The sequence below is a fragment of the Elephas maximus genome, chromosome 12 (assembly GCF_024166365.1).
Source record: "Elephas maximus indicus isolate mEleMax1 chromosome 12, mEleMax1 primary haplotype, whole genome shotgun sequence".
NCBI lineage: Eukaryota > Metazoa > Chordata > Mammalia > Proboscidea > Elephantidae > Elephas > Elephas maximus.
In genome coordinates this window covers 54,190,159-54,262,247 of record NC_064830.1, presented here as the reverse complement: position 1 = coordinate 54,262,247, position 72,089 = coordinate 54,190,159, and the positions used below count along the sequence as shown (strand labels likewise).

The window sequence follows — 72,089 nt, the reverse complement described above, 5'->3', positions numbered from 1 at the left end:
TATATCTATTTAATCTGTATGCTGAGCAAATAAACCGAGAAGCTGGGTTATATGAAGAAGAACAGAGCATCAGGATTGGAGGAAGACTCATTAACAACCTTGCTTGCTGAAAGTAAAGAGGACTTGAAGCACTTACTGATGAAAATCAAAGACCGTAGCCTTCAGCATGGATAACATCTCAACATAAGGAAAACAAAAATCCTCACAACTGGACCGATAAGCAACATCATGATAATGAAGAAAAGATTGAAGTGTCGAGGAATTCATTTTACTTGGATCCACAATCAATACCCATGGAAGCAGCAGTCAAGAAATCAAACCATGTGTTGCACTGGGCAAATCTGCTCCAAAAGTCCTCTTTAAAGTGTTGAAAAGCAAAGATGTCACCTTGAAGACTAAGGTGCGCCTAACTCAAGCCATGGTATTTTCAATCGCATCATATGCATGTGAAAGCTGGACGATGAATAAGGAAGACCGAAGAAGAATTGACGCCTTTGAATTGTGGTGTTGGCGAAGAATATTGAATATACCATGGACTGCCAAAAGGATGAACAAACCTCTCTTGGAAGCAGTACAACCAGAATGCTCCTTAGAAGCAAGAACGGCGAGACTGTGTTTTACACACTTTGGACATGTTTTCAGGAAGGACCAGTCCCTGGAAAAGGACATCATGCTTGGTAAAGTAGAGGGTTAGCAAAAAAAGGGGAAGACCCTCAACAAGATGGATTGACACAGTGGCTGCAACAATGGGCTCAAGCGTAATTATGACTGTGGGCATGGCATAGGACCAGGCAGTGTTTCATTCTGTGGTACACAGGGTCGCTATGAGTCGGAACCGACTCAATGGCACCTAACAACAATGCAGTAAATTACAGAAGAGGTTCATTTTAAGTAAAGAATTTGACTCTCTGTGGCAATAATAAAAATATATTACAAGGATAGACTTGAATTACTAAAGTAACACACTGGTCTTGTTTCATGAAGCGCAGGACAAAGTCTTACTCCTGTAATGCTGTTGAGAGAGACTTACAGCATTATTTGTGGGGCTTTTGGGGGAGTCTGGAAACAAATTGACCAGAGTTAACACTCAAATGGAAGTTCATCCATCTGATTTCTGCTGTTATTTGTTATGTTTTTCTTGTTACCATTTAGAGTTTTCTACTCCAAAAATCTTGACCCTTTCCATTACATTCATCTATCCTGTGATTCTCTCCCTCTATCAGTTCAGTTCAGCACAATACCTATAACCACTGGAAATGGGTAAACTATTTTTCTCATATGAGGAAATCTCAGAGCTTTCTGTCGCTATAGAATAGTTTGCATTTTCTAGAATTTTATATAAGTGGAATCCTGAAGTGTTTACTCTTTTTTTGGCAGGGAGTCAGACTTCTTTCACTATCATTATTTTGAGATTCCTCCATGTTGTAGTGTGTATCAATAGTTTGTTCCTTTTTATTGCCATTGTATGGCTATACCATGATTTGTTTATTCATTCACCTGATGGTCGACATTTGGTTCGTTTTTAGGTTTTGGCTATTACAAATAAAGCTGCTTACTGTATTTTTATGCAAATAATGGACACCTTCTACATTTGTTTGCCAACTGTGCCCTCTGCTTGGAGGTATTTTCGTTAGCACCACTATGCCATTTTTTTTTTCATGTTGCTGTAAAAGAATTAGCATAACACACTTATGAAAATACCTCAGGTGGGGCCGGGAAGGCTCTATTGGCAAACAAATTTAGAAGGCATGCATTATTTGCATAAAAATGCTGTATATACATTTGTGTGTACTTTTTTGTGTTTATATGTTTACATTTCTTTTGGAGTTGAACTTTTAAAGAAACTCCCAAACTGTTTTCCAAAGTGGTTATATCATTTTAAATTCTTGCCAGCTGTGTATGAGAGTTTCAATTCTTCCACATCCTTGTCAACATTTGCATTGATCAGTCTTTAATTTTAACCAGTCTAGTAGGTGCATAGTGCTATCTCATTCTGGCTTTAATTTGTATTGCCCTAATGACTAAAGATGCTGAGCTTCTTTTCCTGTGTTTATTTTCCAGATGAGCACATATTTTCCAAATAATTTTTCCAAGTCTGAAGCTTGGCTTTTTTTGTGACATAAAAGCCTGCTGAAGTTTTGATTGTGGTGATTGTATTGATAGAGATCAATTTGGAGGAAATTGACACTTAACAATTTAGTCTTGGAAGCTATTAATACAGCGTATTATCTCCATTTATTTATATTTTATTTCTTTCATCACTGCTTTGTAATTTTCTGCACACAGATCTTGGACATAGTTTTCTAGACTTATGTCTACATGTTATTTTATGGCTTTAGTGATATTGTAAATTATACTTTTTAAAGAACTTTAAATTCCCTATTTAATGAACAATTTCCAATGGCAAATATATTACAATATGAGTGATTTTTTAATATAAATAGTAACCTTGCTAAACTCGTTAATTTTAGTAAAAAAAATTGTAGATTCCTTGGGAATTTCTACATAGATTCTCATGTCATCTACAAATAGGGACAGCTTTTTTACTTTGTAATCTGTGTGCCTTTTATTTCCTTTTCTTGTCTTATTGCACAAGGTGGGATCTAGCATGCATGCTAGCATATTAATTTAAAGTCACAAAAATCTGAATTATCTCAGATAAAGTCAACAACTAACATGGGTCATTGGCCTTATCCATAAACATATTTGTGTGTGCCCTTCCTGTGAAAATTTTAACCACCTCTAGAATATTTTTCTCAATAAAGAAACATTTGAGTACCTCCTATGTATCATGCTGTATGCTAGGAATACAAAGCTAAATGATAAAGATCCTGTCACAAAAGTATACAGTCTACTGGGTAAGATGGACATGTAAATTACAAACCCAACTGTTGTGGATTGAACTGTGTCCCCCCAAAAAATATGTCAACTTGGCTAGGCCATGATTCCCGGTATTGTGTGATCGTCCACCATTTTATCATCTGATGTGATTTTCCTATGTGTTATAAATCCTACCTCTATAATGTTAATGAGGTGGAATTAGTGGCAATTAATGTTAATACAGCAGAACTCAATTTATAACATTAGGTTGTGTCTTAAGCCAATCTCTTTTGAGATATAAAAGAGAGAAGTGAGCAGAGAGACGTGGAGACCTCATACCACCAAGAAAGAAGCACTGGGAGCATAGTGTATCCTTTGGACCTGGGATCGCTACGCTGAGAAGCTCCTTGACCAGGGCAAGATTGATGACAAGGACTTTCCCCTGGAGCTGGTGCCCTGAATTTGGACTTCTAGCCTACTAGACTGTGAGAGAATAAACTTCTCTTTGTTAAAGCCATCCACTTGAGGTATTTCTGTTGTAGCAGCACTAGATGACTAAGACACCAAGTAATTAGTACTGTAATAGACATTTCTTCAGCACCTCTACTAAAGGAATTGGGGAAGACTTTACTGAGGAAATGCCACAGGAGTTAGTCACAAAAGATTAATAGGAATTTGTCAAGTAAATCTGTTTGGAGAGTGGAGAGTGGCAAATCATTCTAGACAGAGGGAATGACGTGCACAGGCACATGTGCAAAAGTAGTAAAAGAGCATGATGATATTGAAAAGCATCAATTTATAATTGGAGCATGGAACTCTGTGTGTAAGTGGGAGAAATGAGGCAGGAAACGTAGGGTGGGCCTTATGTGCTGTCATAGATTAAATTGTGTCCCCCAAAATATCTGTCAACATGACCAGGCCATGATTCCCTTGTATGATTGTCTACCATTTTATCATCTGATGTGATTTCCCTATGTGTTGTAAATCCCATCACTATGATGTAAGAAGGTGGTTTAGAGGCAGTTATATCGATGAGGTCTACAAGATTAGGTAGTATCTTAAGCCAATCTCTTTTGAAATATAAGAGAAGCAAGCAGAGAGATATGGGGACCTCATACCACAAAGAAAGCAGCGCCGGGAGCAGAACCCACTCTTTGGACCTGAGGTTCTTGCACTGAGATGCTCCCAGACCAAGGGAAGACTGATAACAAGAACCTTTCTCCAGAGCTGGCAGAAAGAAAAAGCCTTCCCCTGGAGCCGGCACTGTGATGGACTTCTAGCCTACCGGATTGTGAGAGAATAAACTTCTCTTTGTTAAAGCCATACACTTGTGGTATTTCTCTTTTATAGCAGCACTAGATGGCTAGGACACATGCCATACTATGAAGTTTTTACTTCATCTCATAAACAGCAGGAAACAAAGTTTTTCAGCTGGTAAGTGATACAAGATTTTCTTTATTAAAAAAAAAAAAAAAACCTGTCGATAGTACAGACAATACACTAGACATAGAAAGACTAATTTAGAAAATGTTACATTTGTCGAGAGAGGAAGTTGTGAGGGTCTAAGATAGGTTAGTGGTGGTGGGAATGGAGATGAGGGCATGAGACTGAGAGATAAAATTGACAGGATATGGATTGAATTGATTACAGGGCAGGAGAAAAATATAGAAGGTTGGTGTGACACGAGTCTCTTCATCTTGTCTTTATGACCAGGAGACTTTAGAATTGCTGATATGTCACTGTTTTAAATCTAGACTACATGGTTTTAGAACCATGAGGGCTCGCGGTGTTCCTTTTCTAAGAATTACTGAATCAAAGGAATGAGAGTCACATTTCGTGATGTAATAGATGGGTATATGTGAAAGAGAACTTCTGAAAAGTTTGAAAATGTTTCTGATACCTAGAAAGATAAAGTCGGATTAACTAAATTGTGAAAGTCGTTACCTTAGTGCGTGAGCTCGGGAGGGATCAACAAGGAGCTTCTCTACTGTCTTCATTTCTATACCTTTAAGTTTTTTCCACTAGTTGTTGTTAGGTGCCGTCAAGGTAGTTGATTCTGACACAGAGTGACCCAGTGTGACAGGACAGAGCTGCCCCAGAGGGTTTCCTGGCCTGTAATCCTTACAGAAGCAGATTGCCAGATCCTTTGTCTTGCAGAGCCACTGGATGCAAGCTGCTAACCTTTTTGATTAGGAGCTGAGTGCTTAACCATTGTGCTACCAGTGCTCTTTTTTTCAGCTTAGCATGTACTATTTTGATATTAAGCTAAATAATAAGACACTATGTATCATACAACAGAACTTTTTTAAGAAGCGATTATTTCTCAAAATTAAAAGTGCTTGGATTTATCCCTTTTTTTTTTTTTACTTAAAATATATACACAGCAAAACATATACACATGCAACAATTTTTACTTATATACAATTTAGTGACATTGGTAACATTCTTCACATTGTGTCATCCATCTCTTCCCAAATTATTTCACCCCCATTAACTTAGATTCACTGCCCAGTAAACATCTCACGTATGCTTTAGAGTTACTGTTGTCAGTTTGGTCTCAGATACATAATTCTTTAAAAAGAGCACAATGCTCTTGGTCTCAGGGAACATCTAGCTCAATTGGCATAACGTAGGTTATAAAGAAAATTTTCTTTTTTCAGCTTTGATGAGTAGCTTCTGGGGTCTTAAATGCTTGTGAGCGACCATGTAGGATACTCCACTGGTCTCACCCATTCAGGAGCAATAGAAAATGCAGAAAACTAAAAATACAAGGGAAAGATTAGTCCAAAGGACTAATGGACCACAACTACTACAGCCTCTACCAGACTGAGTTCAGTACAATTAGATGGTGCCCGGCTACCACCACTGACTGTTCTGACAGGGATCACAGCAGAGGGTCCCGGACAGAGCTAGAGAAAAATGTAGAACAAAATTCTAACTCACAAAGACCAGACTTACTGACTTGAAAGAACCTGGAGAAACCCTGAGAGTATGCCACCTGGAAACCCTTTTAGCTCAGTAATGAAGTCACTCCCGAGGTTCACCCTTTAGGCAAAGATTAGACAGGCCCATAAAACAAAATGAGACTAAAGGGGCATATCAGCCCAGGGGCAAGGGCAGGAGGGTACAGGAAAGCTGGTAGTAAGGAACCCAAGGTTGAAAAGGGAGAGGGTTGACATGTCATGGGGTTGTTAACCAATGTCATAAAACAATATGTATACTAACTGTTTAATGAGAAGCTAGTATGTTAAAAAAAAAAAAAAAGATTGGCTCAAGATACAATCCAATCTTGTAGATTGCATCCTGCCTTATTAACATAACTCCTGCTAATCCCATTTAAAAAACATCATAGAGATAGGATTTACAACACATTGGAAAATCGTATCAGATGACACAATGGTGGATAATCACAGAATATTGAGAATCTTGGCCTAGCCAAATTGATACACATATTTTTGGGGGACACAATTCAATCCATATCAGAGACCCAAGAATCAGAGAAGGTACTGGATTGCAGATATAATTGCCTCCAAGAACTATGGCCTTCTTTTTCATGAGAACAGAAGAACTGGATGGATTACTGAACATTACCAAGCATCTTGATCAAGGACTTAATAGATTGATCCTTATCAGAAGGGGGAAATGTGGAACAGAATCTCAAATTCCTCTGAAATCCAGACTTATTGTGCCCATTGAGACTAGAGGAACCCCTTAAATCTATTGCCCTGAGATATGTATTATTTTTTTTAATAGTGCTTTAGGTGAGAGTTTACAGCTCAAGTTAATTTCTCATACAAAAATTTATGCACATATTATTATGTGACCCTAGTTGTAATCCCTGTAATGTGACAGCACACTCCCCTTTCCCACCCCGCCATTCAGTCCTCTCCTATGCCTTTCTGCCTTCTCATCCCACCTTCGGACAGGAACTGCCTATTTAGTCTTGTGTATCTATTTGACTTAAGAAGCACACTCTTCGTGAGTATTTTATGTTTTACAGTTCGGTCTAATCTTTGTCTGAAGAGTTGGCTTTGGGAATGGTTTTAGTTCTGGGTTAACAGAGTCCGGGGGCCATGTCTTCTGGGGTTCCTCCAGTCTCAGTCAGACCATTAAGTCTTATCTTTTCATGTGAATTTGAACTCTGCACCACACTTTTCTCCAACTCCAGCAAGGACTCTCTGTTCCATTCCCTACCATGATGGTCATTGGTGGTAGCCAGGCATCATCTAGTTCTTCTGGTCTCAGGCTGATGGAGTCTCTGGTTTATGTGGACCTTTTGTTTTTTGGGCTAACATTTTCCTTGTGTCTTCATTCTCCTTTGCTCCAGGAGGGTTGCGGCCAATTGATGCATCTTATATGGCTGCTTGTAAGCTTTTAAGACCCTAGACACCTTTCACCATAGTGAGATGCAGAACAGTTTCTTAATAAGCTTTATTATGCCAGTTGACCTAGATGTCCCTTGAAAACATGGTCCCTGAAGTCCCGGCCCTGCTATTCTGTCCCTCAAAGTGTTTGGTTGTGTTCAGGAAACTTCTTAGCTTCTGGTTTAGTCCAGTTGTGCTGACTTCCCTCTATTGTGTGTTGTCCTTCCCTTCACCTAAGATAATTCTTGTCTACTATCTAGTTGGAAACCCTGCCGTAGTGGTTAAGTGCTACAGCTGCTAACGAAAAGGTCAGCAGTTTGGATCCGCCAGGTGCTCCTTGGAAATTTTATGGGGCAGTTCTATTCTGCCCTATAGGGTCACCATGAGTTGGAATCGGCTCGACAGCACTGGGTTTAGTTTTTGGTTTTCACTATCTAATTAGTGAATTCCCCTCTCCCTCCCTCCCTGCTCGTAACCATCGTAGAATGTTTTCTTCTGTGTTTAAATCTTTTCTTTAGTTCTTATAATAGTGGCCGCCATGAGATAAGCTTTAAACCTTGAGCCGAAACTATCCCCTGAAGTCATCTTTAAACCAAACAATGGTTTCACTCAGTTAGTAAAAAAATGTTTACTGTGGGCATTGTGCTCTTTTGTTTTATTTTTATTTTTTTATTGTACTTTTTAGCTGAAGGTTTACAGAGCAAAGCAGTTACTCATTAAACAGTTGATACACATATTGTTCTGTGACATTTGTTGCCAACCCACAACATGTCAACACTCTCCCCTTCTCAGTCTTGGGTTCCCCATTACCAGCTTTCCTGTCTCCTCCTGTCTTTTAGCCCTTGCCCCTAGGCTGGTGTGCCCATTTAGTGTTGTTTTGTTTTATGGGCCCGTCTTAGGTATCTGGAAACCCTGGCGGCATAGTGGTTAAGTGCTATGGCTGCTAACCAAAAGGTCAGCAGTTCGAATCCACCAGGCGCTCCTTGGAAACTCTATGGGGTAGTTCTACTGTGTTCTATAGGGTCGCTATGAGTCGGAATTGACTCGACAGCAGTGGGTTTGGTTTTGGTTTTTGCTTAGGTATCTAAAAAAAAATGTATGTAGTGTTGCTATAACAGAAATATCACAAGTGGATGGCTTTAACAGAAGTTTATTCTGTCACAGTCTAGTAGGCTAGAACTTCAAATTCACCATGTCAGCTCCAGAAAAAGGTTTTTTCTGTTGACTCTGGAGGAAGGTCCTTGTCATCAATCTTTTCCTGAACTAGGAGCTTCTCTGTGCAGGAACCCTGGCTCCAAAGGATGTGCTCTGCTCCCAGTGCTGCTTTCTTGGTGGTATGAGGTCCCCTTGTCTCTTTGCTCCCTTCTCTCTTTTATATCTTAAAAGAGATTGGCTCAAGACAGTCCAATCTTGTAGATTGAGTCCCGTCTCATTAATATAACTGCCACCTGTCCCACCTCATTAACATCATAGAAGTAAGATTTATAACACATAAGAAAATCACATCAATCACAAAATGGAGGACAACCACACAATACTGAGAATCATGGCCTAACCAAGTTGACACATATTTTTTGGGAGACACAATTCAATCCATGACCAAAACCAAAAAACCAAACCCAGTGCTGTTGAGTCAATTCCGACTCATAGCGACCCTACGGGACAGAGTAGAACTGCTCCACGTAGTTTCCAAGGAGCGCCTGGTGGATTTGAACTGCCGACCCTTTGGTTACCAGCTGTAGCACTTAACCACTACACCACCAGGGTTTCCCAATCCATGACAGGGCCTAATATTGGGCTGAAGCGTGAACCTTAGGAATAAGGGTGCCCAGGGGTCATATTTTAGAGGTTTTTCCAGTCTCTGTCAGACCAGTAAGTCTGTGTGTGTGTATGTGTGTGTGAGAGAGAGAGAGTTAGAATTTTGTTCTACATTTTTCTCTAGCTCTGCTGGGGCCCTCTATTGTGATCCCTGTCAGAGCAGTTGGTGGTGGAAGCTGGGCACCATCTAGTCATGCCGCACTCAGTCTGGCGGAGGCTGTGGTACTTGTTGTCCACTAGTCCTTCGGACTAATCTTTCCCTTGTGTCTGGTTTTCTTCATTCTCCCTTGCTCTCAAAGCCCTCAGCCCAGCAATTCGGTCCCTCAGGGAATTTGGATGTGTCTGTGGAGCTTCTGTGACCTTGCCTTGTACAAGTTGTGCTGGCTTCCAAAGTATTGTGTATTGTCTTACCCTTCACCAAAGTTACCACTTATCTATTGTCTGTTTAGTGTTTTTCCATCCCCACCCCTCCCCTCCCTTGTAACCATCAAAGATTGTTCCTTTTTGTGTGTAAACCTTTTCATGAATTTTTATAGTAGTGGTCTCATACAATATCTGTCATTTTGTGATTGACTTATTTCACTCAGCATGATGCCTTCCAGATTCACCTATGCTGTGAGATGCTTTGCAGATTCATCATTGTTCTTTATTATTGTGTAGTACTCCACTGTGTCTACGTACCATAGTTCATCCATTCATCTCTTGATGGGCATTTAGGTTGTTTCCATGGTTTTGCTATTGTGAACAATGCTGCAGTAAACATGGGTGGCATATGTCTATTCATGTGTGGCTCTTATTTCTCTAGGACATATTCCTAGGAGTGGGATTGCTGAATCATATGGTATTTCTGTTTCTAGGTTTCTAAGGAAGTGCCATATCGTTTTCCAAAATGGTTGTATCATTTTGCATTCCCATAAGCAGTGCATAAGAATTCCAGTCCCTCTGTAGCCTTTCCAACATGCTATTATTATTATTATTATTTTGTGCCTGTAATGTCAGAATGAGATGGTATCTCATTGTGGTTTTGATTTGCATCTCTCTAATAGCTAGCGATCTCAAGCATTTCCTCATGTGTCTGTTAGCCACTTGAATGTCTTCTTTGGTGAAGTGTCTGTTCATTTCCTTTGCCCATTTTTAAATTGGATTATTTGTCTTTTTGTTGTCAAGGTGTTGGATTTTCCCGTAGATTTTTAGAGATTATACCTTTGTCAGATTTATAGTAGTCAATTTTTTGTTCCCAGTCTGTAGGTTCTTTTACTGTTTCTGTGAAGTCTTTTGATGAGCATAAGTGTTTAATTTTTAGAAGATTCCAGTTATCTAGCTTATCTTCTGGAGTTTGTGTGTTGTTAGTTATGGTTTGTATGCTGTTATTACAGCCTCTAGCATTGATCCTATTTTTTCTTCTACGATCTTTATGGTTTTTGAATTTACATTTAGGTCTTTGATCCATTTTGAATTAGTTTTGTATGTGGTGTGAAGTATAGGTCCTGTTTCATTTTTTTGCAAATGGACATCCTGTTTTGCCAGCAGGATTTGTTAAAAAGACTATGTTTTCCCAATTTGATGGACTTTGGGCCCTTGTTGAAAATCAGGTGACTGTAGGTGGATGGATTTACATCTTGGTTCTCAGTTCTATTCCATTGGTCAATGTATCTGTTGTTGTGCCAGTACCAGGATGGTTTGACTACCGTAGCTATATAGTAGGTTCTGAGGTCAGATAGTGCAAGTCCTCCTACTTTATTCTTCTTCTTCAATAGTGTTTTACTTATTTGGGGCCTCTTCTCTTTCCATGTAAAGTTAATGATTAGTTTTTCCATCTCTTTAAAGAATGTTGTTGGTATTTCGATTGGGATTGCATTGTATTTGTAGATTGCTTTGGGTAGGACTGTCATTTTCACAATGTTGAGTCTACCTATCCATGAGCATGGTATGTTTTTCCATTATGTAGATCTCTTTTGGTTTCTTGCAGGAGCGTTTTGTGGTTTTCTTTGTATTGGTCTTTTACATCCCTGGTGTTAGATTTATTCCTAAGTGTTTTATTTTTTTAGGGGCTATTATAAATGTTATTGTTTTCTGGATTTCCTTTTTGTCATTCTCTTTATTGGTGTATAGGAAGCCTACTGATTTTTGTATGTTTATCTTGTATCATGCTTGTCTGCTGAATCTTTCTAGTAGTTTTCTTGTGGGGTCCTTTGGGCTTTCTATGTATAGTATCATATCATCCACAAATAGGGACAGTTTTACTTCTTCATTACCAATTTGGATATACTTTATTTCTTTTCTTGCCTCTCTAGCTAGGACTTCCACCACATTGTTAAGTAGGAGTGGTGATAAAGGGCATCCTTGTCTCATTCTTGTTCTCAGAGAGAATGTTTTCAGCCTCTTTCTATTAAGAATGATGTTGGCTGTTGGTTGGTATAGATGCCCTTTATTATGTTGAGGAATTTCCCTTCTATACTATTTTATTAAGAGTTTTTATCAGGAATGAGTGTTGGACTTTGTCGAATGCCTTTTCTGCATTGATTGAAGGCATCATGTGATTCTTTATGTGTTGGATTATGTTGATTGATGTCTTAGTCATCTAGTGCCATTGTAACAAAAATACTACAGATGGATGGTTTTAATGAAGAGAAATTTGTTCTCTCACAGTCTAGTAGGTTACGAGTCCAAATTCAGGGCGTCAGCTGCAGGGGAAGGCTTTCTCTCTCTGTTGGCTCCGGAGGAAGGTCCTTGTTCTCAATTTTCCCCTGGTTGAGGAGTTTCTCAGGCACAGGGACCCCGGGTCCAAAGGACATGCTCTGCTCCCGGTGCTGTTTCTAGTAGTCTGAGGTCCCCAACTTTCTGCTTGCTTCTCTTTCCTGTTATCTCTTGAGGGATAAAAGGTGGTGCAGGCCTCACCCCAGGGAAACTCCCTTTACATTGGATCAGGGATGTGACGTGGGTAAGGATGGTGTTACAATCCCACCCTAATCCTTTTTAACATAAAATTACAATCAGAAAATGGAGGACAACCACACAATGCTGGAAATCATGGTCCAGCCAAATTGATACACACATTTTTAGGGGCACATAATTCAATCCATGACAATTGGTTTTCTAATGTCGAACCATCCTCGCATACCTGGTATGAATCCTACTTGGTCGTGGTTTATTACTTTTTTTGATATGATGCTGAATTCTGTTGGCTAGAATTTTGTTGAGAATTTTTGTGTCTATATTCATGAGAGATGTTGGTCTGTAATTTTCTTTTTTTGTGGTGTCTTTGCCTGGTTTTGGTATCAGGGTTATGCTGCCTTCATAGAATGAATTTAGAAATATCCCTTCCTTTTCTAAGTTTTGAAATAGTTTGAGTAGTACTGGTGTAAACTCTTCTCTGACTGTTTGGTAGAATTCTCCAGTGAAGCCATCTGGGTTAAGGCTTTTTGTTGTTGTTGGGTTTTTTTTTTTTTTACCTTTTCAATCTCTTCTCTTGTTATGGGTCTGTTCAGATTTTCAGAATCATTTTGTGTTAGTTTGGGTAAATATTGTGTTTCTGGAAATTTGTCCATTTCCTCTAGGTTTTCAAATTTGTTGGAGTATAGTTTTTCATAATACTCTGTTATGAACTTTTTTATTTCAGTTTGGTCTGTTGTAATGTCCCCCATCTCATTTCTTATTTGAGTTATTTACATCCTCTCGTATTTTTCTCTTGTCAATTTGGCCAGTAGTTTGTTGATTTTGTTGATCCTTTTAAAGGATTAACTTTTGGTTTTGTTGATTCTTTCTATTGTTTTTCTATTCTCTATTCCATTTATTTCTGGTCTGATCAGTATTATTTCCTTTCTTCTGGTGACTGTGGGCTTCTTTTGCTGTTCTCTTTCTATTTGTTTGAGTCGTGTAGCTCATGTTTTGATTTTGTCCCTTCTTATTTTTTGACATTTTCATCTATTAGTATAAATTGGCCTCTGAGCACTGTCTTTGCTGTGTCCCAAAGATTTTGGTACGATGTGTTTTCATTCTTATTTGTTGAGGCAACCTCTTTTGAGATATAAAAGAGAGAAGGGAGCAGAGAGACCAACAGAACTCATACAGCCAAGAAACAGGAGCCAGGAGAATAGCCAGTCCTTTGCATCTGGGGTCCTTGCACTGATAACCTCCTCCACCAGGGAAGGTTGATGACTAGGAGCTTCTCCCAGAGCTGACAGAGAAATTTGGGCTTCTGTCCTCCCAGACTGTGAGAGAGTAAATTTCTGTTTGTTAAAATCACCCACTTGTGGTATTTTCTTATAGCAGCACTGCATAACTAAGACAGTCTCCTTTTTCTTCTGCTACTCCAGGCAAAAAGGGACCAATTGTTGTATCTTGGATGGCCGCTGGCAAACATTTAAGACCCTGGGTACTACTCGCTGAACTAGGAGGTAGAACAGCAACTCTAAAAACAATATTAGGCCAATTGACTGGATTATCCCATGAAACAATGACCCTATTGTTTTTATCTTTTGATAGAACTTCTGTGTATGACCTGTCAACAAGTTTTCAAGTGCTTCTTTATGCTAACAATGAACAGACACTGTGATGGATTAAAAAAATTTTTTTTTCATATTATCCCTGTTGTGCCAGAGCATATTTTTTTACTTATGGAAAGGAAAATAACGTACATTAAACAATTAAGCCTAACTGAAGTTCAAGGAGTGTTTAGCATGAGTTAGAATTGTGAGATGAGGTCAAACTTTGTAGGATGGTAGAAGATCAAAAATTATTTTATTTTGTCTTCCAGGAATCGGTCTTGAACTATCGTTTAGATCCTCTCGGCACTGTTGATGGTTTTACTGCTGAAGTAGGGGCAAGTGGTGTTTTCTGCCCTACACATTTGACTCTTCCAGTTGAAGTGTCATTCTACAGTGTTTCAGATGATAATGCTCCCTCTCCTTATATGGCAAGTATCTTTCAAATTGTCTTTTTTTGCCAGAATCAACTAACTTAATGAAAAATGTCTTTAAGTTTAAAGAGAGTTATGTCTTTGGTCCAGTGCTTAAAAATATAAAGCATTTCCTAAGAGAAACTTCAAGACTGAATAGACTAATACACCAAAATATTGCCTCACAACTTCTTTCTGAGGTAGCTTTAACAACACGTAACCCTTTTTTGCATTTGAGGATGGTGCTAAAAGTTTGTTTCTGTGTAATTACAAAGATAAAATTGATTAAACTAATATTCTATATCTTGCTGAGTTCCTGCATATTCTAGTCCTACAAGAGTTGCCTTCCCATGTGATCCTTCTATTTGTAGAATTTGGGTGAGGATTTGGTGGCCTAAGGTTTCCGTGAGTATTTTCCACCCCCTTTCTCCTATTTAGTTTTTCTTTGGATCACTCTGTTATAGTCCTGGGGTCCTTTAGAATACTGAATACAGACAGTCCCTGACTTACAACAGGGTTCAGCTCTGACGACTCCATTATAAATTGGTTCTGACATGATTTGAATACCTCATTTATTTTTTATTTTTCATTATTATTGCCTTTTATTATCCATATCTTTGTAAATTGATCTTTGTCTTTGGGGAGTGGCATAAGAATGATAACATCAGCAAATTACACACTGCAACATTGTATGTAGTACATTAGTAATGACAAGATGTATCCCACCCCCCCCCCAAAGAAAATGGATGGTCCTAAGTGTTCATCAAACTTGAATACGTTGTAAGTTGGGGACTACCTGTATTTCTAACTCCATGCTAATGTCTTAGTGGATAGTAAGATAGCTGAGGGAAATGAGAGCCCAGTGTTGATGCTTAGGGTCCTATGACTCATCTTTCCCATTGTTTACTCTAGTAGATTGTGAATAAAATAAGCCGTCTACTGCAAAATGATACTGAGTCTTCATGTATGATTAGTATAATACCTTTTCCAAAAAAGACAAAAAGGGACACGTGACTGGCAATGTAAGCCTGTAAAAGGTTTACAGTGATGGCATCAAATATGGAGTCAGACCTGGGTTTTCCCGTTAGGTATTACTTTGTGGGAGCCCTGGTGGTACAGTGGTTAACAGCTCAGCTGCTAACCAAAAGGTCGGTAGTTCAAACCCACTAGCCGCTCCTTGGAAACCTTATGAGGCAGTTCTACCCTGTTCTATAGGGTCGGTATGAGTTGGAATCAACTTGACAGCAATGGGTTTTGGTTACTTAGTGAAATATAAATGGCTATTGGCATAGAAATATAAAGCTGTAGCCTTGCTACTTGAATTTCGTAGCTTACCACCCAACCTATTACCTCTCCTAGTATCCCTCTCTCCCCACCCTCAGGTTGTCAGAGACATTAATGACAACATCTTTTGTTGTGAGTAAGAGCTATGCAAAGGGAATTCTCCATGATTGAGAAACAAAACAGAACAAGAGAAGTTATGGTATACTTTTTTTAGGAACCTAAATATGGACTGTTTCTTATTGGCCCAATCAGCTCAAAGAAGGGTGGTGAGGCTTACTTTACTCCAGTGGTGCAACTTTTAGTCAAAACCCTAATCACTATTTGACACTTTGATTTAAAATTTTTTTTAAGAAGCATAGTACTGTCAATTCATTTATTCAAAGATTTTTTTCCCCAATAATTTTTACACTTGTAGGTCATAATCATGAAGCTGTACATTTGTTATTATCAAAATCAGAGACACACCCCTTCATAAACATGTCCATATATCACCATAGAAAGATAAATGCACTTTTTTTCCTTGGGAGTATCATTTTGAAAAAAATAAACGCTGATTTCTGATAATTGAAGTATTGGGAAGCACTACTGAGACAAACTCAATACCAGAATAAATGTGTAGCATACTAAGATTCTTGCAATATTAGAATATAGGTGTAAGGTGGCTATTTTGCTTTACCATGACATTAATAAATCTCATCAGTAATAGAAAAGTCTCATCAGTAATTCTGTTGGCACTTGGTGATAGACAATGGGGAAAAGAAGGCCTAACATACCATAATGTGTCATTAGTGGACAGAGTCCCTGATGGTCATTGGAACGGCTTAGAAACAAGAGGGTGAACTGGCTGAATATCAGCGCAAGTATTTTGAGTGTAATTCAGGAGCAAGGAATAATCTGAATATGATTTTAAAAAGCAAAACAGCATTAATCCTAGATCTTTGTTAACATATAAAAAACATAGGTTAAGAGACATGAATTTGTCACTGTCTCTAAAAAGTACTGGAAAGCACACATACATGGTTTTGAATAGATATTGGAAAGGGTAGTAAATCAGGTTATTGCTTTGAGTTTATCTATCCTTCAAGAATGGTGAAGCCAGGATAAAAAGGTCTGAAGCAGGTGTGCCAGTGGCAAGGCTATGAATGATTTCCTGCCATTTGTGACAAATTAAGATATATTTCTTTTGGATTTCCATTTAGCTTTGCATATTCTCTGTTCCACAATAATTTTAGCATCTGTGTAAGATTTTGACCAAATTTAGTTTCTTAACCTTATTCTATCCTAAAATGCCAGAAGAAAATATATATTTCTTCCATATGTTAAATATAGTGATTTTTCTAGGTAGAAATATTAATATGCCAACTAATTAAGATAACTAATAAAGTCAATTAATAAATTTAATAATGACATATCAAATAATTTCCCAATCCCTTTCTAAAATCCATAACTTGCCAGTGCAACTACTGATTTTTACATTGCTTAGAAGTTGTTGTAAAATGTTGCCTTAAACATAAAGGTTTTCTAAATCTATATATTTTCTTCATGAATTGATTTTGTTACTATTATCATGTCCTAATAACTATTAACATTATATGTATTAAATAAAATATGTATAGGTTTGGTAGTAATTTTTGCCTCACAGGTTTTCGTACATATCTTTGGTGAGATTGGGGTGGCAAGGAAGAATAGTAATGTGTATTGTCTATAATAATGTGATTATAAAAGTAGCTATTTAGGTATATTTTACTTTCTCTTTGTGGAACTAGGAAGAGGAGTATATACCATTTTTCATGTAGAGTAAATATCCATACTCTGCTCATATTAGAAAAGTGGCATACATAGTTCCTCACTAGACCAGTGGAGAGCCGATTCCAAGAGACAGATGGTTAAACTTCCTTGCTGTTTTGATTAGGGATGCAGTTTGTTGATTTTCTGTTTTCATTTTTTAAATGAACTTATGATAACTCAGGTTTATCAAGGACCATGTCTGTCTTTCCAGTACCCATTCTCATGAATTTTTCCCAATATGAATGTGTTAATTTAACAGTCTGATGTCCAGTGCTGTTAACTCGGACTTGAGGGATTCACATGTGGAAATCTGGCCTTCCCTTTTACGATTTCTGCTCCTTTTACTTCCCTCCCATGGTCTGACTTTCAAACCCAGCAGAGATGTTGCCTGGTGGGGCAGCTCTGTTTTATATTTACTTTTACATAAGGCTGGCATGTTTTGACATGTACAGTGTAAAATGATGAAATGTAGAGCATGTGATTATTTGGCCTACTTAACTACCTTAACCACTGGAAAGATAAGTATTAAAAAAATTAGCCTAGTTAAAACAAATGAATCGGCATTCATTTCTTAAAACTAAGAATTAAGTATCACAATGACCACCTGTAGTCATTTGGTCATTCTGGTTATTGAGAAGCTTTCACACATTCTATTTGAATTTCATTCGTTTTAATTTATACTCATTTATAGGATCTGAGTCAGAATAGGATCTGAGTCAGAATCGACTTGACAGCAACGGGTTTGGTTTTTTTGGGTTTTTTTCCCCATTATTTGGACTTCGGCAAAGATTAGAGACTAATTGGTGAGCATCCTTGGCAGAAAAACTACTTCATATAGTAGAGCAGTGCTTCTCAAAATTTAATGTACATATACTATCCTCTGGAGAATCTTGTTAATATATAGATTTTGATTTGGTCGGTCTGGAGCGAGACCAGAAATTCTTCATTTTAACAAGTTCACAGTGATGTGATGATGCTGGTCTGAGGACCATTCTTTGGGTAACTGAGTACCAGAGGACTCCTGTAACCACCTTTTAGTCTTTTTTAAACAAAACAACCCTAATTTAGCTTTAATTTTGACTCAGATCTTAGCTCTCAGAGCTTCAATTGATTGTATTTTGATCTAGAATCAATTTGGATTCTTAGGTTCCTTAAAAAGTAAATGACCTCTCTCCCCTGCCAAAAGGCAATATCCTAATTAAAACCCAGGTAAGGCACAACATGGTATAGGATTATTTCTGAAGAAATGCTGAATTCTAGGGAAGCAAGGTTTTATATAGAACAAGTCAAAACCTTGAATGTTGTTGATTAAACCTTCATTTCCTACCTTTTGCCCTGAATTTCCCTTCTCCTGTAACTTAAGAGATCAAGTAGGAAACACAGACTCCAAATTCCCTTTCTGTTTTTTTCTGTCTCTGGCCAAGAATACAGACATATGACAACTCAACAAAAGTGAGGAATTGACTTCATTTTTTTTCAACACTTAGACCCTTCCACATATGTGACTTTTCACATTTTCAAAAACCAGTAAATTGTTTTGCTTCTTCATTGTCACCCTCATGATACTTGAGAATAATTCTGTAATCTCCCTTTCTTTCCTTTTTGGTTAAGGAACATCTTATTTTTATATCTTCATAATAGTAATTTCAAGCAGCATGGCCATTGATGTTATGTATTATTTACTGCAACATTTCCAGAGAGAACTGTAAATTATTTCTTTTTAATGGAACCCTCACTAACTCATACTCATAGAAAGTACCTTTATTAATTCAATTTGAGTGTTTTTCCATACAAATAGGATTTGAAATTTTAGTAATTACGTGATTTATTATTCTTGTCTTATAGTCTTTTATATATGTATGCATCAGTTTGTACTCAATTTGTCTTCTTTTATTTAAGGGTGTGATTACTTTAGAGTCCCTTGGTAAAAGGGGTTATCGAGTACCTCCTTCAGGAACAATACAAGTGGTATGTGTTTTATAGCCTACAATTGCAATAATCATTCTCTCACATACATATAGAACTTAGCCCTTTCTCCTGCTCCTGCTGCTGCAACAACTTTGGTAAGTAACAGTGGGGCTGCAGCTTTGTTCGGAGTTTCCCTGCTCTGCCACAGGAATGACCATTTGGGGACCTCCATAAAAGGAAAGCATTAATAAGCTAATCAAGGTGAATGCTTTAGAAAAATAGTATATGACAGTTTGCTTAAGTTAATAGAGCTGTTTTCAATATAATTAGAACCGAACATTACCATTGCCTTCTGTTCATTATAATAAATCAGACTGAGATTGACCTGTTTAAAGGGAGACCCCAAATATTAGTATTGCTTTGGCAGGAAAATTTGGGAAACAAAATGATATCCCTAGTGTGATAATATCTGAAATTGATCCTAATGGCTGTGATCATACAAACTATAATGTGACAGATAATCAGGATGGAAAGGCATCATTCTTTGGTCTAAGCGATGATCTAGTTTTGTCCCAGGAGAACCCTTCTGGCCTGGAGTAGTCCTGTATTATCCCTGGTCTAGGATTCTGAGAAGATTAATTTGATGTCCAGGCCAGTTTGAGATTCAGCTCATCTCTAAGTCAGACACAACAATACTGCAAGCCTTCAAGTCTATTACAGAGTTGGCTCCTGCAGACTGCAAAGAGTCTATCTGAGGCTGGTTCCTCACACTAAGTATCTGGTCTAATCCAGTAAGACTTATGCACGTTGGTGTTGTGTTCAGTGCTTTGTCAGGCCACTTTTACTCATCACCATTGTTTTAGTACTGCAAGGAGTCTTTATATTTATTTCTTATCACACAGGATTGAAACATAGTACTATGCATTAGATATACTCACCCAGATATACAGATATGTAAATTTTACTGAGCAAGGATCACTGCATATTAAAGTATGATTTTTATGTTAAATGGATTTTTTGAACTCTAAGAGTGATAATCTTCTTTCTCTTGCCCCTGACTGTATAGCTCATGAGAAAGCGTGGGTCACTGGAAAGCTAGCTGTCAGTTGTCATAATAATGAGGCATAAACCCAGAGGCAGCACACTCACTTCTTGTTTGAGGACTGCCAACTTTAGTACTTAATTTTAAATCTGAAATTTGGGTATGTCTTTCATTCCTTATATAGTTTAATTATGTATAAATATTGTTTGAACTCCTAGTTTGCTAGTTGTGGTTGTTGAATGTATTAGCCTTAATCTTAAGACTCAGTAGACCTCAAAAATTGGATCATAATATTGATATATTTCTCATTTTGATTCAGTGAGTGATGTCCAGTGCCACGGATGAGCTTCTGAAAACATGGGCACCAAGTTACCTATTGATGTGTTGTTGGTAATTTGGTTAAAGTCAGATTAGCAGTTTGGGGTTTTATTTAGAAATTAGTACTTTTAATATTGCTTTAATTATTCATATCCAAGTACCAATTGAATCCAATTCAGTCATTGCTAAGGAAAAATATTTTTGTTCATTATGATGTATTAATGATGATAAAAAAAAATCTAGTGTTACTCCAAGTTTTGAAATGAACCTGAATATGAGAACATGAAGTATTGTTTAGCCACTTTGGATCTAATGATAATGAACTTCATTTTCTAAATTTGGAAAAATTTTCAAATAGGTGCTCTAAAAAATGACTTCCTTTAATTTTACAATAAACATGTGTAACTAAAACACCAAAAACTCTAGTTTTACTGCTCTTTTATTTATTTATTTAAAAAATTCTATTAACTCACCATTAAGATGTGAGAGAAATTAAAATTCAATTTTGAGAACTTTGTAGTGGATACTCTTTAATGAAGCAAATGGTTGCAACAATTGAACTAGAGTGTTTTAACTCATTAAGTGTGTGTCTTAAGTTAGTGGAACTACTTCTTAAGACTGAAAACTGAATAAAAAGCAAAAGATATTGTCTATTATTAACATGAAATTTTGTGGCTAAAGATTTTGATGTGTTCCAGGATTTCATATTACTGCAAAAGAGATAATTAAATTGATCTTTTTTTAAAAAATTGAATATGTTATATAAACTTCTGAGATTTATTAACTTTAGTCCCTGAAACTGAATATGTCCCCTGGGATAACCTTATTATTTAAAAAGCCTATTTTATATTGGCACAATCATTTTGAGTCATATCAACAAATCACTGTTTTTAAAGAGTAATTTCTATATTGTTTCTTCAGACCTTATTCAACCCTAATAAGACTGTGGTGAAGATGTTTGTTGTGATATATGACTTACGAGATATGCCAGCCAATCATCAGACATTCCTACGACAAAGAACTTTTTCTGTACCTGTTAAACAAGAAATGAAGAGAAGTGTTAATAAAGAGAACATCCAGCATGCAGAAGAACGGTTATTACGCTACCTCATTCACCTGAGGTAATGTTAAATTAATAAGAAAATGTTACTTTAGAAGAACAATACTAAAATTTTTTGTTTATTTTTAAAAACCATACTCTATTTGGACCAATGCAGATTGAATTTTGCTTAGCTCAGGAGTCCTGAATGACATGCCAAGATACAGAAAGCCCATGGCATACCTTCCTGCAGTCATTATGCCTTGAAGAACTAGAGGAGTTTTAATTTAACTGTGAAATGTAAAATATTTTTATATCAAAACTAATGCTTATGTACAAATGTTGATGTATCTGGGGCAGTGTAAAACACCGTTTCCTAAACCAGAAGTGTCCAATGGAGATATAATATGAGCCATGTATGTAGTTCTGTATTTTCCAATGTTGTTGTCATTGGGTGCCATCAAGTCAATTATAGGGACCCAATGTGACAGAGTAGAACTGCCCCATAGGGTTTTCTACACTATGATCTTCACAGGAGCAAACTGCCAGGTCTTTTCTCCAGCAGAGCCTCTGGATATGTTTGAACTACCAACTTTTTTTGGTTAGCAGCTGAGTGCTTGACCATTGCACCATCAGGGCTCCTAGTTACATTTTTAAAAAAAGAGGCGATAATAATTAAACACATTTTATTTAACCCAATGTATCCAAGTGTTATTTCAAGATATAATTAATAAAAAATTAAGGTATTTTACATTCTCTTTTTGTACTAAATCCTCAAAATCAAGTGTGTATTTTGTATTTATAGTCCATCTCACTTTGAACTAGCTACATTTCAGTGTTCAGTAGCTGCATGTGGCTAGTGGCTACTGTATCAGACAGGAAAGTTCTTAACTTCTATTCATTTCATTCATTCATCTACTCGTTCAGCAAATATTTATGTGCCAGGCATATTTCTAGGTACTAAGGAAACAGCAGTGACAAAAATCTCTGTTCCCATAGAGCTTTTTTTCTAGTGGGTCTGTCAGAAATATCTTTTTTCCTTTCAGTAGCCAGTTTACAGCACTAGGTTTTGAGAAGCCATTGGTTTGCCTTTGAGGGACTCTAGTATAGCTCCCAGAATTGATGAGTAAGTCAGGTGGTTTAGGGTTTCTGCTACCCATTGTAAGTCCTCACTCATCTCATCGACAGTAATTCATCTTTGTGTAACTCCTCACTGTAAGGAGCCCTACTCATCAGGAGGATACACCTTTCATCCAGGGCCCAGAGTCTTTAGTCTGTTACTGATGGTGACAACCAACTATCTTTTTATTAGATCTGCCTTGCAGTGGTGCTCTGGAGTGATGTAAAAATGGCATGGGGGTGCCGTCTGACCTCCTCTAACTTCACAAGAGGAAGAAAGAATCACCATCAGCATCAGCCCAAGGCTGATTACTATGAAGCGGAGGTCAGACATGCCTCCTCTGTCTACCATCTTTACCAATTTTGACACTAACAGTCCCTCCCATGGTACTACTTCTCTGCTGGGTTCGATAATCCATTGCAGTTGCCACATAGAACTTACAGAGCATACTCACGATTATGAGGTTTATTAGAGAAGTAACAGGTTACAGTTTAAGTTCAAGAATGATCAGGATACAGTTCTTCCATCAGGATATCCTCTTTTGAGCTGTGCCTGCAGGCATGCCTCTCTCTGACCCCTCATCCTCTGACCTTCTCAGGCAAGTGTTACAAAGCTCTTTTAACTCTGCTGGTAAGTGCCCCAAGGCAACCCCAGACCACCAGTAAGCCTTGGCCAGAGGGTCTCAGCTCTAGCTCCGTGAGCTGGCAAACCTAGCTCCACCAAGTACTTGGAGGCATCCTACTCTGCCAGCAAGCCTCCTGCCTAAAGGCACTCTTGCTCCGTGCGCAGCCCTCAGTGTTGTCTCCTCCTGATCTCCTGACTCTACTGCCACCATTTCTCTGCCACTGCTTCTCACCATCTTCAGTGTTTACAGCTCTCTTTCTCTTGGTCTTCTGGTTCCAGGAGCTTCTCAGTGCAGGGATCCTAGGTCCATAGGACACACCCCACTCCTGGCTCTTCTTCCTTGGTGGTAGTGAGATTCCTCTCCCCCTGCCTCTGGGATGGCTCATTTTAAGCCTGGTGGGATGGCAAAACTGATCAATCCCTTCTTTAGTGTTCCATAGACCTTATTTGCATAGCCACACTCAGTCATTGTATCTGAGTCACAGAGACTGTGGCTAGAGGAGCCATATTAAGTAATTCATGCACTGCAAGTGAATAAGGAGCTATACGCTTATGTCCCATGCTTTAAAAAGTCTATTAAGTTAATTGGTTTCCCCCAAAGCACTACTTAATTAGTGGTCTCATCTTGGAGTCTTCTGCCCAGTGTTCTTCATCTGAAGGACATGTTGAACTGGCATAAATGTGTATAAACCCACCTTGACACTGCCTGACATGGGCTTCACAGGAAATGTTACATAGATTAGGGGAATAAGAAATCTACCAAAACAGGCCTGGAGGACTTTTGTTTTTGTTGAGAATATACACAGCAGTTGTTGTTGTTGTTAGATGCTGTCAAGTCAGTTCTGAGTCATAGCAACCCTATGTACCACAGAACGAAACACTGCCTGGTCCTGTGCCATCTTTACAATCGTTATTATGCTTGAGCCCATTTTTGCAGGCACAGTGTCTATCCACCTCGTTGAGGGCCTTCCTCTTTTCCGCTGACCCTGTACTCTGCCAAGCATGGTGTCCTTCTCCAGGGACTGATCCCTCCTGACAACATGTCCAAAGTATGTAAGACACAGTCTCGCCATCCTTGCTTCTAAGGAGCATTCTGGTTGTACTTCTTCCAAGACAGATTTGTTCATTCTTTTGGCAGTCTATGGTATATTCGATATTCTTCGCCAACACCACAATTCAAGGCATCAATTCTTCAGTCTTCCTTATTCGTTGTCCAGCTTTCACACGCATATGATGCAATTGAAAATACCACAGAAAATACACAGCCGAACATATACCAATTCAGCAATTTCTACATGTACAGTTCAGTGACATTGATTACATTCTTTGAGTTGTGCGACCATTCTCACACTTCTTTTCCAAGTTATTCCTCTTCCTCCCCCATTAACATAAGCTCACTGCACCCTAAATTTCCTATCTAAACTTTTGAGTTGCTGTTGTCAATTTGATCCCACATAGAAAGACCTAAAGAAGAGCACAGTGCTCAAGGCAGACATTCTTTGCTAGTTAAGCTAAATTATTGTTTGGTTTCTAAAGAAGACTTCAGAGGATGTATTTGGTTTAAGATTTAAAGATTAACTCAGGGCAATAGTTTCAGGGATTCATCCAGCCTCCATGGCTCTAGAAAGTCTGGACTCCATGAGAATTTGAAATTTTTTTCTAAATTTTCCCCCTTTTGATTAGGATTCTTCTGTAGAATCTTTGTTCAAAATATTCAATAATGGTAGCCAGGCCTGGAGGACTTTTAAAAAGAATGTTATTGTTGTTTGTGTGCCATCAGTCGATTCTGACTTGTAGCAACCCTATATGACAGAATAGAACTGCTGCATAGGTTTTCCTAGGCTGTAATCTTTATGATACAGTGGTGGAGCACTCGACTGCTAACCAAAAGGTTGGCAGTTCGAACCCACTAGCCACTTTGCGAGAGAAAGATGTGGCAGTCTGCTTCCATAAAGATTGCAGCCTTGGAAACACTATGGGGCAGTTCTGTTCCATCCTATAGGGTTGCTATGAGTTGGAGTCAACTTGATGGCAATGGGTTTTGTTTTATTTTGTTTTAATCTTTATGGGAGCAAATTGCCAAGTCTTTTCTCCTCTGGAGCCGCTGGTGGGTTCAAACTGCTACCTTTCAGTTAGCAGCTGAGCCCTTAATCATTAAGCACCCAGGGTGCCTTTTAAAAAGAATGTTAGCATGAAATAGTAGACTATAAGAATACCTCAACCTAGGAAAAGATTTAACTCTCTCTGATTAAACTTCCATTTGACACTATTCTTGAAGTTTAACAACCTTAGCCAGAACACAACGTTTGCCAAAGGAAAAACTACTCTAGCTATTATTCTGCCCCACATAATGACTATAATCCCTAGATACTTCAAATGCTGTAAAGAAACCTCCTTGGGGAAAATGGTATACTTTCCCAAACTTACTATGTTTTTCAGATTGGGATGGTGAAAAACTTTAGAGAGAAGGAGAGTGAGTCCTTTTACATATACAACTGACCACAACATTTTTAAGCTAGTTTAGGAATAAAATTCACAAAAAGAGAGTGTGAAAATGGCTGAGAAGTAACAGTGTCAGAACCTGTCTAACTTCAGGGTGGGTAATGATCAGGATCAGCCCAAAGCTAATTTTCGTGAGGTGGAAGTCAGACATACCTCCACCCTCCAACCTTTTTACCAATTCTGACACCAGCTGTCCCTCCCAGCACATCTCTACTTCTCTTCTTGGTTTGATAATCCACTGGAATGGCCACATGGAACTCACAGACAATACTTACTCACAGTTAAGTGGTTTATTAAGGAAGTAACAGGGTACAACCCAGGATCAGGAAGCATGTAGGTAAAGTTTCCCTTCATCAGTACAGGATAGCTCTCTCAGGTCCTCTTGGCTGTGCAGACTTCCTCTCAACCACCTTAGGACAGGCTCCTCTTGGCCCTACTGTCTGCCACCACCAGCTCTGCCTCTGGGCCCCTTCTGGGCCTGTCACTGTCTTCAGTGTTACAGTTTTTGACCCGTGTTACAGCTATTTTAGGAGGTTCCTTGCCTCCTTTCTTTCTGCTTCTCTCCTCTTTCTTCTGCGTCCTGTCTTTCTGTTTCTTCCTGTTTCCTTCTGCAGCTTCTTACTGCTTCTCTTCCTGCTTCTGTCTGAAAAACCCTGTGAGGTTGGCTGCACATATACACACCAAAACCAAACCCATTGCCTTCGAGTTGATTCTGACTCATAGCAACCCTATAGGACAGAGTAGAACTGCCCCATAGGGTTTCCAAGGAGCGGCTGGTGGATTTGAACTACAGACCTTTTGATTAGCAGCTGTAGCTCTTAACCATTGCACCACCAGGGCTCCTTGTCAGCAGTGCCACAAACTGACCAGTCCTCTCTCTGTAGGCCACAGACACTTTGTTTGCATAGTAGGCTATAGTCACCTTATGTGCATAGTCTATTGACCAATCCCTACAAGGTGCAATACCAATCACAGAGCAGGCTGCAGCCCATGCCCAGACAAAAACTATGAAACCACAAGTTATTTACAGCTTACCCAGGAAATATCAATCAACATGGACAAAAGTAACAAATGCTCTGGGGCAGAAGACTATGGCAAATGTAACTCCTCAAAGCTTAGGGAAAAAAAAATCTCTCAAGCTGTTTTTCCAAAGAACCAAGGCAAAAGGCCACGTGAAGGAGCTCATTTCACAGAGTATTTCTGCTGTGCCAGGGGAAAGACAAAGAGAAATTAGCACTACAGGTTTTGTTTGACTAAACCAAAAAACCAAACCCATTGCCATGGAGTTGATTCTGACTCATAGTGACCCTTTAGGACAGGGTAGAACTGCCCTGTAGAGTTTCTGAGGACCACCTGGTGGATTCAAACTGCCAACCTTTTGGTTTGCATCTGTAGCGCTTAACCACTATACCACCAGGGTTTCCTTTGTTTGATTAAATGCCAGGTAAGCTTATGTAATTAAAGATTCCAGTTTCTTGTCTTGTGCTACAGATATTAGCAGGAGCTAGAAACTGTTTCATATATTGTTTTGATAGCCATTTTCATTACACTACTACATTTTCTCTTGATTTTTGACAATGGCTAGGCTTTATTTAGGTAGCCTCTATTGATAATAGCAGTCCTTTCTCATCTTGTGATTGCCCTCAAAACTTGACCATTTTCTTTAGTGATTTTCCATGTGTGGAATGTATTTTAATCAACCCAAACCATGGGAGCCCAGATTGTGTGAAATGGATTATTCTGTGTGACTAGAAGATGGTAGGGCTGCAAAGACCTAAGAAGTATAGTTGGCTGATGTAACTGAAACTGGACATGGTAGAAGAGGAAAAGTACATATACTTCTTAGGGATGAAAAGTGACATTATGTATGAAACCCAGACTTACAGGAACAAGCATCTCAGGCATTGGAACAAAAGAAGGGAGGAGTGCATGGAGTGCTTAAGGAATAGTAAGTGAGAGGCACTTAAATAGAAGCATGTGATTTAGCGATATAAGACCTTAAATACAATATTGAGGAGTTAGTGTTAAGCTAATTCTTCCTGCTTTCAAAATTACTCAGGGTTTTTTATTGTTTTGTTTTGTTTTAAAGACTCGTTCCCCCAAGATGATGCATCTTTTTCTGTTTGTTTGTTTAGGTTCCAGAGTTCTAAATCTGGAAAGATCTACCTCCATAGAGATGTACGGCTCCTGTTCTCTAGAAAGTCAATGGAAGTTGATAGCGGTGCTGCATATGAACTCAAATCTTACACTGAATCGCCAACAAACCCTCAGTTTTCACCACGATGTTAATAAGGAGTGACAATTTAAAAGTATTTGCTCAGTACCCAAGTTTGAAAGTAAAAATTAGCATAGAACGGAGTATACCAAATTTAACATTTCCTGTTGTCCTGGACCAGTTTTTATTAAAGGATTTCTGGAATGAGATCCACATATTCTAAGTAGACTGGAAAAACTCATGTCCTAATCCTTTTTGTACTGTCAAAGCCACTTCATTGGACATGTTGCAATAGCAAAACCCCCAGTTAGATTAGCATTTACACATTTTATTTCTCAGTTATTTAATATTTAATGTTTCCCTTAACATACTCAAGTGATGTTTGTCTCTAATGTTCTAATATAGCACAAATCCTATGTAAAATCATACTATGTATTTTTGACATGAATGTTGAAATCTGAAATATATGCACAAGTCTTTAACTTCATGTGATATGTTTTAAGTGCTGTTCATTTAAGTTATTAAAAGAATGAAATGTTCAGTTTCTTTAAGATTAATGCACTATGCAAGCACGTGTACCTTCATTGTTACGAGCTTTTGTTTCTACAAGATCCCGTCTGGGTTACTGTCTCACATAGTAGTCCTTTAGCATGCTGTATTGGCAGCACAATGTGGACTAAGTTGCTTCACCTTCTCCTTGCAAGTTCAAATCATCATGCCTATTTGTATTCCTTCTAGGATCCCTTTTCCCGAAAGCAGTTCTATTTTTCCTTAATCACTACTATAGTGACTTTACATTACGTTGCTGTGCCATGCTAGATAACTTTCTCAAAGTGTTAAATGAATATGTACTTTGAAAACAAATTAGTATTTATATTGCAAATATATACAAAAAACTAAGAAATACGTATTTGGCTTTTATTTTTGGATGAGACATTTAAGTGATTGGTTGACTCTCTGGTAGGCATCAGTTAGTTTCCATTCTGGCTCTACAGCTACTGTGGAGGGAGAAGATGTCTTACGCCTTGTCCCAATTATCACTTCCTTATGCAAAAGTCACAGTGGAAAGCATCAGGAAACTAGGAAAACCACCAACTGTTAAAAGCCTTCCCTCAACCTCCATGGAAAGAACAGGGTGGTTTTTGATGTTTGCACTGGGACAGTGCGCAGCTGCAGATCATATTTAGTATACGGGGAATGTTGGCACAAAGCTGAAAGTACAGGTTAGAAAATCCATACCACTCAGGTAGGCCAGACCCAGAAGACCTGGCAATCTAGAACCAGTTAAGCAGTCTGGAATTGGCAAGTGGGAAGGTCTTTATTTTGAAACCCAGGTAATGCGCAGACCACTTAAGAGAATCTTGGCTGGGTGATGAGTGTGGGGTTGCAGGCAGTAGGTTGGCAAGCAGAAGCCTCTTATAAATTTATTTTAAAATAACCAGGTAAAAGAGAAAAGGTATTTATATTCCATAAAACTAAAAATAAAGTTTTCAGTGGCACAAATTTATATTTATTCTTAGCCTTCAGGCTATAGTGGAAAGAATGTGGGCCTGGGACCCAGAAGGCTTGGTTTATAGTCTTAGCTCTAATGGTGTCTGATGGCACTGACTCCAGGAATCCCCTAAACTTTCTAAGTCTGTGAGAAAATGGGGTGGTAGTATCATTAATGTGCCTTCTATTCTTAAATTCTGTCATCTAATACTTTAAATAAGCATTTCAATACATATATCTAAACTTCTTATACATTTTGGCAGAAGTCAATATTGAAATTGATAATTTTATATAAAATTTGGAAAACACCAAAAAATTAAAACATCAAACTGATTTTATTAAATTTTTCATTGCTTTTAAACCTCTCCAGTAAAGTTTACCCAAAAATTAATGATGTGTGTTGTGTGTAGGTTTTTTTTACATGGATACCACATTGGAATTTCCCAGAATACTTTCTAGTTCATGGTCTTCTACTTTTCTGAGCACTTTTTAAAAAATATGGAGTTTACTGAAGCATCTGGGGCATCCTCCTGGCAAGTTTGCACAAAGGAAGCATGTGCTGACATTCTGTCTACTTCTTAGGGCTTCTTTTTCCCATATTGTTTTTCCTCAGTGGGGTATAGGTATCCAGCCCCTGTCTGCTGTCACTTGCCCTGGTGTCATCTGTCGCACTGGTTCCTTTTCTACCCTTCTGTAGTCCCAGGTGGAGACTTTAGCACACTTCCTAAATTGCTTCTCTTTGTACTCAAAGACTGCATCTCTAGTTTATATCACAGTTGAGTGTTGGCGTGCAAGGCACAGTGCTACCTATGGTAATATCTCCTTCCTTACTGAAGGCTCACTAGGTGGTTTTGTAAATTAATGAAGTGAGTCATAACTGATAACTCCCTTTAAAAAGGAAGTTCAGGTCACAAGTAACCTTCAGAAAGCCTCTGGAAATTTTATTGTCAGATGAAAATGCTAAAATCTATTATGAAAATGAAAAAAAAAATTAGCGATGAAAGAAGGGGGCTTCCTGGAAGGTACTAAATGGAAATTTCCCCCATCCTACTCTTTTCCCCCACCAGATCTCTTTCATTCCCAGAGGATTAAAGAAGGGGAACATACCTTCTTCAAAGAGCTCATCCTTGGATCTCCAGTCTTCCCTTATTAGTTTTATGAATGAAGCAGTGATGGTCTACTGGACCTAAACCAAAAATAATAATAATAATAAGCCAAACCCATTGCTGTTGAGTCAATTCTGACTCATAGCTACCTTATAGGACAGAGTAGAACTGTCCATAGGGTTTCCAAAGAGCAGCTGGTAGATTGAAGCTGCCCACTTTTATGGTTAGCAGCTGTAGCTCACCATAACTCTTAACCACTGTACCACCAGGGCTCCACTGGACCTGGGAACACAGAATTACTCTAGACAAAAAGTAGGGTTTTCAAAATGGTGGGAATTCACTCTGAATCCGTATAACTATCTCTGTAGGACTTTGGAATCAGCCAATTTGACTTTATCATACCATGGATGATCTGTTAGAGATGTGTCTTAAACTTGGACACTGAGGGAATAGGGAGAGAATGTAGGAATGTCTGCTATGTGCCAGACACTACCATCAATTGATACGTTATTTAATCCTTGAAATGATACTTAAGGTAGAGTATGGATACAGTCCGCAATTAAAAATAAAAGGAGGCTTGAAGAATTTGCCCAAGGGCACACTGCCCATAAGGGAAAGAACCAGGATTCAAATCTAGGTCAAAGTTTGTCTTTTTCATTCTGCTATACTGACATATTTTGCCTCTTTTTTCATTTTTTTTTCTACTAGAAATTGTGGCCTAGCATTAAAATGTACTCTTCATCAATATCTTGGAAACAATGATTATAATTTTCTGTGAGATGAGAAATACTATAAAAAAAAAAAAAAGCAAAGCTTGTTTAATCTTACAGGAAAAAAAAGACTTTGACCAGTATGGTTGGGAATGAAGCCCTAAAAGCACCCCAGAGGCCATTCAGATGCCTCTTGGGAGGTATGCAAATACAGTTGAGGGAAGTTTTAGAAACCGAGTGTCTCAAATATTTTATTAGATCTGAAAGGTTTAAAGTTTTTAAGGTCTCTTCCAGCCTCCCCCACCCCGAACCCACTGTTAACTTTCTTTTCAGTTCATTTAAATTTTATCTGTTCCAGCCTTTCCGGTTCATGTAAAGTTCTCTCTTCTCACTAAGTCCCCAGTAAAGTGGCATCCTCTAATTTCTGGGTTCCACTTACACTCTGGTTGTTGAAACTGCTCTCTTTGCAGTCATTATTCAGTTAAGGCTCCTTGGACTTTGCTTGTAGAAATCACCATTTATCCCCAAGGGTGTTGACACTCCTTATCTTGGTTGGCCTGAGGTATTCTTCCAGTCTTTTCCTGTCATTAAAAATGTATTCTGTTCTTGGTGTTTGCTACACACATTTAATACAAGCAGACTTCCTCTGTCAGCTGTGTGAGGAATGGATGGGGTGGGACACTTATCTCCTTTATTCATTCCTATAAACTCTTGAGCTAGGGTGCCAAAACCTCAAAAAGATGCCTGATCTCTCTTTTTTTTTTTTAATTGTGCTTTAAGTGAAAGTTTACAAATCAAGTCAGTCTCTCATACAAAAATTTATGTACACGTTGCTATATACTCCTGGTTGCTCTCCCCCTAATGAGACAGCACACTCCTTCCCTCCACTCTCTATTTTCGTGTCCATTTGGCCAGCTTCTGACCCCCTCTGTCCTTTCATCTCCCCTCCAGCCAGGAGCTGCCCACATAGTCTCATGTGTCTACTTGATCCAAGAAGCTCACTCTTCACCAGCATCATTTTCTGTCTCATAGTCCAGTCCAATCCCTGTCCGAAGAGTTGGCTTTGGGAATGGTTCCTATCTTGGGCTAACAGAAGGTTTGGGGACCATGACCCCTGGGGTCTTTCTAGTCTCAGTCAGACCATTAAGTCTGGTTTTTTACAAGAATTTGAGGTCTGCATCCCACTGCTCTCCTGCTTCCTCAGGGGTTCTCTTTTGTGTTCCCTGTCAGGGCACTCATTGGTTGTAGCCAAGCACCATCTAGTTCTTCTGGTCTCAGGCTGATGTAGTCTCTGGTTTATGTGGCCCTTTGTGTCTCTTGGGCTCACAATTACCTTGTGTCTTTGGTGTTCTTCATTCTCCTTTGGTCCAGGTAGGTTGAGACCAATGGATGCATCTTAGATGGCTGCTTGCTAGCGTTTAAGACCCCAGACACCACTCTCCAAAGTGGGATGAAGAATGTTTTCTTAATAGATTTTATTATGCCAATTGACCTAGATTCCCCTGAAACCGTGGTCCCCAGACCCCTGCCCCTGCTACGCTGGCCTTCGATCATTCAGTTTATTCAGGAAACTGCTTTTGGTTTAGTCCAGTTGTGCCGACCTCTCCTGTGTTGTGTGCTGTCTTTCCCTTCACCTAAAATAGTTCTTATCTACTATCTAATTAGTGAAACCCTCTCTCCCTCCCTCCCTCCCCACTCTTGTAACCATGAAAGAATATTTTCTTCTCCATTTAAGCTATTTTTCAAGTTCTTATAATAGTGGTCTCATATGATATTTGTCCTTTTGCAACTGACTAATTTCACTCAGCATAATGCCTTCCAGATTCCTCCATGTTATGAAATGTTTCACAGATTCATCACTGTTCTTTATCTATGCAAAGTATTCCATTGTATGGAATATATCATAATTTATCCATTCATCCATTGATGGGCACCTTGATTGCTTCCATCTTTTTGCTATTGTAAACAGTGCTGCAATAAACATGGGTGTGCATATATCTGTTCGTGTAAAGGCTCTTATTTCTCTAGGATATTTCCAAGGAGTGAGATTGCTGGATCTTATGGTAGTTCTATTTCTAGCTTTTTAAGCAACTGCCAAATTGATTTCCAAAGTAGTTGTACCATTTTATATTCCCACCAGCAGTGTGTAAGTGTTCCAGTCTCTCCACAACCTCTCCAACATTTATTATTTTGTGTTTTTTGGATTAATGCCAGCCTTACTGGAGTGAGATGGAATCTCATTGTAGTTTTGCTTTGCATTTCTCTAATGGCTAATGATCGTGATCATTTCCTCATATATCTGTTAGCTACCTGAATGCCTTTTTTAGTGAAGTGCCTGTTCATACCCTTTGCCCATTTTTTTATTCTGTTATTTGTCTTTTTGTGGTTGAGTTTTTACAGTATCACGTAGATTTTAGAGATCAGATGCTGATCAGAAATGTCATAGCTAAAAACTTTTTCCCAGTCTGTAGGTAATCTTTTTACTCTTTTGGCGAAGTCTTTGGATGAGCATAGATGTTTGATTTTTAGGCACTCCCAGTTATCTGGTTTCTCTTCTGCATTGTTAGTAACGTCTCGTATACTGTTTATGGCATGTATTAGGGCTCCTAGCATTGTTCCTATTTTTTCTTCCATGATCTTTATTGTTTTAGATTTTATATTTAGGTCTTTGATCCATTTTGAGTTTGTTTTTGTGCATGGTGTGAGGTATGGGTCTTGTTTCTTTTTTTTGCAGATGGATATCCAGCTATGCCAGCACCGTTTGTTAAATAGACTATCTTTTCCACATTTAACAGAGTTTGGGCCTTTGTCAAATATCAGCTGTTCATATATGGACGGATTATGTCTGGATTCTCAATTCTGTTCCATTGGCCTATGTATCTGTTGTCATACCAGTATCAGGCTGTGTTATCCCTCCCTGTTCTGGTACTACAATCACTAGTAGGTTATTTTACTTGATAGAGTCCCACATGATTCTTAGGGTTTCTTTATTTATTTTTTTTTAATTCTTTTATCTGATTTTTCTTCAAATGTATTGGTGCCAAGTGCTTTATCTTCAGTCTCACCAGTTCTGTCTTCCGCTTGCTCAGTTCTGCTCCTCTAACTTTCTATTGAGTTGTCTAATTCTGTAATATTATTGTTAATCGTCTGAATTTCTGATTCCTGGCTCTGTATGGATTCTTGCAGCTTATTAAATTTTTCATTATGTTCTTGAATAACCTTTTTAATTTCTTCAGGTGTTTTATCTGTGTGTTCCTTGGCTTGTTCTGCATGTGCCTGATCTCCTTCTTGATCTCATTCCTGATGTCTCGAAGAGTTCTGTATATTAATCTTTTGTATTCTGCATCCGGTAATTCCAGGAATACACCTTCATCCAGAAGATCCCTTCTGGAGAGCTTTTTGAAGCAATCATGGTCTGCTTCTTTATGTGATTTGAAATTGACTGTTGTCTCCAACCCATCTCTAAGTTATTCTATTAGTTTATTTTATGTTTGCTTACAGTATCATAGCTTCTTGCTTTGTTTTGTTTTGATATGCCCAAATAGGTTGCTTGAGTGAGCTAGTTTGATTTTTTTCCCCTTTGAGGCTCTAACGTCCTGTCACCAGGTGGGTAGAGCTGTTATCATGTATATCAGCCTAGAGTGTATTCACTTTTCTTGTGTGGATTCAGCTCAGGTGTCCAGGTAGTTGGTCATTAAGCCTGTGGTACAGGCTGTGTCCTACAGTCTTAGAGGGGCAGAGGTGATTGGTATAGGTACTGGTATCTGTTTGCAGCAGGGGGTCATGCTCTGAACAAGACAGGGGGCTGACAACCATCCCCTGAGTGTCTGTGAGGAAAGCACGTCCCTGTTCCCTAGAGTGCACAGGTGGGTGTGTTCTGCAGATGGAGATGCCTGATGTTTTTAAAGCATCTATTCCAGTTGCCACTGAGTCTATTCCAGTTCTTGGCAACCCCATATGTGTCAGAGTAGAAGTGTGCTCCGTAGGGTTTTCAACGTAGACTTTTCAAAAGTAGATTGCCGGGCCTTTCTACTGAGGTGCCTTTGGGTAGACTCGAACTTTGAAGCTTTTGGAGAACAGCCAAGTGTGTTAGCCATTTGCACAACTCAGGGACTCCAAAGCATCTATGTTGTTAAGTGCCTTCAGGTAGGTTCTGACTCATAGTGACTCTATGTACAACAGGATAAAACACTGCCTGGTCCTGTGCTACCCTTACAATCATTACTATGTTTGAGCCCATCATTGCAGCGACTGGGTCAATCCCTATCATTGAGGGTCTTCCTCTTTTTTGCTGACCCTCTACTTGACCAAGCATGATGTGCTTTTCCAGGGACTGTTTCCTCCTGATAAATGTCCAAAGTACATGAGACAATGTCTCACTATCCTTGCTTTCAAGGAGCATTCTGGCTGCACTTTTTTCAAGACAGATTTGTTTGTTCTTCTGGCAGTCCATGGTATGTTCAATATTCTTCACCAACACCATAATTCAAAGGCATCAATTCTTCCATCTTCCTTATTCATTGTCCAGCTTTCACATCTATATGAGGCGGTTGAAAATACCATGGCTTCAGTCAGGCACACTTTAGTCCTCAAAGTGACATCTTTGCTTTTAACACTTTAAAGAGGTCTTTTGTAGCAGATTTGCCCAATGCAATGGGTCATTTAATTTCTTGACTGCTGCTTCCATGGGCGTTGATTGTGGATCCAAGTAAAATAAAATCCTTGACAACTTCAATCTTTTCTCTGTTTATGATGATGTTACTTATTGGTCCAGGTGTGAGGATTTTGGATGTCTTTATGTTAAGGTATAATCCATACTGAAGGCTGTAGTCTTTGATCTTCATCAGTAAGTGCTTCAAGTTCTCTTCACTTTCAGCAAACAAGGTTGTGCCATCTGCATATTGCAGGTTGTTAATGAGTCTTCCTCCAGTCTTGATGCTGTATCCTTCTTCATATCATCCGGCTTGTCAGATTATTTGCTCAGCATACAGACTGAAAAACTATGGTGAAAGGATACAACCTGTGCACACTTTTTTTGATTTTATACCACACAGTATCCCCTTGTTCTGTTTGAACAACTGCTTTTTTGGTTCCACAGGAGCACAATTAAGTGTTCAGGAATTCCAATTATTTGAAATGCTATCCATAATTTGTTATGATCCACACAGTCAAATGCCTTTGCATAGTCAATAAAACACAGGTACACATCTTTCTGGTATTCTGTGCTTTCCACCAAGATCCATTTGACAACAGCAATGATATCTCATTCCATGTTGTTTTCTGAATCTGATTTGAGTTTCTGACAGCTCCCTTTCAATGTACAGTTTTTGAATGATCTTCAAAATTTTACTTGCATGTGATATTAATGACATTGTTTGATAACTTCCACATTCTGTTGGATCACCTTTCTTTGGAATGGCCACAAAGATGAATCTCTTCTAGTTAGTTGACATGGTGGCTGTCTTCCAAATCTGTTGGCATAGATGAGTAAGTGCTTCCAGCATTGCACCCATTTGTTGAAACATCTCAATTGGTATTCTGTGAGTTGCTGGAATTTTATTTTATGCCAATACATTCATCGCAGCTTGGACTTCTTCCTTCAGTTCCATTGGTTCTTCATCATATACTACCTCCTGAACTGACTGAACATCAACCAGTTCTTTTTGGTACAATGACTCTGTGTATTCCTTCCATCTTCTTTTGATGTTTCCTGTGTTGTTCAGTGTTTTGCCCATAGAATCCTTCAATATTGCAACTCAAGACTTCAATTTTTTCTTCAGTTCTTTCAGCTTAAGAAATGCCCAGAATGTCCTTCCCTTTTGGTTTTCTAACTCCAGGTCTTTGCACATGTCATTATAATACTTTACTTTGTTTTCTTGAGCCACCCTTTGAACATTTCTATTCAGCTCTTTTACTTCATTTCTTCCATTGGCTTTAGCTATGCTACATTCAAGAGCAAATTTCAGAGTCTCTTCTGACATCCATTTTGGTCTTTTCTTTCTTTTCTTTTCATGTATGATGTTCTTGATGTCATCCCACAACTTGTCTGATCTTCAGTCATTACTGTACAATGCATCAAATCTATTCTTGAGATAGTCTCTAAGTTCAGGTGGGATATACTCAAGGTAATACTTTGGTTCTTTGTGGACTTATTTTAATATTTCTTCAACTTCAACTTGAACTTGTATATGAGCCACTGATGACCTGTTTGACAGTTGACCCCTGGCCTTATTCTGACTGATGATATTGAGGTTCTCCATCCTCTCTTTCCACACATGTAGTCAATTTCATTTATGTCTATTCTGGCAAGGTTACCATTTATGTTGTTGAAAAAAGGTATTTGCCATGAAGAAGGCATTGGTCTTGCAATATTCTCTCATGTGATATCTGGCATCATTTCTATCACCAAGGCCATATTTTCCAACTACCTATCCTTCTTCTTTGTTTCCAATCACCAGTAATTATCACTGCATCTTGACTGCATTTTTCATCAATTTCAGACTGCAGAAGCTGGTGAAAATCTTCGATTTCTTCATCTTTGGCATTAGCGGTTGGTGCATAATTTGATTAATTGTTGTATTAACTGGTCTTCCTTGTAGGTTGTTATGGATTGAATTGTGTTCCCCAAAAATGTGTGTCATATTGTCTAGTATTTTATGATTTACCTCCATTTTGTGATCTGATGTAATTGTTGTATGTGTTTAAATCCTAATCTCTGCCTGTGGTTAATGAGGTAAGATGAAGTTATGTTAAAGAGGATTAGGGAAGGATGCAACCCCCTTACTCTGGTCATATGCCTGATGTAAGGGAGTTTCCATGAGGTGTGGCTTGTATTACCTTTTATCCTACAAGAGATAAAAGGAAGAGAGAAGCAAGCAGAGACAGAGGGAACTCATTACCACCAAGAAAGAAGAGCCTGGAGTAGAGTGTGTACTTTGTACCCTGGGGTCCCTGTGCTGAGAAGCTCATAGACCCAGGGTGAGATTGATATCCAGATTTCCAAGGAACGCCTGGCCCACAGATGTTGAAAGGAGACAAGGACCTTCCCCCATAGCCGACAGAGAGAGAAAGCCTTCCCCTGGATATGACACCTTGAATGTGGACTTCTAGCCCACCAGGCTGTGAGAAAATAAATTACTCTTTGTTAAAGCCATCCATCTGTGGTATTTCTGTTACAGCAGTACTAAATAACTAAGACATAAAACCAAACCAAACCCATTGCCATTGAGTCAATTCTGACTCATAGTGACCCTATAGGACAGAGTAAAACTGCCCCATAGGGTTTCCAAGGAGTGGCTGGTGGATTCAAACCATTGACCTTTTGGTTAGCAGTCGAGCTCTGAGCCACTGTGCACCAGAGGAATGGTCTTGCACTCATCGTCAAAAAGAACATTTCAAGATCTATGCCAAAGTACAATGCTGTCAGTGATGGGATGATATCCACACACCTTTGTGTTGATGGAGTTTCCAGCACTTCCAACAACTAGGACATAAAACCAAACCCATTGCTGTCGAATTGATTCCAACTCAGAGAGACCCTATAGGACAGAGTAGAACTGCTCCATAGGGTTTCCGAGGAGCAGCTGGTGGATTCAAACTGCAACCTTTGGTTAGCAGCCGAGCTTTTCACTACTGTGCCACCAGGCCTCCAACTAAGACATGGGTGCATGGATATCATCCTATCACTGACATCACTGTACTTGAGGATAGGTCTTGAAATGGTGTTTTTGATGATGAATGTGACACCATTCCTCTTCAATTTGTAACTCCCAGCATAGAAGACCATATGATTGTTGAATTCAAAATGGCCAGTACCAGTCCATTTCAGCTCACTAATGCCTAGGATGTTGATCTTTATGCATTCCATTTCATTTTGATGACTTCCAATTTTCCTTGATTTTTTATACATTCCACATTCTGATTATTAATGGATGTTTGCAGCTGTTTCTTTTCATTTTGAGTCAAGCCAGCATCAGCAAATGAAGGTCCTGAAAGCTTTACTACATCCACATCATTAAGGTTGACTCTATTTTGAGGAGCGAGCTCTCTTCCCCAGTCGTATTTTGAGTGCTTTTCAACCTGAGGGGCTCATTTTCTGGCACTATATCAGACAATGTTTTGCTGTTATTCATAAGGTTTTCACTGGTCAATTTTTTTTTTTTAGAAGTAGATTGCCAGGTCCTTCTTCCTAGTCTATCTGAGTGTGGAAGCTCTTCTGAAACCTGTCCTCTATGGGTGACCCTGCCAGTATTTGAAATACCAGTGGCAGAGCTTCCAGCATCACAGTAGCACACAATCCCTCACAATACAACAAACTGACAGAGAGGTGGTGGAAGCATCTATACACCTACCAAATTCCAATTCAGAAAATCTTAATTGGCAGTGTGCATCAGAGTCACCAGGGGAAGCTTTGGTTGAATATAAATTCTTGGACCTTGTACAAGACCAGATGAGAATATCTGTGGAAAAGGCCTCTCAGTGATTCTAATCCCCGTGCTTAAATTAATTAATCAAAATTAAAATTCCATTCTTCAGTTGCACTAGTCACATTTCAAAGGCTCAATATTCACATATGGCTAGTGGCTACTGTATTGGACAGCATAGATATAAGATATTTCCATCATGGCAAGAAGTTCTATTGGATACACTGATATAGAAACATATAGATCATAGTTGAAGTCGGGAAACCCTGGTGGCGTAGTGGTTAAGTGCTATGGATGCTAACCAAGAGGTCGGCCATTCAAATCTGCCAGGCAATCCTTGGAAACTCTACGGGGCAGTTCTACTCTGTCCTATAGGGTCGCTATAGGTCAGAATCGACTCAACGGCAGTGGGTTTAGTTGAAGTTGTGCAGGTAGAAGTGATCTACTAAAGTGGGCGCAAAATTAGAAGAGAATGTGAACCAGCAGAACCATCTAATTAAGGGTCAGGCAAAGACTCAATAAAGGAATTTGAGGAATGGCCAGAGAAGGTGGGGGGAGCCCCCAGAGGGTAGTATTCTAGACTTCGAGAGAATTTTGAGAAACAGAACATTGGTGATCAGAGTTTGCAATTTTAAACATGGAACATGGTTCATGATGATGGACAGGGGTGTTATTTGGGGAAGGATGGCTACGCAGGCATGTCTCCCCAAAGGAGCATTGACCTTGGTGAGTTTACCATTGACCCAAGTGCACTCCCCAGAAATTCAAACTTGCAAGTGTTGCTATCTTTCAGTAACAGGTTTTTTTTACCCAAGGTTACATAGACTGATTTTCTATGTGTGTGTGTCAATTTTAACCCAGGATCACAAATACACTGATATAAGATATATACTGGAGTGCTGGTTTATTAATAAAAATACAACTGTTAGAAACTCCGGTCAGTACTTTCTAGTACTTTCTCCTTTCTCCCTGTAATTCTGTTTAAAGGGAAGGCAAATTTTCAGTCGGTCAGCATGGGATGAGAACAAATAGTTGATCTTGTGAAGTTTCTCAGCTGGCCCAGGTTGAGGCACTCTCAAGGGATATTCTTGTCAAAGAGTTGGCACCTCTTGGACTTTTTATTTTAAATACTTCCTTAGCTGAAAAACCCCTTCTTTTCTCCAAAAGGAGTGCAATATAATTGTTTTTGTAATTCAAGTTGCAATCCTAGTACAATTCTTCCTCTCTGAGATACTATCCAGGATACCCTGGTTGAGTTTCGATGTTTCCAATTCTTCATCCAGTCACTTAGGGACTTTTGATTATCTTTCTCCCCCTCCCAAATTGCTTCCATTATCTGTGACTTTTTTCTAGTTTAACTCTTGGAGGTTGTCTTAGTTATCTAGTGCTGCTATAACAGAAATACCACAAGTGGATGACTTTAACAAAGATAAATTAATTTTCTCACAGTCTAACAGGCTAAAAGTTCAAATTCAAGATGTCAGCTCCAGGGGAAAGCTTTCTCTCTCTGGCGGCTATGGGGGACAGTCCTTGTCATCAATCTTCCCAGTGGTCTAGGATTTCTCCCTTGCAGAAACACCTGGACCAAAGGATGTACTCTGCTCCTGGCACTGCTTTCTTGAAGTTCCTGTGTCTATCTTCTTGCTTCTCTCTTTTATATCTTAAAAGAGATGGATTTAAGATACAATCTAATATTGTAGATTGAGTCCTGCCTCATTAACATCATAGAAGTAGAATTTACGACGCATAGGAGAGTCTCATCAGATGACAAAATGGTGGATGATACAATACTGGGAATCATGGCCTAGCCAAGTTGATACACATTTTTGGGGAACACAATTCAATCCACAACAGGATAAGTGTATTTCTTAGTTTTGGGGTACTTCATTGGAACCACCATGTACTGCCAATGGCTATTCAGATGTCAAGAATAATGAGAATTAAATAAAAAGTCACAGGATTTGATAACTAAGAAAGTAATTGAGAAGCTTAGTGCCAGCAGCTTCAGTAAAGTTGTGGGTGGACCTCCAAGGTTGTAGTAGGCAGACAATGGAAATTGAATTCCCTCATGAGGTATTTATGGAATAGCTAAGAAATGCTATATAACAAATACATACAAAGTCCCTGCCCTGATATGGCTAATCTGAGCAGAAAAGGTGATATTAATAAAGTGATCAACAGCAGTTACTGTAAAATGATACAATATGTGTTGGTAGGGAATATACTCAGCTGTGATAGCATTTCAGAGGTGCACCTGACATAGTGTAGAGACTAGGAAAAGGCTTCCCTAAAGCAGTGGTGTATGGTTGAAGACTTGAAAGGTGAATGGGGTTAAGAAGATTAAGTGGGATGGGGAGAAGCTTTTGGAGGGAGGCAGCAGGAAGCTTTGGAGGTCCCAAAAGAAGGCCTGTATGGTCTTGGAAGAAGTACAGCCAGAATGCTCTTTAGAAGCCAGGACAGTGAGACTAGTCTCACATACTTTGGACATGTTATCAGGAAGGATCAGTCCTTGGAGAAGAACATCATGCTTGGTAAAGTAGAGGGCGAACAAAAAAAAGGAAGACCCTCAACAAGATGGACTGACACAGTGGCTGCAGCAATGGGCTCAAGAATAACAATGATTGTGAGGATGGCGCAGGACCAGGCAATGTTTCATTCTGTTGTACATAGGGTCAGAACTGACTCAACAGTACCTAACAATGACAACATGGTTGCAGGGTTTAAGGAAAAATACAAGTTGAAAATAAGAGGTTTTTAATTCTCCCTCTTCAAAATAATTCTCCTGTTACAGAAACCTTGGTGGCATAGTGGTGAAGTGCTAGGGCTGCTAACCAAAAGGACAGCAGTTCGAATTCACCAGGCGCTCCTTGGAAAACCTATGGGGCAGTTCTACCCTGTCATACAGAAACCAAAACCAAAACCAAAAACAAAAAAACCCAGTGCCGTGGAGTCGATTCCGACCCGTAGCGACCCTATAGGATAGACTAGAACTGCCCCATAGAGTTTCCAAGGAGCAGCCTGGTGGATTCCAACTGCCGACCCTTTGGTTAGCAGCCATAGCACTTAACCACTATGCCACCAGGGGTTTCCCTGTCATATAGGGTCGCTATGAATTGGAATCGGCTCAGTGGCAATGGATTTGGTTTTTGGTTTTGGTTGTTTCAGGATTCACTTCAGGTAATTTGTAATGGTAAAATCTTTGTCATTCTGAAAAGTACGGAAATCAAGGACGTTTCCTCAGGACTCTGGGAGCCAAGTCTTTTGAAATGTAATCATCAAGGAAGCTCACATCTCTACGTCCCAGTTTTCTGGAAGGAGATTAGCATAACTTCAAGTACCCTGTGGAAAAGATAACGGAAAATTAGCAATCCCTGGTGGCTCTGTAAAGCCATCCACTGCTAACCCAAAGGTCGGCGGTTCAAAACCATCAGCGGCTCTGCGCTGGAGAAAGATGTGGCAATCCGTGTGCTTCCATAGAGATTTACAGCCTCGGAAACCTTGGAATGGACTGATGGCAGCGGGTTTTTGGTTTTTCAGTAAGGAGCCCTGGTGGCACAGTAGTTAAGCACTCAGCTGATAATTGAAAGGTCGGCAGTTTGAACCCACCAGCCATTCCCAGGGACAAAGATGTGGCAGTCTGCTTACGTGAAGATTTCAGCCTTGGAAACCCTATGGGACAGTTCCACTCTGTGCTATAGGACCGCTAGGAGTCGGAATGTACTCCACAGCAATGAGGATCTTAAGCATGAATGTAATGAGCTGTATCAACTCAGCTATATAAAGGATAAGATTTGTTTTTGCAATTTCTTTAACGGATTGCCTGTTATTGCATCACTTTCTGGTTTAATGCTTATTCAATAATAAAACTTTTCTTTCTCTTCTATATTCGTGGAGTTTTTCTGAATTGGGAGTATATTTCGTCTTCAGCAATTTTTCCACAACAATAGCCAAATACTAAAAACAGGATAAGGCGAGGCTGAAGCGGAAATCATTCAGTTCCCGGAACAGAAAGGACCGGAATAGGCCCGAGAAGGTGTGGAGAGGCGGATCCACTTACAAACTACAATTCCCAGGAAGCATCCCGCAGTCACAGGCGGATGTGAGGTAAGGCCCGAGCCGCGTGAAGGAAAAAAGGAAGTGCATCGGCGTCGCAGAGCTGGAGAAACCGAGTTAGGAAGGTAGGGGACTGGCGCGGGAGGGGCGGGTGGGTCGCGGCGGGCCGCATTAGCCGTCTGCCGCTCCGCGGGACTCCGTTTTGTCACAAGACGGCGGCCATTTTGACGGGCGTGGGCGGCCCCCGGCGGCGTCAGAGAGCAGGGCGGGCGGCGGCCTGGCCTGAGGCAGCGGCGGTGGCCGAATGCCTCGGCCATCCTGTAATTGCATCTTTTCCCGGCGTCTCGTCTGCAGAAGGGAGCATTATGTCCGCGGAGATCCCCGAGGCGGCCTCAGTGGAGGAGCAGAAGGTGAGCGTGTGTGGGGCGTGGGCCAGGGGAGCACTAAAGGCCCAGAGTCATCTCTGCCCCCGGCCGGACGTCGAGGGGGCGCGGTGTTGAGGCGGCCTATTCCTGCGGCGTAGAGAAGGAGGCTTCCCGGAATTTGGTCTGGACGCGCTTGGTGCAGAGTGCTTGGTGTTTCAACCTGCTTTGTATGTGAAGTCAAAACATTCCAAAATTGGCTTCCCGCAAGAACTCTTTTGACTAGTACCAATGTGTTGCGAGTTTGAGCGTTCTCCAAGACGTTCCTCAAACGTGCCTTTTCAAACTCATCCGAGTGTTGCGTTATTCGCTTAAATATACACAAGAACTTAGAACTCAGTACTTATGAGTGTAAGGTAAGGGTTTTTTTTTTTTTTTTTTGGTCAACTTCACTTTAATTAAGAAGTTTTATTTTTCTCTTGAATTGTTTCCGACTTACTTATATGTGTGCTCTTAACTTCAAACGCGACATCTCCTGTTAGGGCCCCTGGTTAGACCTAGGTTGAAATTTCAGTTCCAAGACTTCTTAACCCCGTCACCTTAGTTACTAAACTCTCCAGGCTTCAGTTTCCTTATCTGTAAAATGGGAATAATGGTACTTTCTTGGTGAGGCTTAAATGAGGTGAATAATGTGTTTGCTCAAAAGTGTTAGCGTGTAGGATGCGCGTACGGCACTTGATTAAAAATCGGAAGATTGAATTAATTTTTTTGTTACTAAGTTGATCAGATTTTTCTTGGAAAAAGGAGTATTTTGTGAACTCATATCTTTCGAATGTGGGGAAGTATGCCAGAAATCAATATGGCTCAAATTACGATTATAAAAAAAAAACAACAACAACAAAAAACGATTATAGAGACTGTATATTTTATCTAGGCTAGCTCTTGCCCCTTCCACCATAATTATTTCTGGTGACCTACCCTCCCTGGGTACGTGTGGCTGGCTGAAAATGTCCGTGGTATTTTGTTTCCTAAATTGTTTATGGTGAGTTACCAACACGTTTTCTGAAAAACCAACCAACCAACCAAACAAAAAACAGATGTCATTATCATAAATAGGACTTGGTCTAATGCTTGGACTTTGTAAGGGTTTCTCCTTAATGTTGCACTCATGTTCCTTTTTCATGTTCCTAATTGGGTTAGAAATTAGATTACTGTTATAAACTCATTCCGTATGTTCTTAACCATCTTAATTTTCCCTGAGTTGGATGGTTCTGTTAAAGTATTACTCGTGAAGAAAGTAACTGAAGAAAAAAGAAGGAAGCAGCAATAGTGTAAACAATAGGTCAGATTACCACATTATTGGGGAACATTTCAGTGAAAAAACTCTTGAACTACTTGAACAGCTTGATGTTATATCCTTTAATAATATTAAGAATGACTTGAGTGTTTTTTTGTATTATCTACATTATAATTTTATTTCAGATCCTTTGGTTTTTGCTGCTACTGTCATTAATACCAAAGTGTGTTAAGAGTATAATGTCCCTACTTGAATCAAGGATTGGTTGTAGATGTTAAGTGCTATAAGCGTGGATACCGCCTTAACGTTAGGAAAATGTGCAGAGTCACTGCTGTACTCCTAAGGGCCAGTCACCTGTTCTATTTGGGAGGACAGTTAGATGGCCTAAAAAATGGGGTTATTGTCTTTGCACCCATTTGACCTTTCAATTAACGTATTCAGCTGAAATACTTAGAGTTTTATGATAGTTTAACTTACTGCTTCTGAAAAATTAAGAGATGGACTCCGCACAGAGTAAGACCTAAGTCACTATTTTTGTACCTTGAGTGTGTACACCCTTGTAGAGAGGAAAAAAAAACTATACAGACCCCTACTTTTTAATGATATGTTAATTAAATATGTACAAACACGAAAATAAATATGAGTTCCTGTTAGCTTTTACACCACTCTAAACTAAAATTACAAACAAAACCAGTAAACTTCTAAATTTTTAATTCAGTGTGGCATGGTGTTTTGCTGAAACCAAGTGAAAACAAAAAACGTTTTAAAATTTTAGTGGAGACCTCATGGTTATATCATCCATCTATTCCACTTTGAGTAACACTAAGCTAAGACACGTATACACTGGTCCTGAGGGTTGGAAGAGTCATGTGGGAACTTAAAACAGATCATTCTATTTTCATTATGAGCATCTGGAGCTCAGGAACCCTGCTTCATTTATCTTTTCTGCGTTAGCACCTAGCATAGTACTTGGTATTGTTCAGAAAATGTTGCTTGAATGAATTTTCTGCAGAACTGTTGTGTTGAAACCATTGCCAAAGGACTATTGCAATATGAATGGCAATGCTCGTACTGCAGTTAAGAGAGGGATAGACCATGATTATATAAAAACCTTTGCTTAGACTCATGGTTTAGAGCTTTCTAGAGAAACAAAACGAATAAAATATATATGGAAACCCTAGTGGCATAGTGGTTAAATGCTACGGCTGCTAACCAAAAAGGGCGGCAGTTGGAATCCACCAGGTGCTCCTGGAAGCCCTATGGGGCAGTGCTCTTCTGCCCTGTGGGGTTGCTACGAGTCAGAATTGACCCGACCCATGTCTTAGAGCTCTCTAGAGAAACAGAACCAGTAAGATATATATTTCTGTGTGTATATACGTGTGTATGTATAACCAAAAAAACAAAAAACCCCAAACCCTTTGCTGTTGAATCAATTCCAACTCATAGCGACCCTGTAGGACAGTAGAACTACGCTGTAGAGTTTCCAAGGCTGTGAATCTGTAAAGACTGCCACATTTTTATCCTGTGGAGTGGCTGGTGGGTTCAAACCACCGACCATCTGTTTAGCAGTTGAGTGCTTAAACTACTACACTACCAGGGCTCTGTGTATGTGTGTGTATATATATAGTTGCAGTTGAGTCAATTCTGACTCATGGTGACCCCATGCATGCAGAGTAGAACTGCTCTGTAGGTTTTTTCAAGGCTGTGACTCTTTGGAAGTAGATCGCCAGGCCTGTCTTCTAAGGCACCTCTGGTTTTGAACCACCAGCCTTTTGTTCTTGTAGTTGAGCACTTATCTGTTTGCACCATCCACGGACTGTGTGTGTGTGTGTTTTGAGAGAGAGAGAGATTGGTTTAAGAAATTGGCTCATGCAATCATAGGGGGCTGGCAAATCAAAAATCCGTAAGTTAGGCAATAGGCTGGAGATTCCTGCAGTCCTGTGTCCCAAAATCTATAGGTTTATAATTCTGACTAGGGATACGATAGAAGGTCTCAGATAGAATGGGAGAAAAATGTAGAACCAAACTCAAATTCCTAAAAACAACCAGACTTACTTAACTGATAGAGACTAGAGAATCCCCTGAGACTGTTGCCCTAAGATATCCATTGAACTTGAAACTGAAACTACTCCCAAAGGTTGCCTTTCAGTCAAATAACAGACTGGCATATAAAACAAACATTATCACCTGTGAGTACTATGCTCCCATAAACAGTGAACTGTATGTGACCGGCTGTAACATTTACCATAAAGCAAAGATGAAAAAGAGGGCCAGGGGAGCTAGGTTAATGGAAACAGAACAAACAGAATGGAAATAATGAGAATGCTGTCACATTGTGAAAAATGTAACCAATGTCACAGAACAATTTGTATGAAAATTGTTAAATGGGACCCTAATTTGCTGTGTAAACTTTCACCTAAAACATGATGAAATATTAAAAAAAAAAAAAAATCCATAGTTTTGGCGACAGGTAGAGTGGAGGAGTTTTGGCAAGATGTTTATATATACTCTGGAGGCAGACTATACCCCAAGGGAAACTCCCTTTTTGCTCTTAAGGCCTTCAACTGATTGGATGAGGCCCACTCACACTTTGGTGAAGGCCAACTGATTTAATCACATGTAAATACTTCAAAACAGCATTTAGACTAGTGTTTGACCAAACAACTGGGCACCATAGCTGAGCCAAGTTCACACATGAATTAACCATTACACTCACTTAAGAAATCTGAATGAAACCAGAGGGATGTGTGTGTATACACATTCATATATAATTGTGGTTTAAAATTTTTTTTTTTTAAGAAAATCTCAACAGCAAGTTTTCTAGAGGTTTTATTATAAGATTCATCAGATTAGTACCTTGGAAAAGGCTAACTAAAGTACAGTTCTCAGCTAAAATATTTCTGTCAGTTTGAAAGATATGCTTCATGCCTTTGTGGAGGTAGAAGAGGAGGAGAACAACTATTTAAAATACTTTCATATATTATTAGTAAAGAGTGGATATAAATTGCCTTCTATTCAGTTCTTAAAAATTGCAGTTAATATTGGTGTCTTCTGGTACTGTTTTCACACTCCCTCTGATAACTAAAAGGCTTTTTCCATTCAGAAAACAGGCTAGTTTTATCTGTGTGCAACCATTGATTCTTAGCAGTCTACAGTTAAGCCTCAGAAAAGTTTTAAAATGTTTCTCCTGTCTTGGCATGCTGTGTTTGCTAGGCAGCAGTTTGTCAGCTTTGCTAATATTGTTTGTGCAAGACTTCAATACTTACAACCTCTGTCCTTTAACCTGCAAGTGGCTGTCTTATAACATGAAATATTTCAAAGATAAGCTGATGGTGAAACTGTCAGGGGTTTAGAAAATTTCTTAGTTTTATTTATAAACAACTGGATTACATTGTATTCATTAATTCAGGAGACTTTTATGGCAGGCATGGGGTGAGCAGCAAGAACTTAATAGGACAACAGTAATTTTCCATAGAGGTTGATACATTATTGGTAGCTTCCTGGCAATATCACAAAGATTTGTTGGTTTTCATTAATCCTTCCTACTTATTCTTCAATCAGTACATCAGTGAGCATATTTGCTGAGCAGATAGAGGAGAATTTGTTTAGAGTGGTAAGATTTTTATTGCTAATGTTGCTGTGTAACTTTTCTCTGCTGAAGGCTGGAGAGTGGTATAAATCATTCAGACTTATTATCAGTCTGTAATTAACTACAAAATAACCGTTGATTATTTGAGTATTCTCTTTATACATATGTATTTATAACTTATAACATACTTACTTAAAGAAAGGATTTCTAATTTATTTCAATAGTATAATTCACACAGATTTGAGTACCTAACATTGATAAATGTGTTGGGCCCTGTGCTAGGTATAGGGTATATCAAGAAGATTATTTTGGTGTCTATGTACTTGCCAAGAGGCAACTATCATTTTTAAAATACTGTCTTTCAGTATTTTTGTTTGTTTTAATGCATCACTCGACTGTATCTCTGTTATGATACTCTGGTTTCTGCTTTCCCAGTTTATAGCCTGTAGTCAAATTTCAGAATTCTAACGATGATCTCCTACTCCTAGCCCCCCGCCCCCAACCCCAAAGTGTTAGCTTAGCTAAACAAATCAACTTAATTCTGGCATCTGTTTCTAAAACCTAGTAAAATTGCTGTATAAACACCAAGATGTCTTGGAGAATAAAATTTCAAAACCAGGCATGTGTTTTTAAAAGACTTCTTAGTCAAACCTGTCATTTACCTTTCTGTTGAACCTCTCTGTTGTATCTTTGTTTTCTGTTTCATTAATTTCTGCTTATTATTTTCTCCTGTTTCCTTGGAATTCCTTTCTTTGTCTAACTTCTTAAATTGGATGCATAACTCATTAAGTTTTAACTTTCTTTTCTAATTATCATTTCTTAGGGGATGCTCACTGTATCCAAGTTTTTTTTTTTTAATTATTTACTTATTTGTTGTGCTTTAGGTGAAGGTTTACAAATCAAGTCAGTCTCTCGTGCAAAAAGTTATACACACCTTGCTATGTACTAGCTACTCTCCTCTTAATGAGAGAGCACATTCCTCCTCTCCACCCTGTATTCCCCGTGTCCATTCATCCAGCTCCTGTCCCCCTCTTCCTTCTCATCTTGCCTTCAGACAGGACTTCCCCACATAGTCTTATGTGTCTGCTTGAGCCAAGAAGCTCACTCCTCACTAGTATTATTATCTGTCTTATAGTCCAGTTCAATCCCATTCTGGAGAGTTGGCTTCGGGAATGGTTCCAGTGTTGGACTAACAAAGGGTCTGGGGACCATGACTGCCAGAGTCCCTCCAGTCTTGGTCAAACCATTAAGCCTGGTTGTTCTATGAGAATTTGAGATCTCCATCCTACTGTTCTCCTGCTCCATCAGGGATTCTCTCTTGTGTTCCCTGCCAGGGCAGTCATCCATGGTAGCTGGGCACCATCTCATCTAGTTCTTCCAGTCTCAGGCTGATGGAGTCTCTGGTTTATGTGGCCCTTTCTGACTCTTGGGCTTGCCTTTACCGTATGTCTTTGGTGTTCTTCATTCTCCTTTGCTCCAGGTGGATTGAGACCAATTGTGTATCCAAGTTTTGATATATGGAATTTTTATTATCAATGTGTTCCAAGTATTTTTTAATTTGCATGATTTTTTTTTTTTTGCTTGTAGAAGCAAATTTATCGTCTCTCAGTACTGGAGGCTAGAAGTTCAAATCAGCCGTCAGCCAGAGGTGCTAGTGGAAGATCTTTCTTGTCTCTTGCAACCCCCATCTTAACATAGTGGGCATTCTCTGTCTCATGATTTTTTTTTTCTTTTAACCATGAGTTACTTAGTGTTTTTAATTTCCAAATGGTAAGGATTTATAACTTTTGTCGTTACTGACTTTTTTTTTTTAATTGTGCTTTAGGTGAAGGTTTGTAGAGCAAATTAGTTTACCATTCAATAATTTATACACAGATTGTTCTGTAATGTTGATTGCAGTCCCTGCAATACGTCAGCACTCTGCCCATCACCACTGAGTTCTCCATTTCCCTTTGTCTGGTTTCCGTGCCCCTTCCTACCTTCTCATCTTTGTTTTTGGGCATATGTTGCCTTTTTGGTCTCATATAGATGATTGTTCAAAGGAGCACTTTCTTCACAGGCGTTCTTGTTTATTTGATAGGCCTGTTTATAATTTGGCTGAACGGTGATCTCTGGATATATTGTTATTGACTTTAATGAATTGAAGTCATAGATGGTGTTCTGGCTGAAAATTGTTAAGATGTACATTATGGCCTAGTATTTAGTCAGTTTTTCCATTTGTGCTTTAGAAGAATATGCTTTCCCTAATTGTTAGGTGCAGGATTAAAATCAAGCTTGTTAACGATGTTCAGCATTTTTATATCTTGACTAGTATTTTTGTCTTTTTGACCTATCTATAATTGAAGGTTTGTTGAAATCTCTTATGCTGGTTGACTTGTCAGTTGCTCCCTGTAGTTCTGTCAATTTTTGATTTATATATTTTGAGCCTGTTTTTATTAGAGGCATATATATTTAGATCCTCAGTACTCCTAATAATATTTCTTATCTTAAAGTCTACATTATCTGATATTTGAAAAGTATGCTAGCTCTATTGGTTAGCGTTTGTCTGGTATGTCTTTCTATTTGTTTACTTTCAACCTGTATCCTTACGGACTGCTATGATTATGTTTAAAAACATAGCAGTCCATTTATGTTTATTGTGGTTATTGACATATTGGGATTTCTGCTATCTTGCTGCTTTTTGGTCCTTTTTATGCTTTTTTCTCCTTTCTTGCCCTCCTCCCCTTTAAAATTGATTTCCTTCTTCCATTTTACCCCCACCGTTAGTTTGGATGGAGCCTGGTGGTGAAGTGGTTAAGACCTCAGGCTGCTAACCAAAAGTTTGAATCCACCAGCTGCTCTTTGGAAACCCTGTGGGGCAGTTCTTCTCTGCACTGTAGGGTTGCTATGAGTTGAAATTGACTTGACAGCACACAAAAACAACAAAAAAATTAGTTTGGTCGTTATTTTATTTCTCTTATTTAACTGGCTACCTTTGAAATTTTATCATGCTATTGTACAACAGGAGCAGCTCGTTGGTCTAGGGGTATGATTCTCGCTTTGGGTGCGAGAGGTCCTGGGTTCAAATCCCAGACGAGCCAAGGGTTTTTCCACCTAATAAAAAACTTTGGAAACCCTGGTAGCGTAGCAGTTAAGTGCTATGGCTGCTAACCAAAGGGACGGCAGTTCGAATCCGCCAGGAAACTCTATGGGGCAGTTCTACTCTGTCCTATAGGGTCGCTATGAGTCGGAATCGACTTGAGAGCACTGGTATTGTATAATATTTTTGTTCTGTCCTTTTTAAACCCATATATTAAGACATTCAGATTGGAAAATTGACTTGTCAGTACATGCGTATACACCAGTTTCTTCAGTTTTTTTTTTTTTTTCCCTGTATCTCAAATCTCTCTGAGGATCATTTTCATTCCAGTTGAAGTGCACATTAAGGAATTCTTCGAAGGATCTTCAGGAACATGCAGTCACATCAAATTCTGTGTCTGCTTTGCATTTTTGAATATGACTGTAGGAATAATCAGGAAAGGTATTTATCAGGGTTGTATCCTTTCACCATACTTATTTAATGCTGAGCATATAACCCAAGAAGCTGGACTACGTGAAGAAGAATGCGGCATGAAGATTAGAGAAGACTCATTAACCACCTGCAATATGCAGATGACACAACCTTGCTTGCCGAAAGTGAGGAGGACTTGAAGCACTTACTGATGAAGATCAAAGACCACAGCCTTCAGTAAGAGTTACATTTCAACATAAGGAAAACAAAAATCCTCACAGCTGGACCAATAAGCAACATCGTGGTAAATGGAGAAAATTTTGAAGTTGTCAAGGATTTCATTTTACTTGGATCCCCAATCAACACCCATGGAAGCAGCAGTCGAGAAATCAGATGATGTATTGCACTGGCCAGATCTGCTGCAGGAGACTTCTTTAAAGTGTTAAAAAGCAAATATATCACTTTGAAGACTAAGGTGTTCCTGACTCAAGCCATGGTATTTTCACTTGCCTCATGTGCATGCAAAAGCTAGACAGTGAATAAGGAAGACTGAAGAAGAATGAGTTGATGCCTTTGAATTATGATACTGAAGAATATTGAATATACCATGAACTGCCAGAAGAACAAACAAATCTGTCTTGGAAGAAGCGCGGTCAGAATTCTCCTTGGAAGTGAGGATTGTGAGGCGTCGTTCATGTCGTGTTCTCAGCACACAGACCAAACTAGCCAGTTCTCTGAATGGACAGGTTATCAGGAGGGACCAGTCCCTGGAGGACTTCATGCTTAGTAAAGTGGAGGGTCAGTAAAAGAGAGGAAGACTCTTAGTGAGATGGATTAACACAGTAGCTTTAACAGTGGGCTCAAACATAGCAATAATTGTGAGGATGGTGCAGGACAGGGCCATGTTTCCTGTTGTACATAGGGTGGCTATGAGTCGGAACTGACTTGACAGCACACGACAACAACAACATGGGAATTAACGGTGGATTTTACCAGTTTGATCAGTTAGTGTCCTGTTGGGAGAACAGAAACCTCTTTGGGTATTTCAAACAAGAAGGGATGTGATTCTGTAATTAGGGAATTGGGTTACAAACTATTAGAAGGGCTACAGGAGCAAAAGGGGATAAAGTGATATTTCCAGAGATCAGATTGCAGAACGCTATTGACCCTGCAAGAGCCCCCGCTGTCAAGTGGCTGTACCTAGAGATCTCTGGATACAGAGAACTGATAACCAAAGAGGTGGCGAGCTCTCAATTCCTGGCCCTAAGAAAGCTGAATGGTTTTAATGGAAATGTAGGACTCCATTAAAACCCAACGCCATTGAGTTGATTTTGACTTCTGCCTCATGGCAACCCATGTGTGTAAGAGCAGAGTTGTGCTGCATGGGATTTTCAGTGATTATAATCTCACGGAAGTAGATTGCCAGGCATCTCTTTCCTTTTGCTGGTGAGTGGATTTGAACTGAGAACTTAGTAGCCAAGGGCAAAAACCCTTTACCACCTGGGGACCTAGAACACCATTTTTTTTTTTTAACTTTCGTTGTGCTTTAAGTGAAAGTTTACAAATCAAGTCAGTCTCTCACACAAAAACTTACATACATCTTGCTACATACTCCCAGGAAACCCTAGTGGCATAGTGGCTAAGTGCTGTGGCCGCTAACCAAAGGGTTGGTAGTTCGAATCCACCAGGTGCTCCTTGGAAACTCTATGGGGCAATTCTACTTTGTCCTGTAGGGTTGCTATGAATCGGAATAGACTCGATGGCATTGGGTTTGGTTTGGTTTACATACTCCCAATTACTTTCCCCCTAATGAGACAGCCCGCTCCTTCCCTCCACTTTCTCTTTTCGTGTCCATTTCACCAGCTTCTAACCCCCCTTACCCTCTCATCTCCCCTCCAGGCAGGAGATGCCAACATAGTCTCAAGTGTTCACCTGATCCAAGAAGCTAACGCCTCACCAGCATCCCTCTCCATCCCATTGTCCAGTCCAATCCCTGTCTGAAGAGTTGGCTTTGGGAATGCTTCCTGCCCTGGGCCAACAGAAGGTCTGGGGGCCATGACCTCCGGGGTCCTTCTAGTCTCAGACCATTAAGTCTGGTCTTTTTATGAGAATTTGGGGTCTGCACCCCACTGCTCTCCTGCTCCCTCGGGTTCTCTGTTGTGTTCCCTGTCAGGGCAGTCATTGGTTGTAGCCAGGCACCATCTAGTTCTTCTGGTCTCAGGCTATTGCAGTCTCTGGTTTATGTGGCTCTTTCTGTCCCTTGTTCCCTTGGTGGTGTTCTCCTTTGATCCAGGTGGGTTGAAACCAATTGATGCATCTTAGATGGCCACTTGCTAGCGTTTAAGACCCTGGATGCCACTCTCCAAAGTGGCATGCAGAATGTTTTCTTAGTAGATTTTATTATGCCAGTTGATTTAGATGTCCCCTGAAACCGTGGTCCCCAAATCCCCGCCCCTGCTATGCTGGCCTTCGAAGCATTCAGTTTATTCAGGAAACTTCTTTGCTTTTGGTTTAGTCCAGTTGTGCTGACCTCGCCTGTATTGTGGAACACCATTGTTTTGTTGTTGTGTGCGTTAGAGATGATTCTGACTTAAAGCAACCCTGTAGGACAGTGTAGAAGTGCCCCACAGAGTTTCTTAGGCTGTAACCTTTTTTTGTTTTTTTAATTGTGCTTTAGTTGAAAGTTTACAGCTCAAGTTAACATCTTGTACAAAACTTTAAACATGTATTGTTATGTGACATTGGTTGCAGTCCCTATAATATGACAGCACATTCCCCCTTTCTACCCCGGTTTCTTGTGTCCATTCAACCAGTTCCTGTTGATTAGAGTCTGTGCCCTGGAGCAGTCGAGTCAGTGAAACTTAATCCAAGTCAGAAAAAGTGAGAAAGTTTATTAAGGGGATGTATACATCACTTGGACCCAGCAGGCTGTCTCCGTGGAGTCGGAAAAAGCAGTTTTACATTAGAGTTGATGTAGAAATTTACAAGGGGTAGAAGTGTCTTTGTAGTCCGCAGGTGGCCTGGCTGGAGGAGTTATTCATTACAGGATAGTGACCAAAGACAGTCAGACTAAAGAGATAAATACCAGACACCTGGGCTCTGATTTTCCCCTGGGGGGTTGTAAGTCACAGGGGATCGGACAGAACAAAACAAAGTTACTTGCATCAGATAGGACGAAGAACAAAGTTGTTAACAGGTATGCAAAGGAGGAGGCAAGCAGAAGAAGGAGAAAAACTTATAGGTTCATCATGGCGTTAGTTATGTCAAGCTCTCTCTCAGTTGCCTGTTTTGAAAAGGAGAAAACATGCTGGGGAGTATTAGGGTCACACTGTCCCTTCCTGCCTTCTCACCCTGCCTCTGGACAGGAGCTGCCCATTTGATCTTGTGTATCTGCTTGAACTAAGAAGCACACTCTTCACGAGTATTATTTTATGTTTTATAGTCTAGTCTTATCTTTGTCGTAAGAGTGGGCTTCGGGAATGGTTTTAGTTCTGGGTTAACAGAGCCCGGGGGCCGTGGCTTTGGGGGTTCGTCCACTCTCAGTCTGGAAATCCTGGTGGTGTAGTGGTTAAGTGCTATGGCTGCTAACCAAAAGGTCAGCAGTTCAAATCCACCAGGCGCTCCTTGGAAACTATGGGGCAGGAAATTCTCTCTCCTATGGGGTCGCTGTGAGTCTGAATTGACTCGATGGCAGTGGTTCTTTTTTTGCAAGTCTCAGTCTGACCATTAAATCTGGGCTTTTTACATGAATTTGAGTTCTGCATCACACTTTTCTCCAACTCCATCAGGGACTCTGTTGTGTTCCCCATCAGGGCCATCATTGGTGGTAGCTGGGCACCATCTAGTTCTTCCAGTCTCAGGCTGATGGAGTCTTCTGGTTTATGTGGCCCTTTTGTCTCTTGGGCTCATATTTTCCGTGTGTCTTTGGTGTTCTTCATTCTCCTTTGTTCCAGGTGGATTGGGGCCAGTTGATGCATCTTTGATGGCTGCTCGCTGGTTCTTAAGACCCCAGATGCCACTCACCAAAGTGGGATGTAGAACATTTTCTTAATAAACTTTGTTATGCCTTTTGACCTAGATGTTCTCCAAAATCATGGTCCCCAGACCCCTGCCCCTGCTACTCTGTCCCTCAAAGTGTTTGGTTGTATTCAGGAAACTTCTTAGCTTTTGGTTTAGTCCAGTTGTGCTGACTTCCCCGGTATTGTGTGTTGTCCTTCCCTTCATCTAAGATAATTCGTGTCTACTATCTAGTTAGTGAATTCTCCTCTCCCTCCCTCCCCGCTCGGAACTGTCATAGAGCGTTTTCATCTGTGTTTAAACCTTTTCTTGAATTCTTATAATAGTGGTCACCCTGAGATAATCTTTAAGCCTTGAACCAAAACTAATCCCCTGAAGTCATCTTTAAATCAAACAGTGGTTTAGCTCAGTTAGTAAAAAAATGTTTACTGTGAGCATTGCGCTCTTTTGTTTTATTTTACTTTTTTACTTTGGATGAAGGTTTACAGAGCAACCTAGTTTCTCGTTAAACAACACACATACTGTTTTGTGACATTGGTGCCAACCCCACAACATGTCAGCACTCTCCGCTTCTTGATCTTGGGTTCCTCATTACCAGCTTTCCTGTACCGTCATGCCTTCTCATCCTTGCCCTTGGGCTGGTGTGCCCATTTAGTCTCATTTTGTTTTATTAGTCAGTCTAAGTTATCTAGTGCTGCTGAAACAAATACCACAAGTGGATGGCTTTAATAAACAGAAGTTTATTCTCTCACAGTCTAGTAGGCTAGAAGTATAAATTCAGGGCGTCAGTTCCAGGAGAAGGCTTTTTCTGTCGGCTCTGGAGGAAGGTCTTTGTCATCGATCTTCCCCTGAACTAGGAGCTTCTCCTCACAGGAACCCTGAGTCCAAAGGATGTGTGCTGCTTGCAGCACTGCTTTCTTGTCTCTCTGCTCCCTTCTCTCTTTTTTTATCTCAGAAGAAATTGTCTCAAGACACAGCCCAAACTTGTAGATTGAGTCCTGTCTCATTAACATAACTGCCACTGTTAAGTCTGGCCTTTCTACATGATTTTGAGTTCTGCTCCACACTCTTCTCCTGCTCCATCAGGAACTCTCTGTTGTGGTCCCTGTTAGGGTGGTCATTGATGGTAGCCGGGCACCAACTAGTTCTTCAGGTCTCAGGCTGGTGGAGTCGCTGGTTTATGTGGCCATTTTGTCTCTTGGGCTAATATTTTCCCTGTGTCTTTGGTATTCATTCTCCTTTGCTCCAAGTGGGTTGGGACCAATTGATGCATCTTAGGTGGCCACTCGCAAGCTTTTAAGACCCAGATGCCACTCATCAAAGTGGGATTCAGAACATTTCTTAATAAACTTTGTTGTGCCAGTTGACCTGGATGTCCCCTGAAACCATGGTCCCCAGGCCTTAGGCTGTAATCTTTACAGGGGCGGATTGTCAGGTCTTTTCTCCAGGAGTCATTGGTGGGTTTGAACCACTGACATTTCAATTAGCAGCTGAGCACTTAGCCATTGTACCACCAGGGCTCCTTAACATCCTTAATTTGAATGTGCTGGGATAGAGGGCTGCAGTCAGCTTGGAGTCCTTTTCAACCAAAATAATTTTAAAACAGCTGTACACCACTCCTTACTATCATTACATTCTGGTTATGGATCGAATTGTGTGCCCCGAAAATGTGTGTGAACTGGGCCAGGCCATGATTCCCAGTATAGTGTGATTGTCCACCATTTTGTCATCTGATGTGATTTTCCTAAATGTTGTAAATCCTACCTCTATTATGTTAATGAGGCAGGATTAGAGGCAGTTAGTGAGAAGGGACTCAGTCTGCAAGATTAGGTTGTGTTTTGGGTCAGTCTCTTTTGAGATGTAAAAGAGAAAAGCAAGCAGGAAGACAGAGGGACCTCATACCACCAAGAAACAAGAGCCAGGAGAATAGCCTATCCTTTGGACCTGGGGTCCCTGCGCTGAGAAGTTTCTCTGGACCGTAGGGGGGAGAGGGGGGTGGGGTGGGGGATGGGAGAGAGAAAGCCTTCCCCTGGAGCTGTCACCCTTAATTTGGTCCTCTAGCCCCCTAGAGTGAGAGTAAAATTTCCCTTTGTTAAAGCCATCCAGTTGTGGTATTTCTGCTATAGCAGCCCTAGATTACTAAGACAGGTTCCAAAGACCAGGACTTTATGTGAAAATGTAAGTTTTTTTTTTTTTCCTGTTTTCAGAGCATCCATTTGTCCGATTTTTTTTTAGAAAACATGATCGTAGAAATAATAACAGTGAAGATTTACTCATGTGCTCGTCACTGCGATGAGTCCAGTTATGCATTATTCCTCTGTGGAGAAGGAGGCTTGGAGGAGACAAAGCTGGGCTGTGTGACTGGGGGGCCCTTGGCTTAACCACTTGCCTTTTCTTCTGTGCTGGGTCAGAGTTTCCCTTTCAGAGCTGCCTCCAGGGCCCCACTCCCACCCCTGCAAGCCCTGTGTTCATGATCCAGTCTGGAGCCTGCTCTGCCCTCTAGACCTGGCGAGTTACCGAGGCTTGGGGCTTCTTTGATGGCTCTGGGAGCCTGGCAGCACATCTGGTGCCACCCAGGTGGAGGCTTCAGGCCCAGCTTGGCTCACTTTGGGATTAAACTGGCACACATTTCTTCCAAACACCATCGCTGATGCTTCTTTCTTTCCTCTCTTCCCACCCCACAGCAGTTTTGAGCTGCAGGGCCTCAGGCTGCAAAGGAGCTGGGAACCCTCAACAGGCATCTGCTGGCTTAGTGCTGCCTGCGCATCAGCCTAGAGGCCATGCATGGAGGAGGCTGGGCTCACCCGGTGGCACCTAGATGTGGGTGGCACCTAGATGTGGGCCGGTAGGAGGGAGTGGAGGGCACAGGCAGTGCAACCCAGCTTCCTGAAGCCTGCCCAGAGACCCTCCGCAAGGGAGGGGACATTCCATGGCCATTGCCGCCTCTCCGCTGCCTCATTAATGTGCAAAATAGTCAGATTTTTTATTATTGTAAATGCGAAATGTCAGATAACGAGATAGTCAATAAATGAAAAGGAGGTGTACAGGGAAACTCACGAGTAGGTCCCTCCTCCCCGTTCCACCTCTGTGTTGCAGCGCTAGGAACAGCTTTGTGCCACACACAGGAGATGCTTGCAGTGAAGCAGGAGCTGCAAGAGATACTGTGCAGTGACCGAGCTCATCTTCCTGTACTAAACTGGTAACCTTAAACTTAAATTATTTTTCCAGGTTTATTGATGAATACAGTGCAGTCATATCTTACGTGGGGGTTAGGTTCTAAAGTTAGTAAGGTGAAAATCGTATATAATTAAAATCACCCTTGTAAATTTCCAGAGAAGGCATAAATTACTTTGGAGGTCATGTATTCACTTTTTCGTTCAGAGTTGGGACAGATGGCTTATTCTTAATGACAGCTGAGGTATAGTAGACTTGTGTTATAGGGACTGAATTTTAAAACCTTAGAATGATAAACAGTGTGTGTGGATGAGTGTACACTATGAAATATACCTAGAGATTGAGACCAACATGGGAGTGGCAGATTTGTATCACATACCTCACATGTGCGCTGTCTCTGCAGCATACCTTCTTGAATGGAAAGACTGTCAGAATCACCTCTGCTATTTACAGTGAGCTCAGGCTGGTCACACCTGTTCAATATTGTGTACATCAAGTGAATGAATGATGTGACCACTATAAAGAGTGAAAATCAACATAGATGTATGAAACATTGCAGCATAAAAGGAGGAAAGTAGAACACATGAAGCAGAAAGGGAGAATACATATAAAAGGGGGTTCCGTAGAAGAAAAAATTACTTGACAGCAGCAGCTTTATTTCAAAACCTTCCAAGACTAAAACTAAGAAGATGTAAACACATGAGGAAACTGGTCAAGATGAAGGAAATGTTGACGATATATAAAGTAAATAAAGATGCTTATAAAACATATGATTAATTTTGAGGAAAATGTATGCAAAATTGTATGAAGTTGTTTAATTCCTAGATTGATAAACAATCTACTTGCTGTGTTAGAACAGTAGAGTTGACATTTTGGATTCAGCATTCCTATTTTTTACTAATGATGAATAACCTGTCAGTCTTGACATATGTAGAGGTCTATAATTTTGCTGAGCTGGTGTGCAGATGTGATTTATTAGCTACAAAGTGGGCCCAGCTTCCCATCTCAGGGCAAGTTTGTTTTTCTAGATTTTTTCTTCTACAGTACTAGCCATAAAGTGATACACTGTTTCCTGGTAAAATATGGCTCTTGGAAAGAAGGTAGACTTTATCAAGGCTGGTATTAAAATTGACCAGAGTTAAAATACTGACATTCCTTGGTCAGAAAACAGGTTTTCAGTACGTTAAATAATGGGATCTTTGACATGAAGAACAGTTTGTCGTTAAACGTATGGGGGGAAATTAGGTAGTATAAACAGACATAGGGATTGACAAAGATTACATCATGTATCTCTCCTTTACAAGTATCCTGTATTAATTTATTCAGGGAAAGTGTACTAGTAAGTAGGCTGCTGTTAATTTCTAGTAAGGAATTTTAGGAGCTTCAAATCATACATGATTTTAGATACGCAGGAGCTCAAAAGCTCAAAAGATCTTTTGTTGTTTAACAGTATAATTCTCTAATTATAGACAAAGAACTGAAGAGTTCCATAGAAGGTGACTAACTACAAATATACATGACTGGAAAGTAATGGCAAGCAGGACTTCAGAGCTGAGCTATCTTGATATTTTATTCCAGTGTGTGGGGTATTACACATGCATCACAGCTATAATAGAGCTATCACATGGATCATTTGAAAAATTAGATAGAGATGTTTTAAAAATTTTTGTGCTTGATTTCTTAGATGGTGTGTTATTTGGCATTGGACAACTGAAATCGGAATCCTGATATTAAAAGGTGAATTATTTTAAATAACTGAGATGTAATAGAGAAGTAACTTATTTAAAAATTTTTCAGGAAATGGAAGATAAAGTGACTAATCCAGAGAAAGCTGAAGAAGCAAAATTAAAAGCACGGTATCCTCATCTGGGACAAAAGCCTGGAGGTTCGGATTTCTTAAGGAAACGATTACAGAAAGGGGTAAGTTCTCCTGTGTAATCTTTAAATGCTTACTCACTATGAATTCAGCGTGCTGCTAGAGATTGTGAAATGGGTGTCTGCATATATAGTTCTGTACCTTAACAGTCATATATATTTCATTTTTTTAGTATTTTATACTGTTTGTTCATAAATATGTATGAGAATCCACAACTCCTTTATCATTTTTTAAGTTATAAATGATTTGAAACAAAATTACAGGTAATAACCCATGTACCCACCACCCAGATTCAATGTTAATATTTTGCCATATTTATTTCAGTTTTATCTTTGTAAGACAGAAAATGTACATATAGTTGAAACCTACCCCATGTGTGTATAAACACCATTCTGCCTTCAATAGTAGCTACTTGTTATTTTATCCTTCCTACCCATATTTTTAAGTTTTTACCTAATTATTTTAAAAGTGATTCCCATACATCACCGAAAAACTTAAAATAATTTTTATTTGGATGAAATGATCACTTAAAAAAGCACAGCTTACTCTCATCTTAATACCACATTTCACAGTCAGAGTTATTCTAATACAATTTGTACATTGTAATTTTAGTAGTTCAAATTACTGAAAATTTTTTTTTCAAAACCTTGCCATGCTTTGTGAGGTATAAACCATTATTTCTCATCAATGATACCTGAATTCAGATGATGGCCCTATTTGTTCCTTAAGTTTTTAAACCCTTCCTACCATACAGGGAACAGAGAAGGATAAAATAATATTTACAGAAGAGAATTGTTTATTGAATCTGATGCCAAATCAAGTTTCTCCTTAAATAAATGCTTTAAATATGCTAGTATCTTCTGCTTGCTTACAGAAATGTGTCAGTATGTGTGTGTGTTTATATACGGGAACATATGCACTATAGTTACATATGGATTGTCCTCCCCCCCCCAAAAAAAATTCCAAAGGAATATTTGAAGTATTTAAATAAATTATTTTTAAAAGTGGCAGAAAAACAGAATATTTTTATCTTAACATGAAAGAAAAATATTCACAGCTTTGAAATAATAGGAATGACAAGAAAGAATTACACTAAATATATAAAAATGTAAAACCTCTGTAGCATCAGAAATAAGATAGTTAATATCTACAATACTTAAGGGGATCTTTCAGATATACAAGGAAAAGAGTAAGGTGCCTGTAGCCTATTGCCTTTGAGTCAATTTTGACTCAATCAACCCTATAGGACAGAGTAGAACTGCCCCATAGGGTTTCCATGGAGTGGCTGGTAGCTGCAAGGTGCCTATAGATACAGGATTTTAACAGAGGAAATAAAGTATTATATACAGAGAAAAATGTTTATCCATGATAGAAATCAATGAAACATAAATTAGAGCAGTGAGACTGTGGTATAAAAAAAATACATACAACTAAATTAGACATACATTTAAAGTAATACCCACTGGTGAAGGTTAGGAGCCCAGGTGGCACAGTGGTTAAGAGCTCGGCTGCTAATGAGAAGGTCCGCAATTGAAATCTACCAGCGGGTCCTTACAAACCCTGTAGGGCAGTTCTGCTCTATCCTGTAGGGTCCCTATGAGCTGGACTCTATGGCAGTGGATTTGTTTTTGGGATTTGGTGAGACTGAAGTTGAAGTTTGCTATGTTTAGCATTTAAAATGATTACTCTTATTTTGGAAAGTGGTATGAATCAAGATTTATTAAAATATTCACATTCTTTGAATGAACAATCTTCTATGAACATAATATAAGGAGAAAAGTCTTCAAGGTTTGAAGATATTCCTTGTAGTTTTCACTAAAGTTAGAAGCAGTGCCACTATTCAGCAGCAGAGAAATGGTTAAATATGTTGTGAAAAGTCAACAAGATAGATTATTTTGTGCTCATTTAAAAACAGATTATAAATATGAGAATAGAAAAAGATGAGAACCATATTTATTATGAGTATAGCAATGTATATGTACTGAGTCTAATTATAAAACTATACCATCAAGTGAGTTTTTAGTTACGAAATGAATTACACAATCTTCTGTATTGAGTTATTTGAATTTGAGATTTGTCTGATTACTAGTGTTTAGGAAACATTGTTTTTTCTTTTGCCGTTCTCAAGCCTGTGTTAAGAGGCTTTCTTCTAACATTGTACTGTTTTTGTAATTCTGTAGCTTCAACTATTTATGACTTTTTAAGTATCTTCAAGTCAGAATCTATATGCGCTTTATCTTGGAGTTGGCACTGTAGATGTAAGCAGTTGATAATGGAGAAAATGCCAGCTGAATTAAGAACTAATTATGTAGAATTTGGAAAGTGAGCTCTTGAAGGGTGCTGTAGGAGTCTGTGTTGCAGGGTCCTGGGCTTAAGTTTTCCTCAGACATAAGCTTTGCAAGTTACCTCAGCACCTATAAACTGTTCTTCATTTGACAAGGTTGGGTTAGATATTATTTGTAAGATCCCTTTCTGTTGTACTCATTAATGCTAATGTAGTGTGTCAAGGATTGACACCTGTATTTGAGATTTTTTTTTTATGTTATGACCATGTACACAGTGGCTACATAGAGCCATGAGAGATATCAAGCAGCAGTCTAGTCTGTATTTTTCATACTTGTTTATGAAGTCCCAAGAAAACTGAAGATCTAGTTTAAGGAAACAAAGCTTTAAAAATTAAATGTTAATAGGTGTTCACTTACTCTCAGTATAAGTATAAATACTGATGTAAGTATGGCCCCTAATTTGGGTGGGAGGAGGCTTTTACTAGATTGTCATCCAGATGAGATCAAGAATATGCTTTGCGAATTTGAAAAGATCTTTATTAAAAAAAAGAAAAAAAACTCACAAAATTTAAAAATCGTTAAGAACAACTAATATCCCTTTCTGAGACTGTATATGTGAATTCCAGTATAAGAAACAATGAGCAATGATCTAGTACACTCCACCTAAAGCATTTTTTTTTCTGACATCTTTGTTGCATAATTGTCTTTGCTGAATCTCTAAATGAAATACTGCCTTTTGCAGTAGCCTGTTTTCTAGGGCAGTCCTAATTGTTAAGCATTGATTTTAGTTTTGTGTCTAGTCACAGTAAGTACATTTGGTTCCTTTTCCACAAGCAGTGTAGCCTAATCTGCAGGTTAGTGATATTCCTTTATGATGCATTTTTACTTACTAGAAAATAAGTATCAGTAAAAAACCAGATGAAACACTGGCTTGGGAAAATTCTGCCTAAAATTTGCACTGTGTGTTAAATTTCTCACTTTGTGCTTTTGACTCAGTAAGAAATTTGGCAGGCTGTTGTGTCCTCCTCCAGAGGCTATTAAACCTCAGAAGCATCTCCACACTTCTAATATAATACAGTGCATCAGACATACCCGCCCCCCCCCCCCCCCCACTCATTTTAAAACATCAGGTAGGAATAAAGCTTCAAGCCTTGGAAGGGCTTGGTCTGAGTTTCCTTGTACTGCTCTGTGTGTTGCATGTATCATGACAACTTCTAGCTTTATACCCTCTGGGCTTTGGCCAGATAAGTCCCTTGAAGAAGACAGTCAGTGAGACTTTTCCTGGGCTGCTCAGCAATCTTAAACTAAGCTATGAGTTCCCAGCTCTTTCATTTTACCACATGAGGCATCCCCAAAGTCCCTGAGAGAACACACACATTTTTTTCCACTTCACTCATTGTCCAGGCCCTCATCTCATACCTGAATTACTCCTCACTTGCCACCCCAGGCCAAGGTTAGGGCACCCTCCTTTGAGTACTCACAGCACCTCGTATGTTTATCATAGTGTAATAACTGATTTACCTGACTGGTGTCCATCTTTGTGTCTCTCTCCAGCTCTCACACAGTGCCTCCCCGTCACACTTCTCAGAGAGTGTAACAGGCACTCAGTAAATGTGGGCTAACTTAATAGGTGTAAGTAAGGAGCCAAGCAAATTAATCTATTTTTAATCTGGAACAGATAATTTATTAGCCATATTGAAGTTGATTTTTAGCTTTCATCACAAGTTGTGTTTTAGTGATAAAGGATATGGTTACCATCTTCCTCCAGCTAAAGTGAGTGATAGTTATTCAGTGTTTATGTATGGAAAAATGAAGGAGGCATAGGGATGTGCATTTTAAGTGATAATGTATTTCTGGTGAGAAGTTTATTTCTTCCATTTACTGTAGCATTTATATTTTAACCTTAACTTTGGTTTTAATGAACTGCTCTAGTTAAAATAAGTATGATTTAAATTATTACAGAAATGCTTGTTCTAGATGACAGAGGACCAGAAACTATAAATAATAGTTTAACAACTATAAGATTAATCAAGCATGGGTGGCACATTCCAAATGCAAATTGATGAATTATTTGTTTTTATTTTCAAAATCATTTAAGCAAGCTTTTCAGCCTGATTATTAGTAAATGAAAGGTGCGAATTTTACTAAGTCCAGGACTATTCATTTCCAGATAGCTTGATGCAGTGGTTGATGTGGAGCTCTGTATTGGAGCCAGAGTGGTCCAACTAAGTCTGAATAAGGGGTTCTTGCCTTTTGAATTATGCTAGATCTTACTACAGGGACATAGGTATTTTATTTAATTAATGTTTTTTAGACTAGATACTTACACTGACAGTGTGGCCTCCCATCTCCATCTTAAACCAGTATGTTTGCACATGAAAGCTTGTAAACTGTAGTCTGAATTCTTTTTTTTTTTTACTTTTCCTATAGCAAAAATATTTTGATTCTGGGGATTACAACATGGCTAAAGCAAAAATGAAGAACAAGCAACTTCCTACTGCAGCCCCGGATAAGACGGAGGTCACTGGTGACCACATTCCCACTCCACAGGATCTTCCGCAACGGAAACCATCCCTTGTTGCTAGCAAGCTGGCTGGCTGACTAAAAGAGCTGAACTGCACGAAGCTTCTAATTCCCATTATTTCTCCCTAATACGTTACTTCTCAACTTTTTATTTCCTTTCAATTCACTAAGTCATCTGAGACTGACAGCTTTGTGTGTGCCTCTAAGGGAATATGTAGAATTTTGGAGCAGTTTAACAGTGCACTGATGAAAAGGACGTGTTAGAGCAACATAATCTACTTAAAAATTGTGTATATTATCTTACTCTTAGTGTAGGACTGGTCTAACAACAAGCAAGCTTTACAATTTTAATATTTTGGCTTTCCTTATAGCTTTGTATTTTACTTTTATTTAATGTAACCTCTATTGTGTTAATTTCTTCTGTATTTTCCTTTTGGACTTTGTAAACCAGAAATTTAAGACTACAAGTTGGGAGAAAGGTCACATATTTGAAACACAAACAAATAGATGGGGCCCTGAAAGATTTGTATCTCTGCTTGAACTTCAATGGCCTTAAACCTGTTTCAGCTTTAACAATAGAAATTTACTTGGGCAATATTTGCCCATTCTGATGTAACTTATGTGACTAGTGCTTAATAGCTGCTGTTGAAGGTAGTATTCTTATTCATCTCTATACTGTCAGAATACCTTTTGTTGACAGCGTGAGTGAAGTGTGCATGTGCATTGACTGTTGGATTCATTTTTGTGCCATTTTTGTAAATATAATAATTTTGCACAACCTCTCACAAATGTCTTTTAATTTCACATTAAAAAGTAGATGATGTGCCAACTAGAAGTACAAGAGTTCCTACACAAAAGTCTTTTGTCATTATAGTTTTTGTACAGTAAGAGTTGTTTACAATCTTGGGCTTATAGAATACCAAACTCTGAAATACTTACTTAGTCTGCCATAGACTTAAGCTTTTTCATTTGTTACTAATACCCATGACATTGAGTGGACTTGTGCAAATATGATATGTTGCTGAGGCATATCTTTTGTCCTATGCAGAACATTTCATCCTGACTTTTATGAAAATTGCAATTCATGTGATATATATAAACTTTTTTATTGTAGAAGCTTTTTACTTCCACAGATAACTTTGGAGATGCTAGAATAAAAGGCTTCAATATCTTGTCCTCCCCTGCTTGTGCCCCCCCCCCCCTTTTTTTTTGCTCCTTTGACTTGAGTGGAGTTGGGATGTTGGGTCTATTTGGCAGCTTAGGTGTCTGTATTCTTACTCTTGAAAATTTGTTCTGCTGAATGCTGTATTTTATAGCACAATAATGGTTTTTCCTTATAATTTCTCAGTTGTTAGATAAGCACTCTTAATCCTGTATTACTATTAATATTTCACAGTTGTTTAAATAAAAGGAACTTTTTCATCTACTTGAGAAGACTGGCCCAGGAACCTGTGTCAGGGTGAGCTGAATCCTGGTAAATGACCTTAAGCATTATGATGAGCTAAGTGAATTAGACTTGCTACAACTAGAGCAATTTACCCAACAAGTAGAACACATTCATATTAGAAATATTTAATTAGATATTGTGCTTCTGTGGGTGTCACTTTAAGAAAAATAATTAATTTTTACTTTTGGTTGATTTGATTAATAAGAAATTTAATTAACAGACTTTAAACTCTTTGAGCTCATTCCATGTCTTAATGCTGTAGCATGATAATGAGCACTAGCAGCCCAAGATGATACTATTTTCTTCATCTTTGTCTTGCCATGACCCCAAATCATTGTAGATAGTGCTTGAGCATAGCACTTACATTTAAAGGCTGCCTAACACCCTGAGCAAAGCTTGCTGCTTATCTTCCTGCTCCTCACCACCAAGGCAGAAAGACAGCAAAATCAGTAATGTGCTCATATGTAATTTTAAGGATGTTCTATATAAATAAATATAATGGGGGCAAGTAGGTTATTCCATAATATGTATAATTATTGTAGGACTGATTTAAAAATTAGATTATTCCAAAACAAAATTTCTGTAATACCTAGTCTTCTGTAGTTGTTGTTGTTTTTCCATGATTTTTTTGCAAGCTATCACCACAGAGTTTACACAGCGGGAAGGTCGGAGACACCATGTTACTCCTGGCCGAGGCAAGGCTCCTGCTCTGGTCTGGGGCAAGTGATAGAGCCTCTGCCAGAGTTTTCCTTTGTAACACACAATGCTAATAATTAACCTACCTCAAAACATGTTGAGGATCTGTGAAATGCCGAGTAAGTGATGAAAGTAAAATATTTTTGATTGTCTTTTTATTAAAGGTAATATTTCCTCATTAAGCCAACCTGCCTTCTGTAAAGTCACAAAGCTTAAAATCTTAGGATTTTCTCTTGGGAAAGACCTGTCACCGAGGATTTGTAGGTACAATTGTTTAGCCTCCAATATTGGTGCTTGGGGTAGAGCGGTTTTAATTTTTTTTTTTTTTTTTGATCTGCCTCAGAGCTGTTTATTTGAGGACATAATTCCAGGATGTTTCACCATTGCTCGAATGATTGTTTTAGATGAGCTTAATTACCCATTTCTTTGATTTCAGAGTGGTGGTTTGAGAAATGGCTAATTTTAATCAATGTCCTGTTTATTACAAGTGAATGTTGGAGTGAACTGAAGTTGGAGATGACAAATACTCATGAAAACTGGCTAAGGTCTGAAATAAGTTACCTGTTTGTTTCATGTTGCGGTAGCTCCTAATGTGATAGTACAGTTTTGAGAAACATTTAGTTTTTGGAAGCTACATCAGGCTAAAACAATTACAGTTCTGGGTGGGCTGAGATAATAAGGATTATTGAATTGTTTTGATGAATAGGAAGGGGTATGTTTGTCATCTGTCTGTAAGTTGTTAATACTCTTGTGCTGCAGCCTTTTCTACTTACTACTTCTTCAGCAGTTGGAATGAGTTGCTCTTTTTATTTGATGTAACAAAACTATACCTTCGAATATTTGTTGATACTGTGTACTGAATCAGATGTGTATTCTTTCTCAGTCCAATTCAGTGACGTTTTATTAAAGTTGAAATGTAATAGCTCTCCTCAGGTTGTGCTCTAAACTTGGTGTTTGGTAATCCGGACACAGGTAGCCAATGGGGAGAGCACTTCTGAGTGGCAACTAAGGCAGTTTCTCTGGTGGCCTTTTCATATAACCCAACGTTCAGACATTTTTCTTCAATTTTTCATTTTCCTTCTTTCATTTCATTTTACCTTACCCTCTCTCATCCCTTAAGCCCACTGATGGCACTTACTGAATGGCATTTAGGGCAGATGAATTATCAACCCTTAATATCCTCCCTGATAACCACAATGAAGGAAAAATCTTTAATTTTCTAAAACACTATCCCAATCTGGATTATGACTAATGTGAGCCATTGTCTCACTGTACAACTCAGCATGCACTGCCAGTCTTCCCAAACTCCCTTCCACATCTTATAAAATTGGGATCAAAGAAATCTCATTTGGATTGCTAACCTAAGGATAAAAACAGCAATTTTAGTGCTGTTACACTGGTTTCAGTCGTTTAAGTAGGTAGGCCTATGGATTTTATTCTGCAAATCACTGGTGGTCATGATAGCAACTAATGTATGTTTATATTAATGTTATTTATCAACTAAATAGCAGTTGTAAGAAAACATCTAATATTTATGCCCTCAACTATGTTACTGCATCTCTATTATTTGTTATGCAGCAGGACGCTTTACCTGTACTGAAAGGGCCAAGAGTTATGCCTTTTGTTGAACATGCCTATAGAGTTCGTAGAAATGCTGAATTTGTCAAACAGCCCTTCTAAGATTGTGAAATATACAAATAAATTGATCTACCTAATTTTTGTTGATTTAATTTGCAGTTTTGCCTTACTCGTTGTTAAATTGTCAGTATATTTAAGCTGATCCCTTTAGATTTCAGCTACTAATATATGCAGAAAGAATTTGACTATCATGTCTTAGATTTTGTTTTAATTTAAATAATGTGTTTACTATACGATTATTAGAGGAAACTACTGAAAACTGTAGAGTGGATTCTTAACCTTTTTTCTTTATGAAATCTTTTAGAATATGGTGAAGACAATGGACCTTCTTCCAAGGAAAATGTAAAAGAATGTCATAGATGGGTTTTGCATATAATTTCAGGTTAATCACAAAGCTCCTATTTACGCACCAACAGATGAGGTGTTCCCACCCACAGTGAATTCTCAAATCACTGATGCCAAAGAAGCAGGATATGCACTGATAATCTGCCTAATGGATTTGTCGATCATAGTAACAATGTAGGGGGAGTTCTCTGACCCAGTGGAGTGAGCTGGAGAGGGATCCTTGCCTATGGAATATCATGTTGCCCAAGTAGATTGGGACTGTGGTCTGATTTCTTGCAGTGCCTCAGAAATCAGGGCAGCTGAGTTCCCAGTGAACTAGGCAGTACAGCAGCTGTCAGTAATCCATGTTGTTGGTGTGCCATTATCTCAGTTCAGATTAATAGCAACCCTGTGTGATAGAGCAGAACAGCCCCATAGGGTTTCTTAGGCTGTAATCTTTACTGGAGCAGTTGGCTACGTCTTTCTCCCACAGAGCTGCTTTGTGGATTCAAACTGCTAACCTTTTGTTTAGCAGCCAAGCACTTTACCCACTGTGCCACCAGGGCTCCTTAGTAATCCGTAGAATGCCTATAAGTGGCCGAAAATGTATCTTAGATTTGATGTAGGTTGAATAGGAAGCTAACACTGCAGAAAAAGAAGTATGCCATACTAGGAATGACCCATAAAACAATCCACTGATTGGAAGGTTTAGGGTTGCAGGCCTCATGATACTTTTAGTGTACTTTGATTGGAAGCATCTTGCTACGAGTTATAAAAACCAGAAACCCAAACCCGTTGCTGTGGAGTTGATTCTGACTCATAGCAATCCTATAGGGCAGAGTAGAACTACCCAATAGGGTTTCCAAGGCTGTATGCCTTTACAGAAGCAGGCTGCTGCATCTTCCTCCCATGGAGCAGCTGCTTGGTTCAAACTGGACCTTTCGGTTGGCAGGCAAGCACTTTAACCTCTGTGCCACCGGGGCTCCTTCTCTGATATGTAGGATCCCAAATATTTCATTGAATAATATACTGATATTGTGGGTTAAGGCAATCCTAGCAGCCTAACTTTTATTTATAAAGACTTTGTCATTAAGGTCATATTAAACATTTGCAGATTGTGCATGTTCTCCATCTTAGGTATAAAACACTGTAGTTCAACACTGTTTGGCATAGAAAGATGGATGAGAAAAAGAACTTAAATTCTGAGAAAATATAAAAAAATTGATGCAAGGTAGAAGATAATTCCTTAAGGGAGGTAGAAATAAAAGTGTCAGGAGGTCTAGAGGAACAAGTTAGAGGATGAACAGGATGAGTGGTGGCTCAGGAAGGAGTCTTAGAGGTGGCTTTGAGAAATGGGTTGCTCCAAGGATAGAGAGGGGGGTAGAGAAGAAGAAGTAATTTTAAGTAGAAGAAATGTTATTTTCAAAAAGGCAAGGAGTTGGAAAATGTGGACCTGTATAATGTTTGGCTGGAGAACATGGCATATGAAGGAACTCTTGTTTGTTTTTTGTTTTTCCCTTAAACCTGTTCTTGCCTCTAGTCTTAATCTTAGTAAATGGTACCACTGTGCATCAACTCACTTGGGTACTCAAGCCAACCTTGAAAACATCCTTAATTCCTCCCTTTAGAGATCATAACCAACATCCACTAAGATATGCTGAATATGTCAGTTTCTTTCCACTGCTGGCACCATATCCTAAGCCACTAATACTTACCTGGACCGCAGTAGCTCCAAGCATACCACTTTCCACTTCTCCTCCCTTGTCTCTTCCTTCTTCCATTCTTAATGTAGCAGGCACAGTCATTTTTTTTTTTTTTTTTTTTAAATATAAGTCATATAACCTCTTAA

The 72,089-nt window shown here is 39.2% G+C and overlaps 2 protein-coding genes and 1 non-coding gene across 11 annotated transcripts in view; all 3 read left to right on the top strand.

Annotated features, from left to right (window-relative positions):
• Window positions 1-29,511, top strand: part of ATOSA (atos homolog A) — a 202,739-nt gene extending 173,228 nt beyond the window's left edge. For 4 of the 6 annotated variants that reach the window (XM_049903410.1, XM_049903409.1, XM_049903411.1 and 1 more), the window contains exons 10-13: window positions 13,759-13,917; window positions 18,871-18,939; window positions 21,161-21,360; window positions 27,660-29,511. In XM_049903410.1, the coding sequence (XP_049759367.1) occupies window positions 13,759-13,917; window positions 18,871-18,939; window positions 21,161-21,360; window positions 27,660-27,813 (582 nt within the window). In that variant the 3' untranslated portion in view covers window positions 27,814-29,511. Of the gene's footprint in view, window positions 1-13,758; window positions 13,918-18,870; window positions 19,035-19,945; window positions 20,082-21,160; window positions 21,361-27,659 lie in introns of those variants that run through there. The other 2 variants (XR_007519585.1, XR_007519586.1) reach the window with 2 other exon arrangements.
• A 14,046-nt stretch (window positions 29,512-43,557) lies between these two features.
• ARPP19 (cAMP regulated phosphoprotein 19) lies at window positions 43,558-69,206 on the top strand. Of its 4 annotated transcripts, XM_049903619.1 has the most exons (4): window positions 43,558-43,647; window positions 43,877-43,932; window positions 61,249-61,371; window positions 66,043-69,206. In XM_049903619.1, exons 2-4 carry the CDS (start codon window positions 43,888-43,890, stop codon window positions 66,211-66,213), a joined length of 339 nt encoding a protein of 112 aa, XP_049759576.1. In that variant the 5' UTR covers window positions 43,558-43,647; window positions 43,877-43,887; the 3' UTR covers window positions 66,214-69,206. The 4 variants fall into 4 exon arrangements, with proteins under 4 accessions (XP_049759576.1, XP_049759578.1, XP_049759575.1 ...); XM_049903621.1 differs by lacking the exon at window positions 43,877-43,932 and having other exon boundaries at window positions 43,562-43,647; XM_049903618.1 differs by lacking the exon at window positions 43,558-43,647 and having other exon boundaries at window positions 43,720-43,932.
• On the top strand, window positions 51,779-51,850 carry TRNAP-UGG (transfer RNA proline (anticodon UGG)). Its single transcript has one exon. It is a non-coding gene; the product is annotated as a tRNA-Pro (tRNA).
• Window positions 69,207-72,089: the final 2,883 nt, after the last annotated feature.

Excerpts from the sequence above, each read along its gene's own strand:
- ARPP19 (XM_049903619.1), top strand. The coding sequence starts at position 43,888 with ATGTCCGCGGAGATCCCCGAGGCGGCCTCAGTGGAGGAGCAGAAG. Across the intron at positions 43,933-61,248 it reads CCTCAGTGGAGGAGCAGAAG|GAAATGGAAGATAAAGTGAC; the intron begins GTGAGCGTGTGT and ends AAAATTTTTCAG. Across the intron at positions 61,372-66,042 it reads GGAAACGATTACAGAAAGGG|CAAAAATATTTTGATTCTGG; the intron begins GTAAGTTCTCCT and ends CTTTTCCTATAG.